This window comes from Pholis gunnellus (genome assembly GCF_910591455.1).
Source record: "Pholis gunnellus genome assembly, chromosome: 5".
Taxonomy (NCBI): Eukaryota; Metazoa; Chordata; class Actinopteri; order Perciformes; family Pholidae; genus Pholis; species Pholis gunnellus.
Genome location: NC_136531.1, coordinates 23,863,414 through 23,933,515, shown reverse-complemented (window position 1 = coordinate 23,933,515; position 70,102 = coordinate 23,863,414). Strand labels below are relative to the sequence as shown.

At 43.3% G+C, this 70,102-nt stretch overlaps 6 protein-coding genes across 8 annotated transcripts; 2 read left to right on the top strand and 4 right to left on the bottom strand.

Moving 5' to 3' along the window:
* Positions 1-10,252: 10,252 nt before the first annotated feature.
* LOC306695775 (uncharacterized protein) lies at positions 10,253-21,260 on the bottom strand. 2 transcript variants are annotated; one of them, XM_079159122.1, is made up of 12 exons: positions 20,541-21,260; positions 17,774-17,904; positions 16,398-16,509; positions 16,154-16,265; positions 15,932-16,047; positions 15,585-15,762; positions 15,318-15,495; positions 14,991-15,152; positions 14,724-14,824; positions 14,391-14,644; positions 13,401-13,581; positions 10,253-13,235 (listed from the first exon to the last, which is right to left on the bottom strand). In XM_079159122.1, exons 1-12 carry the CDS (start codon positions 20,662-20,664, stop codon positions 11,717-11,719), a joined length of 3,168 nt encoding a protein of 1,055 aa, XP_079015248.1. In that variant the 5' UTR covers positions 20,665-21,260; the 3' UTR covers positions 10,253-11,716. The 2 variants fall into 2 exon arrangements, with proteins under 2 accessions (XP_079015248.1, XP_079015249.1); XM_079159123.1 differs by having other exon boundaries at positions 15,324-15,495.
* Positions 21,261-22,159: 899 nt separating this feature from the next.
* Positions 22,160-28,835, bottom strand: LOC306696353 (recombining binding protein suppressor of hairless-like). The gene is made up of 11 exons (XM_079159940.1): positions 28,813-28,835; positions 27,989-28,021; positions 27,721-27,816; positions 27,470-27,635; positions 27,134-27,308; positions 26,906-27,043; positions 26,622-26,734; positions 26,344-26,484; positions 24,772-24,927; positions 24,512-24,615; positions 22,160-24,430 (listed from the first exon to the last, which is right to left on the bottom strand). Exons 1-11 carry the CDS (start codon positions 28,830-28,832, stop codon positions 24,085-24,087), a joined length of 1,488 nt encoding a protein of 495 aa, XP_079016066.1. The 5' UTR covers positions 28,833-28,835; the 3' UTR covers positions 22,160-24,084.
* A 593-nt stretch (positions 28,836-29,428) lies between these two features.
* On the bottom strand, positions 29,429-37,035 carry hgsnat (heparan-alpha-glucosaminide N-acetyltransferase). Its single transcript, XM_079159199.1, has 18 exons — positions 36,893-37,035; positions 35,888-36,003; positions 35,631-35,767; positions 35,034-35,149; positions 34,765-34,834; positions 34,564-34,633; positions 34,130-34,233; positions 33,759-33,835; positions 33,607-33,637; positions 33,351-33,511; positions 33,131-33,246; positions 32,914-33,035; positions 32,112-32,238; positions 31,910-31,996; positions 31,746-31,823; positions 31,540-31,610; positions 30,990-31,102; positions 29,429-30,841 (listed from the first exon to the last, which is right to left on the bottom strand). The coding sequence occupies exons 1-18, from the start codon at positions 36,984-36,986 to the stop codon at positions 30,660-30,662; spliced, it is 1,872 nt and encodes a 623-aa protein (XP_079015325.1). The 5' UTR covers positions 36,987-37,035; the 3' UTR covers positions 29,429-30,659.
* Positions 37,036-37,945: 910 nt separating this feature from the next.
* LOC306695450 (dynactin subunit 6-like) lies at positions 37,946-40,230 on the top strand. Its single transcript, XM_079158693.1, has 7 exons — positions 37,946-38,019; positions 38,239-38,303; positions 38,468-38,573; positions 38,721-38,806; positions 38,910-38,957; positions 39,103-39,245; positions 39,922-40,230. Exons 1-7 carry the CDS (start codon positions 37,991-37,993, stop codon positions 40,012-40,014), a joined length of 570 nt encoding a protein of 189 aa, XP_079014819.1. The 5' UTR covers positions 37,946-37,990; the 3' UTR covers positions 40,015-40,230.
* A 230-nt stretch (positions 40,231-40,460) lies between these two features.
* On the bottom strand, positions 40,461-50,950 carry gtf2e2 (general transcription factor IIE, polypeptide 2, beta). 2 transcript variants are annotated; one of them, XM_079158690.1, is made up of 8 exons: positions 50,755-50,950; positions 49,724-49,888; positions 43,555-43,637; positions 42,825-42,932; positions 42,284-42,466; positions 41,937-42,030; positions 41,330-41,445; positions 40,461-41,190 (listed from the first exon to the last, which is right to left on the bottom strand). In XM_079158690.1, the coding sequence occupies exons 2-8, from the start codon at positions 49,881-49,883 to the stop codon at positions 41,074-41,076; spliced, it is 861 nt and encodes a 286-aa protein (XP_079014816.1). In that variant the 5' UTR covers positions 49,884-49,888; positions 50,755-50,950; the 3' UTR covers positions 40,461-41,073. The 2 variants fall into 2 exon arrangements, with proteins under 2 accessions (XP_079014816.1, XP_079014817.1); XM_079158691.1 differs by having other exon boundaries at positions 49,724-49,884.
* Positions 44,549-47,108, top strand: smim18 (small integral membrane protein 18; the record flags this gene model as incomplete). Its single annotated transcript, XM_079158694.1, has 2 exons — positions 44,549-44,729; positions 46,780-47,108. Exon 2 carries the CDS (start codon positions 46,785-46,787, stop codon positions 47,106-47,108), a length of 324 nt encoding a protein of 107 aa, XP_079014820.1. The 5' UTR covers positions 44,549-44,729; positions 46,780-46,784.
* Positions 50,951-70,102: the final 19,152 nt, after the last annotated feature.

Sequence of the window (70,102 nt, the reverse complement as noted above, 5' to 3'; positions counted from 1 at the left end):
AGAAAAACCAACAGAAACATCTTATTATTAACATTTATTCCTGGAAATATCTGGGTTTGTATGGTTACTGGAGTAGAGGAAAAACTAATACCCATGTGACTTTGAACACGTAAAATAAACACTTTTCATTTCCCTTACATTTTTACGAGATAAATATTTCGCCAATACACTTTGCAGTTTATTGACACAACTTTGTGTTTTATCTAGACGATAGCAAGCCTCGCTGCCTGAATACTCGAGACTGTGGCATGTGCTGGATGCTGCTGTACTCACTGTGTCCAGCTTTTGCCGTTCTCTCCTCTGTGCTCTCCTCCCTTCTGGTTTATCAACTTTGCCAGACAACAGGTAACCGCTGCATATGTCACTCACTTCTTTCTTCAGTTTGTTGTATTATTTGGTAGTTGTTGTTTTTTTACTTAACTTGTTATAGAGTGCTTCTTTTATTAAGGTAGTGTTGGATGTTGGACGTTATAGTGTAATTATGCTTTATTCATGTAGCTAAGGAACCTAAAACTGATGTGAAAAGACCCGACGCCAGAGGCCAAACGAGTGAGAATAAGGTAACTTACAGCAGGAGGTTCTATCATGTAAATCATATCATATGCATAGACCTTCATCATGGCAGACATTTTGCATTGCCAGACAAAAGTATAGCTAAAGGTTACTGGCACACCTAAATGTACATTTGAGTCGTCAACTGTGCTTTTCCCTAAAAAAATGCTGACTGTGGGAAATGTACTGCATTAGTTATGTGGTACCTGAGTGTTTAATAGTGCATTATAGTCAATCATAGTACTGCAAGAATACGTGTTCATGATTTAGAATAATATAACAATATTTATAATCCATTTTAAGATGAAGATGTGTGTTATGCTGCACTGGAAATCCGTCAGGCATCACAGAGCCCACAGACGAAGAAGAAGATGATACAGAGTTCTCCCACCTACTCTGCCATCAATACCTGTGACTTGTAATTTACACAAACATTAGACAGAGGAGCAATCAATACCGCTGATAACATATACAGTATGAAAACATGGATGGAATACAGTTAGGTTTTTTTATTATACTTCAATTCAAAAGCAACGATATGTTTGAAAAGTTGATAAACTCTTTTCTCTGTCAGTTTTTCTGTGAAAATAAATATATATATATGTATCTAGCCGTTCTTTAAGTCATCACTGCAACTGCAGTGTTGGGGGGAGGGGGGAGGAGGAGAGGAGGGGTACTTCTTCCAAGAAGTAACAACACAATAGCAAGAACTTTCCTTCCACCACATTCTGTCGCCCCTGTGATCAGGCCACAGGAAACCCACATAGACAAAATAGCAAGTTATGCAGGCGGACTGAAGTTGCAGACCACACTATGTGACATGAATTCAGATGAAAGCACTCATGTAGGATGCCACCAAGACCTTTAAGCAGACGGTACTGTCTTAAGACAAGGCCATCTTCTGGCTCATCGTCAACAGCATCAGCTCAGTGACATACAACATTACAAAACATGATTTACCTCAGGTTGGCAACACTGCACACCAAAACCAAAAGTCCAAGGGCTTTTTTATTAGGTTCAGAAAGTAAAACTAGACACAGCATGAAACCATGGTATCTCACAATGTGACCTCTCTTTCCTTATGTGTACCAAACACTGGGAAACAGAATGACAACCTAGACTACAGAACCAACCTCAGCCCAGATCAGGTATGTGCCCTGCTCGACCCACTGCCCGGTCCTGCCGACCCACAGAGGTTTAACGTCTCACCTTGGTGCAATTATGTAGAAGTGTATTCAAGGGGATATCAGCACATCAGTGTTGGGCAAGATCACTAACGCAACAAAGCACACTTCTGACCACATCCAGCAGTGACGCTGGGTGTGTTCAGAGGTCCAACGGAAACGTTTCAACCAGAGATGGCTCAGTTTCAGAGGTGGAAAGGGAACTAGAATATTATAGTCAAGTAAAAGTACTGTTACTTTAAAGGCATTTAACTCAGGTAAAAGTATTTAAGTAAAAGGGAAAAATTATGATATATGATAGCACAGTTAAATATAGAATATCTTTAGGCTACAAAATAGACTGCGTTTAATGTCAATTTATACACAAGGAACAACATCAGCAACAACCTTTAGTTTAAAACCAATGGGCAGTCCATGCTTACAACCGATTATGCTTTCAATCAATATCAATATACAACTGCCTTCATCAGTGTGGCCTCGCAAGAATTAACCCGAAAAGAGACAAAACTCAAACAATCAGACACAAATGTTTGCCTGAAGCTTCTTTTAGAATCAACAGCATAATAAAACAGGAATGAACTAATCTCTAGAAACAGATTCTGCATTCACATGCAACGGGACAAGATTTTGTTATCGGAAGCTTTCTGGTTTCCATTGGTAGTCAATGTTAAATACTCACGCTTTGGTCAGGCCTTGGTTGAAGGCAGATAAACAGTATAGTATACTTATGTGATCATATTTTAGATCAATTATGAGCTATATGTTATGTTGTTTTTAGCTCCAGCATTTCCATATCCTATATAAAAAGAATAAATATGTAAATCATTTTTATATATATTTCTCAGTGGTATATAAAGTACCCAAAAGCTATACTTGAGTAAAAGTAAAGATACCTTACTGGAAAATGACTCCAGTAAAAGTGAAAGTCACCTATTAGAATACTACTTGAGTAAAAGTCTTAAAGTATCTGATATTTGCTGTACTTAAGTATCAAAAGTAATTTTCTGATATTAAATGTACTTAAGTATTGAAAGTAAAAGTACAAGTAAATGCTGTTAATAAAAAAGCAAAGGGTCAGAATTTTGAGAATTATGAAGTTTATTCTTTTAAGTGCTGTGGCCACCATGACCAAGGGCAAGGAGTTGTGTTGAAAATAATTGGGTTGGCTGTGATCCATCCAGGAGCAACAATGTTCAACATCATATATTGTACATAAGTATACTTTTGCATCTACTATGAACTTATCATCATAATTCTCCGAAAAGCAATATGACACTATGAAGGAGTTGTAACAGTACGTTTATAAGTATTCTCATTCCGACTAGAGGATGTAGAGGGCAAATGCATTATATTGTGTTCAGCAAAAAATATCAACTTGATGCATCAGGTCAGTGTTTTGAGAAAGGACACCTGCCTTCTAAACTCCTATGGACCTGATTTGTGCACTTTCCTGTCATAATTTTTGCATTAGGCTGCAGTTCCTTCACAAAATCTCTAAATGGTTCTTGTTCAACAACACAGAATGGCTGGAGCCCTTTGACCACATACTTCATGACAGCTTTGTCAATGGACCTCTGAGACACAGTCAAGGTGTTCATTAATGTGGTCTGGTTGCTGGTGGAGGGAGTCTCAGGAGCCCTTTTTCTCTTTGTTGATGTCAGCTCTCCATATTTTTTAAGGTGGTGTACATGCTTTCTCTGAAACAGTGAGAGAAAGACATTTTGTAAGCATAACAACTTTAGCTAGCCCCACTTGCTACACACACTTGTATGCATCTCCAACTACGATGCGGTTCAAATCATAATGCTGTGCTCTCGCGGCTCCTGTCAATCCTATGGTGTGGTGGCTAGCTAACGTTAAGTTAGCTAACGTTAGCCAACTAGTGCTGCAATGATTATAGCTAAGATGACTCAAATCAACAACATCTCACAACTGTCAACACTTCCTCAGCTCACTAACTTGCTAGCGATCTGTCTACTACACTAATTGTCTCATTTGATTTACGATAGCTAGCGAACATAAGCCTAACATACACCATGTATAGCTACATTAGAAGATCAGACACCTGTCTCCCCCCCTCCCCCGACAAAGATATATTCCAATCCTGTGGGAAACACTGCTAGATATCTTAACAGGTTTATGCTAATTATCATAACTAAACATTAACATTGCGACACATGGGATTAATCTTAATTTACCTCACTGTGTTTCCTGAGGTTGGATGGGGAGTTTTTGAATGCCAACATTTCAGTAGCTTTGGGTAAGCATAAGAGGCACTTCATCCGGTACGAAGAATCTTTCACTCCAACATAAGAAAACATTTCTCACAAATATGGCCACGGTGTTGGTCTTCGTCACCACCGTCGTTTGTTGTGGGAGCAGCAGGTGCTTCCATTTCTGCTTCCATCATGAAATCAGTCATCGTAGAGTGGATTCTACTCATGTAGTTGCTCGCTAGCTAGCATCCTGGTTATAACTGGGAATCAAAAAAACGCGGTTTTGAGAGCACTTGTTTGCAATTGCGCATTAACGTGATTAACCAAAGATTTAACTTGCAAGCTAGGTCCACTGATTCGCCGAACCTGCTTGCTTGCAGTCTGTGTTCCACCACAGTTCCCGACGTTGTTCTCATGATTCATTTTTTTTCTAAAGATAGATTTGATTTTGTAGCGAGTAACGAAGGTTTCAGGGGAAATGTATCGGAGTCAAAGTATCAGTTTTCTTTGCAAAATGTAGTGAAGTAAAAGTAAAAGTCAACAGAAATATAAGCAGTAAAGTAAAGTACAGATATCCAAAAAAACGACTTAAGTACAGTAACGAAGTATTTCTACTTCGAAGTAACGAAGTATTTCTACTTCGTTACTATACACATCATTGATATTTCTTCGATGTTATTGAATAATATAATATAGGATAATATCAAAGAAAATAAACAGTCCAACGACGTAACAGTTTTACGGGTGTCACTCTACACTGTACAAATATGGATCTTACCCCATAAATGACAAATTTGAGCATATTAAACTTCTGTCACATATGCATCAGAATCTCTATGGATATAAAAAGAAACGCGGACCACATTTACTGTAAGTGCTACAAAGGCAACAATGAAAGTATTGCTCGGCTGTGATCTACTTATTATTAAGAGGAAACATCAGAATACCACATATCTTTACACCAATAGAAAACAACCTGAAAAGAGAGTGTTTCACTTGGCTGGCCAATCACATTCTTCACTTCCTTTGACAGAAGAAAGTGCACAGATCTGTCTCGCTGTCTTCTAACGCTCACTCTCATCTCTCATCGTCACACATGGAAGGTCTGCACATTTTTGTGGTCACTCTCTTAGGTAATTCTTTTGAGACAAATTTTGGATGTTTTGATTTCTATTGTTAGGTCAAATTTTTCGTACACATTCTCATTGTTGTTGTGTTGAGCAGGAACCTGCACCTGCTGTAATGTGAAATTGTGTAACACTGCGCACATTTCAATCTGCTTTTACGATTGTCTTTGTATTCCAGGAGTTGCATCCTGCAGTCGTGATTGGATCTCTGGATCAGTGTTGGAGGCGACAGTCAGACCAGGAGACAACGTTACTCTGTACTGTGACTGTGAATTATCAAGTGGAGTAGGGCTGCAACTAACGATTATTTTAATAATCGATTAATCTGTCGATTATTTGTTCGATTAATCGATGAATCGGATAAAAAAACAAAAAAGCATTAATTTCTAACCCCTTTTTCAAAAACAGAGCTGACAGTGTAAATTCACAGTGCAAAACATCTTCAGAAAGTGCACAAACAGGTTGCTTGAACATCCCTGAGCTGTTAAAGTAATAATTTAAAAAAAGAAATGGACTAATATCAGGAGTGGGGTTCAGTGGGTTACCCAAAATACTCTGTCTCTTATCACCTACAAGTATAACAGTACTTTAATGAGTTAACTGAATAAACTTTACCGTGTTCGCCTGGTAGACCAGCAGTAGAATAACAGAATGGGAAGAAAAAATTCGCAGTTTTCACCCGCCATTTCTCATCTTTCTGAGCTCCGCTTAACTTCCGGTTTAATGGTCATGTTACAAAAACAAAAGCCCAAAATGGCAATACATGTAATGTATTATAATTGCAGAAATAAACAAAAAATAATACAAATCGCGTAAATCAACTTCCGGTGTTGTCATGGCAACGTTTATACGCCGGTCAGCGTCAGCTACAGAACCGGAGTCCTATTCCATTATTCCGAGCTGCGGTGTTCAGGCGACCGGGCCTGCTGTGAACACTCAAACATCTCCACGACTTATTGAGTGGCGTAATAATCGCGCGACACAACGAATCGATAATGAAATTCGTTGCCAACTCTTTTGATAATCGATTTTTATCGATTTTATCGATTCGTTGTTGCAGCCCTAAAGTGGAGTATACACAGTGTGGTACAGGAACTGCTCTCATGAGAACCAGCCTTCTCTTGTCCTTAGGCAAAGACTATTAAAATACTGGATCAACACTGACATTACAGATTATCTGAAGATTCCCCCTCATTTCAATTTTGTGAGAAACCATTCTTCTGAATCCTATGACCTGCTGATCATGAACATCACTGATTCTGATGAGGGAATCTACTACTGTGGAACTGAACAGAAAAAAGTGGAGGATGCGGAATACATTAATTCCAAAACTGTTTACAGATATGGCAACATCACAACAAGGATCCTATTCAGTAAGTGTGCTGGTCTGACTTCTCTTTTTATGTTAATCTTTAGTACGCAGTGAATGTTACAATTTCACCGATAGAATGGAAATGTGCTTTTCCCCTTTCTGTTAAAGTTTGTGAGTGGTCATGATGTCAAGTCCAAAAGTCAAAGTTGATCATAACGCATGAAGGCCATATCATGATTAACATGTTAAGTTGAACCCAGAGGTATACAGTACAGCCATTCATCTCAAACTGAATACATGATTATTTCCAATTCCAAAGAGATGGGTTTGAATGAGCTGTTTTTAAAGTGAGCAATATTTCCCAATATGATCTTTTAATGCATCCTCAGTTGGGGGGGGGCATTTGAGAGAACAGAAAACAGCTTCACATATGACTTTAAAATGTTCAAGATCTCGTCTGTTGCTGGCATAAAATCAATCACCAATGAAACATTTTTAATTAAACAAGCACTGACTATTTTGGTTTATTAAATTGGAGGATGGGTCTGAGCTGGAATAGTTCAATCAGCGGGGAACAGTTGAATGTTAAACATTTTAAAGCTCAAACATCATCAGTGCCGTTTTGATTTGTAAAAAAACAAATGGTGGGGCACTAACAATTTCAATAATAAGCTACATACCTGGAAAACTATACTCTCTTTTGCTACTGATGTGGGTTTTTTAACATTTCATGAGTCCATAGAAGACTAACAACAGAGTGGCCAGGTCTTGTACACATACACAGAGGAAGACACGCACAGAGAGAGAGAGAGAGAGAGAGGCAGATTACACAAGGTACATTACCGCTGCAACAAGCCTAAATGAAGAATGAAATATTCCATCATAATAAACCGACACAACCAAGCTCCGAACAAATGAGCCTTCAGAGCCACGAGCGATCAGCATTGAGCTCGAGCCCTACGACATTGACAGCTTTTTTTTCAAATATCCATCATATGACAACAAATTTCAAACGGCAACCTTAACTTCCCCTGGGCAAACTTGAGAGGTGATGGCTTGTCTCAGTTGTCGTTGAAAAAAACTGCGAGTGAAAGTTTTCCTCCTCTTCAAAAGTTCCTCTCTGACTGTTTATTATTTTCAGCAGTGACGGTCTCCTTTGTATGGTAGCCCATTCCCGCCAGCAAAAACAGTAAAAAAGATTTTTTTTAAATCCGAAAAAAAAAAAAGAACACCCCCCCCCCCCCCCCCCCAAAAAAATAAGATTTAAATTTATTTTGCGGAATGAAAAAAAGAAATTACTGATTTATTTATTTTTTTACCTTTTTTCGCTTTTGGTGCATCCAACCATAACACTGACCAGATGTTTGCTATAGAAAGTCGAAATTATGCGATGTGTTTTCGTGGATACAGTGACAGGGTCGTTTTTAACCATGAAGCTCAAATGTGGTCAGCGCAGACTTCAACTTTGCAAAGTTTACCCGTCCAAGTAAGCAGAGTTTCACAGCATCAACAAATGACTCCCTCTGCTCTGTTATTACTATCCTCTCATTAAGATGTTTAAAAGCGTTGTGACCCGTCCTCGACACTTAGCAGACATTGAAAACAGAAAAAAAAGCGCCTTCTTTTGTATGCTAACGTTAACCGTTAGCAACTCTTTCTTTGAAAACAGCTCCACCTCAAACCCTCGGTTCATTTCACAAGCAGTTTGAACATGACAATATTCACTGACTGGTGGGCACTGAGGTGCTTTAATTCCATTCTTTCCTGCAGTTTAATGGTTTCAAGCCTGTCCTCGAGGAAGTATGTATCTAGCTAATCCACTTCTTTCATATTCTCCATGATGCGCTGGCGTTCGCTACGGGAAGTGTCCGCAAACGAGTGTTTGTGCCAGACAGATCAGCCAATCAAATCTGACTTTACTGTGTAGTGGGGCAACGGGGTCTCCCTTCATACACCCATGGGCCACGGCAACGGGTATGGTCAACAAGCTCGTATGATTGCACACTCTCTGAGCTTGCGTATTCGTATTTGTCTACGTACAATCTATCGTGCAATCTGTGCGCACAATTAACTATTATTGTGTTATGAGAGAGAGACTTGCCCCACAGGCCACCGTAGTCCTAGTGCGGACACAAATCGCAGTCTGAAGCACTACTAAATGAATTATATAACATTTAGGAGGATGCTATACTCATAGATAATGAATTATAGCAGATAGTAGGCTATTCTTTCATAATTAATCATGTCATAATTTGTTTGCACACACTTTCGGTGGTGAATCTCTGGCGTGGCCCCACCTGCCCCTATTGACCAGTCACCACTGATGCAGATATTGTTCAATGTTGTAATGAATGCAGGAAAAGAAGGTCAGAAGTAATCCACATATGTATTTGTTCCAGATTCCAGCCTTGGCCCCAGTGGGTGGAATGAAAACCCTGTGCTTGGTTCCTCCTGGATGCTGGTGTTCGGTCCAGCCGTCACTATTCTCTCCTCCGTCATCTCCTTTATTTTGGTTCACTTCTGTCTAAAAACAGGTGTTTTCCCTGCTTTGGTTTCAAATCAAATTGTGTTAAATCAATTATTTAAATATGTAGGGAAGCTGTCATTACATCACTTTATTTGCAAAGCGGCAGTAGCCATTTTGTAATGTGACTGTATTCATTTTTGTTGCAGACAAAGAATCTCAAACTGACACCAAGGGACAAAGGAGACGGGACCAGGTAATGTACAGCGAGAATTTATTGAGTCTATGTTAAGTACATTAAGTGTTACTCATCATCTCACACTTTTAGCAGCCGTCTCTTCGTCTTTGCAGTTGTTGTAATGTGTCTCAGTCACAGATTCAACAAATGTCAAATTGTCTCTCAGGATGAAGATGCGTGTTTCTCTCGAGTTGTGTTCCGGGCTCAGGATGGACAAACACACCAATAGGCAGAGGATGGACGGCACGAGCACGTTTGCTTTACTCAAGCAGAAACCAAATAGAATGAAATGATTTCCATTTCCTCTTGTTGGTTGTCTTGTGGTTTAAGAAACGCCTCAAGCAAGCGGGCGCAGGTCTCTTTTTTCTAACATACATACATTTTTACAATCTATTTAATATGTACTTTTCTTATACTATAACTTTGTTGCACGTTAAGCTATAGCATTATACCTCGCTCTTATTTTTAATTCGTCAACATGAAGTTTAAGAATTAGTTGTACTTTTTTACACGTAGAACATGTCATGAATTAAATACTTTTACATTTGAATTCTCGTTTACAAGTTGTGCGCTAATAAAAAAAAATCAACAAAGGCAGTAAATGGCTCCCTCCTTAATATATATATATATATATATGTATATATATATATTATATTGACATTCACTTATGCATGTGACACATCATTACATACTTTGGTTGCTGAATAAAATAGTATGTAGTCCTTGTGATCAGTAAAGCTCGACAGGAAACCCAGAGTGACAAACAGCCCCTCCTGCGACCGCAGAACTCAACATGCAGACACACTGACCTCTCCTGACCTCTAGTGGTCATCATGAGTAATCCCCAAACCAAAAAGACCTTCAATAGAGGTTTGGCCCCGAGATGTCACCCAACAGTTCAAACTGCATTATTTTGTGTTACTGTTAGAATTTAAATTCTCAATATTGATGGGAGTCATTTAGCTAAGTGTTTTTTTTCTTGCATTTTGGAGTATATATATATATGAATTTTTCTTTCTTTAAAAATAAATAGGGTATATATATATATACCCTATTTATTTTTAAAGAAAGAAAAATTCATAATCCATTGAGACTTTCTTCCTTTTTAAGCTGAATTTGAACTTGTTCCTTTCACAAAGGTTTGAAAGAATTGACATGCTGACAATGTTTAGATTCTTTATTGTAGAATCATGCAAAATATTTTCCTAATTTCATTTCTTTATCATCATTTGTTAAATCATCAGATAACAACAGCCTTTGAAATCTTACATTCATATTACAGTTTAGTGCTTGTCCTTTTCTAAGACAAGGGTCAATATTTAACTTATTTATTCCTTACACTTGAAACAGACAAAAAATAATAACGTGAAAAAACGGATACGAATTAGCAATTTTCAAATCAATCAAAATGAATTTCTGAAATATTTGAATTCCAATAAACTGCTCAAGGTACTGACTGTATGCCTGTAAACAATAAAAGAATCATAAAACCAATCAACAATTAGAAAAGAAAAAAAAAATAGCAAGCCAGCTGTTCATGAGCATTTGGCAAATCAATGCAAACCATTTAAATAAAACGTTGGGTATCCCAGGCCGATCCACAGGATCAGGACCCATGCTTTTTTAAATGGGTCAATATTGGCTATGTTAAGGTTGACCCATTTCCAAGCTCAGAAAATTAAGAAAAAGCAGTCTGCAGTTTAAATTAGGAGTATGTGCATCAGGAAACAACGTGATTAAAATGTTTTATTTTGTGTCTATTTCAGCAACATTTTAGCAGGTTAACCTAAAAAGTGCTGGCTTTTCAACTTTAGATTTTTCTGGTGAGAAGAAAAGGCCTCAACAGATCCACACAGACACACGCTTTCCCATAAATATGCAAACGTTGTTGGGCAATCTGATACAAAATCTGATATGAAAGCATTAACAAGATTTTTTGTATTTTATTTTGTTATAAAGTGATCTATTTGCTGGAAGCTATATTTTCTTAGTGCAGACCCATTCAGGTGTCAAACATATTTCAGGCCATTCAAAACTTGGTTACAAATCCTAAATAAATCCTGAACAATAAATTGTCAAGACTAAATTAGCAACAATAAATTATGAAGTTAAGAAAAAGTTCAAAGTTAAGAGTCTAAACCTAAAAAACTCAACTAATCTGCTGTGTGGGTGTGGTTTCGATAACTTGATGATCAAACATCCCACAACTGTCATCAGATCCTGCTTGAAAGGTTTATAAATCCTGATTGGTGCATGAGATATGTTACATCTCGTTTGTACTTCAAACCAGTGAGATGAACACAGAGAAAAACACAAGCAACACAGAAATCTCTCATATGAAATAATCAAAACTGTTGTCTTCAAATGTCTTCATCGGAGGTTTATGTTGAATTCAAGCATTGCCTCTGTTATACAGAAAAGCAGCACAATTTCATACTTCAACCATAGGCAAAGCCTCAAAAAACTGCAGCTAATATAATATACGGTATCAACTATATGTCTACATAAGACTTAATAATCAAAAATAAATCAACTTCAGCTTTCCATGCCAGATATCATATGAGGTTCTGAAACTCTCATTTTCAAGTTCAATAAAAAAAGAGGAAACATTCTAAGCTGGTCGTCAGAGTTTTTGTAGACCACTTTGAGGCTTCTCTGGAGTTGACTCAGTTTTCTTTTTGAAAAGATTTTTGAGCTTCAAAGATTTCTTGCTCTTTTCCTTATGTTTGATCTTCTCATCTCCAGTCTCGGGGGGCGATGCAGGAGATAGGAAAGCAATCCTTGAGGGTGGCAATGGTGGCTCCACCTCTGCTAGCAGCCTGCTCTGGGGCAGGTTGGGTGTTGAGGCAGAGAGGCTGGTTAGGGTCTTAGCCCCGGAGTAGCAGGACTTCTCGAGGATTCCATCATACACAAGCTGACTCAGCGGGCCAGACAAAAGGTCTGATGACGAATTCCATGGTACCTGGGAGGTTACCATAAGGTCTGGCTGTCCTATTCCACCTTGATATGAACTTGATACAGACGCTCCCAACTCCTCCCTGAGTATTGATTGTTTAGGTATTTCCATTGGAACATCAACTATATCCCAGGAGATTTTTCCTGTGGGAGTGTCTATGGAGGTGTCAATGTCAACTCTTGGCATTCTTGGTATTCTCCTTTTGAGAGAACCAGCAGACATCTCAAGTTCATCTCTCAGTATCCTTCTACTTGTTGACGGTCCTAAACCGAACTCTTGCTTCTCTGTGGATGACGAGGTATCCATAAGTGTGTCAAATCTCTCTCTGGGCAGCAAATTTGTGGAAGAAGTATCTGTAAAATACTCCTGCTCATCTCTGGACATCTTTCTTGGTGGTGTTCTAGCGGCCTCAACCATTTCGTCCATTGCTAACGTCCTCACAGAAGAATCAAGCTGGCAGTCTTCATTATTCCATGGAAACTTTCTAGAACCAGTGTCGAAGGACGTTCCCATTGAATCTCTTGTAATCCTTCTGGGCACTGAGTAAATTGGATCCTCAACATCATCTCGTATCATCTTTCTTGAGATACTGTCCATTGAAGCCCCCATCATATCTCTTGAACTCTTCCTAGGTGCCGCATCTGTTGTTGCTTCTAATTCATTCCAAATGATTTTTCTCATGTCGAGAGGTAAATCACTTCTTTCTCTGTATACATTCCTTGAAGCAGTGTTACTCAAATCTCCCATAGTATCTCTCTCTACTTTCCTGCCTGAGAATTCCGCATCCAACTCATTGGAAAGCACCTTTCGAACCGCAGTATCCATGGGAGCTTCCCTCCTGTCTCTGGATATCTTCCTTGGTGTAGCCTCTATCAAAGATTCTTCTTTTGAGATCTTAAAAAAAGGGGTTTCCAAAGAAGTGTCCAACACTCTGTCTTTTGCCATCTTTCTGCAGCTTGAGTCTAGACAAGCTTCAAGTTCTTCTGCCGAAGTTTTGCGAACTGGAGATTCAACAACAGCTTCTACTTCTTTATTCAAATGCTTTGTATTGGAGCTGTCCGAAAGCAGGTCAGTTTCATCATGATAGAGCTTTTGAGAGGACGTGTCAACAGTAGGACTAGGGAACATTTTGCTGAGAGGAGGTGAAGTCATATATTCTGTGTCTGAAAACCTCTCTTGGGAGTCTCTATTAGTGAGAGAAATGACAGGACGAATAGGGGAAGGAAATGACATGGAAGAAAAGAAAAAATGAATCAAGGAATGAACAGACTGTCACTGATAGACCATGTTTTAGCATAAGCAAAGTGTAAAAACAAATTGGTCTCTAAAACTGATGGGCAGGAAGACATACTGTTTCTTTAGAGTTTTCGGGAAGAACCCCTCCTCCTCACAAGGGTATGGGGTTCGGATGGGGATAAGAAGGTCTGGGTCTGGGGCAATAACGGCGGCCGCTGGCTGAGTGATCGTGCCGGGACGACGTGACCGACATATGGTGGATCCACGTGTTTGAGGAGAACGCTTCAGTGGTTGAACTCGAGGATGATCAAAGATGAACCAATCAGCAGAGCAGATAAGACAATTCATAACATAAGACAGTGGTAAAGAGATGAATATATACCCCTAGTTTACAACATTAGAATCTGGCACGGCACAATTTGTCCACACATCTTTGCAAAATATATGATTCTATAGGCGTAGAAACTCAATTAGCCACCTAGCTAACGCTGCCTTCAAATGGGGTCCTGTTTACTCTGTTCATGAGTCAAGTCCATAGAAACGGCCCCCAATCTTGTGGTATTCACAACCGCGTAAGTGAAAATTTCAGAAAGGTCAGAGTTCATGAGTCGTGACCTGTTTGCTGATGTTTTCAGAAATTGAAGTTCTTTTTTCTTTGGATAATAAGTAAATATATTGTAATTTTAGTCAGTTTTTCTCTGTGATTTTATACTTCTGTGGAAGATGTTGATATTCCCAACAGCTTAAGACTTAACCACTTGAACGCCAGGCCTATCGTGTACACAACTTCGTACCAACGAGGTCACGAGTTCCATTTAAAGGCAGCATCAGTTTCAGTTCGCAACATTGTTAGCTCGATGGCTAACAGGACAGTAAGTTCACAATGTTTCATAGTTTTTTAAAAAGATGTATTTGTACCATTCACAAACATAAGTAATTACAGACGTTTCCATACAGAGCACGAGGGGTTACTGAATGGTTTGATGTGTATGAAAGTTACGTGAATCGCATGCCATGGCCTCTGTAGTCACCGGATCCGAACACTATGTGGACACTGATGAGGATCTAAATAAAGAATCAAAAAGCCACCATTGCTGTTACTTACCTGGCATCTGAGGTATGATTGGAGAAGCAGACTCTTCTAACAGATCCTCCATAGATCCATGGACGGAGCTGTGACAAGACCAAGATGGCTGGGCCACTCTGGGAAACCCCAGGGCGATCGAGTCCGAGTAGAGCTGAGCAGTGAGGTTCGACAGGCCGGGATTCCTAATGATGGGGAAACCACAGAGGCGCTCGATCTGCTGCCAGCGATGGAGGCGCTCCCGCAGGCAGGCTGTTACTTCAAACAAGGCATTCCTTTGGGATGTACAAAGACCATATGTTGTATTACTGTGACGGACGCAGACGAAACCTGCACAGGTCATTTCTAGCTCACTTTGCCTCCAGGATCTTGTGGTCAACTTGGTCTAGTGAGGAGCTGTGTGCGACATGGAGAGTCCCGAACAGAGAACTCCTCTTCTTCTTAATCCTCTCTGCCTGCAAGGAAAAACAGGTGCAGGTCAGTTGGTGTAGTAATGGGAGAAATTATAAAAATGTAGGTGCCCTTTACATGTTTTATAATTACTTGCTTACAATGTGCAGTCCCTCTAAATATCACCAGTGTGTTTTTCAAGTGTGCCCCCCCCCCTTTTCCATGCATTACCTCTTCCTTGGCGACGGCAAGCTGTAGTTCTGCTCTGTGCCTCTTGACATTGTAGTACTGGACCTCCACCTCATGCGTCAGCTGCAACCACAGCTGGAGGGCCTCGGAGGCATTTGAGCTAGCCTGCATGTCCTTCTCCGCCTGCTTCAGTGCCCCGCGGACCTGAAGGGGGTCACATCGGTCAAATGTTAGGGATCAATATGTAGGCAAATTGTTGAAAACTGCTGGAAAAGCTTCTATTCTGTCCTTTATATCCTTTGAACTTTCCAAACTAAAGCAAGGATGACAAGCGTCTATAGCGCAGCATTCCTCTCGTTGCGTGTCTACCTGTACCAGCATCTCCTCTGCGTATCGGAGGCGGCTGAGCTCGCTGACGGCTCCCTGCCTCAGCTCGTGCAGGCGGTAAGCCTCCTCCTGCGCCCCCATGATCTCATCCCTCATCTTCTCCTCCAGATTCTGTTTCTCCTCTGCGACGTTGCGTTTTTCCTTCTGCGCCTCTGCAAGTCTGAGCAAGTGAACGTTTTTTTAGGCAATCAAACAAAGTCAATTCATCAACGTACAGTAAGTGAGAGACACTGATAGCCGAATACTTACTGTTCCTGCAGATCTATGAGGCTCTGCTCAGCCCTCTGCAGACTTTCCAAATCTTTCATCATCCTGGCTATGTGGAATTTACTGGATTTGCTCTGGGCCGTGGCAAACCAGCAGCCTCCAACTCCCATCACCACCGATACAATGAGCAGCAGGTCCTTCATGTAGTTATGAGGGGGGCCTGTGGTGCAATGGAAGGTCATGATTATTAATGGTGGATGGATCATAAATACATCCTAGATGATGAGATGGGACAATCGGTCTATGACAGTAGTTCTCTGTGGAAACTGGGAGGGTTTTTAGGTCTGCGAGGCATCGGGCGAGGGAAAAGGGTTAGGACTTGTCCTTACGTGTAGGCGGTCCAAACAGGACAACGTCCAGAGCTTTGATGTTGAGCTTCTGTTTGTCTCTCTGGTCCTGAACCCTCAGATGGCCACTCAGGAAGGACGGCTCATTGGCTGCAATCCTGCACACAGGTGTCAAAGTTTGGCGCGTTGATACGCCTCCTTGCGACAACTGACTGGTTTTTACAACGACTCGCTCAGACAACAGCAAACAAGAGATATCCTCACCTGGGGAGTGTGTTTCCATTGACCTTAAAGTCCTTAAAGTTCCTTTCGTACTGGGGCAACTCGACAAAATCCTTCAGCCAGCGAAGCACGTCTTCCTGAGTCCAATTATGGACTGAGGAGTGAGACGAGGATAGGAGACAAAGTGAGACAAAGTAGAGCTTGTAACTTTGGAACACACACACAGACATTTTCTCTCTTTGTCACACACACACACACACACACACATACACACACATACACACACCTTCGGACAACTTCCAGCCCCTCCAGAGCTCCTCAATTGTGATGTGTTGGTCTTCTCTGTGCAGGTGGCTGTGTTTGTTGGTCTGCTGCTGCTTCATGTCCTCCATGATGAACTGCAGAATGACAAGAGAGGGACAGAAGGAACAAGTGAAAACTTTAAAGAGTAAGGTTAGGGGTCACGACGCACGTAACATTAGCTGAGCATAAAACCTCTCCGTCAAAAATAAATTGGATGAATGTGGCGGTGTGTTGTGTACTTGGAATTCAATCCAGCAATAAGGAGCGGGTGTTTTGAGTCTGTATTTATTTAGAATGCAGGCAGAAGCATGAGTGTGTATTACAAACGTGTGTGTGTGTGTTGGTGCTGTCTTGGAATGTGTTCTTGGCTGTAAACGGAGGCTAAATGTGAGGGCTAGAGGGAATCTTTGGGGTGTTCTGATGAGCCCGGACCCCCCCCCATCCCAACCCTCCCTCCTTAAGTCTCTATGGCAACCGCAACCCGAGCCCCTGGATACTGTATCCCTGAACTGCATTCTAGAAGGCATAGAATTCTGGATTTACTACTAATGTCACATACAACCAGAGACTCACACAGTCACAAAATACTTATTCACTCTGGATATCATGAACTCGGAAATATTGAATTCAACACAAATCAAAAAATCACAACGGCGACAGTGTGCTTGAGTTTTTACATGCAGCAAATATGCCTTTACACACACGTACCGAGCCGTATGCCGAGATGAACGACTGATCACTTGTTTACATGACTAAATGAAAAATGGGCTTTGTTTTTGGCTCATTAACAAAATGTCCTTTGTAAAGAAAATAAAATGTCTAGGAGGGTGCAATGTATTATAGGTTTGCAAAAAAGAAAAGAGATATATGTATCAAACCTTGCTTTGCGACATCATTTTGTCATATTTAGGCATTCATTGTACTACTAACTTGTATTTTTTCAATTAATTTCATGCAAGCAAATAACTGAAGTTTGACATTATTTTGCAGACACTGAGGCTACTACTACATAGATGCACTGAGGCTAGCAGTGTATCTTTACAAGTTTGTTTGTGGCAACTTTAGGAAACTGGCTGAAGACTTACGTTCGCTGGAGTCAGACAATATTAAGAGGTGTTATGCTGTCAAGTATGGCTATGAAGGTCACCAGTGTTGCAGTATTCTATTAGAGCAAACCCATTTTGTCACCGAGCCAAAAGCAAAAGTTATACCGTTGCTATCCTTGACTCTTCCACCAGCCTCAACACCTGTTGTTGAACTTTATTACCACGTCTGTCTCATGCAAGAGCATGTACGCACAAGGATTTACACACAGCTAAGAAAACGGGGTAAACATCTCATGAAGAGCGAGTTCTGTACCTCCAAACTCTCCTCCACCTCAATCCCTCCGTCTTGGTCATTGTCCATCATCTGGTGGATGCTCCGCAGGGCCTCCAGGCTGTAGCGATCGGCCTCGCTGATGCATGGTGGATACACCACCATGCAGGGGTCTACGTGGGTTAGGGGAGGCAATGACATCAATTATTATTTCACTCAACTTATCCATCCTGCATCCTTTGATGAAGCTCAGCTGTTTAATGCATCTAATCTATAGACACTTACACACACTTTTCTATCCTCACTGCTCCTTTTAGAGCAGATGCAAATAATTCTCTCAGTACTGAGTGACAGTGATTATTTTAGTGATACATGGAATACACATTCACATTTGTAGGAGCAACAGTGAGATAGTGTGCACATTAACTTATTCATGCATCTCTGCTACTGTACATCAGAAAAGTCTCCTTTTTTGACGATACGAAATGTCAACATTTCACTGAAAAAGAAAAATCGGCGCAAGTCAATGGCCATGGTTGCTCCTATAATATAAAGTTTGGGCCAGCATTTATAAATTGCGTGTTTATCAAAATGAGTCATGCTCATCAGTTTTTATGTTATGTGACTGTAGCATGAAATCATGGTGGAAATAGCAAGATAGCTAGCTAACTAGTCAGCCCTGACATGAGGAAAATGTATCAACTTAGTGTTAATGCTTCATCCACACACTCTTGTCAAAGCACATTGCTATCGCCAGATAATCAGTCAATAACACTGAAAAATCCACATAACAGAGAGAAAATTATGATGGACACAAATGGGCGTTTCTTAGCAAACAGTCCTGCTCATCTTTATACTGTTTTTTCATGTTCTAGAGGCATTTTTTATTTTTCGTAGAGGCACTTCAGCCAAAAATGTGGGTTTTAGTTACTCATTAAAATAAAAAATACATTTGAAATTAATTATCTAATAATAATTAAAAAAATTCAATTATTTTCATATACTGTATTAGGAAGTACCTGCATAATCAGTATAGTCCATTTAACAAACCAATCTCATCTTAAAATGTATTTAGTAGCTACATGGACCTCGTACTGCTGTTTCCAAGGTCAATAATGAAACAGAAATAATGTCACCCAGTCATTAGAGCATTTTCACCACCATTATCAAGGAAAGTGATAATTGATACCTTTTACAGATTAGCATCATACCAAAACCCAAATGTCAGTCTGCAGAGCACCAGGGCTTCCATGTACTGCTCACGTTGTTTGATTTAAGATTGAATTGACCACTGAACCTAGACTGACATGTTTCGGCCATACTGTTTGTATAAGTGCCATGGATACTAAAGCAAACTGTTACAGTTACAGTTTTGACTAACTAGTAACTGGCAACACATATCGACTATTACAACACAAAAATAAAACATGTTTGTTACAACTGGAACAGCCTGTTGCAATTAGACTTTAAACGGTACGGTGTGTTCCAGGCTTTGGTATAATACGGGAACACTAATACAGGAGAAGATGACACACAGCTTTCCGTCATCAGTTCATTTTTGTCTCTGTGACTCTGTGTTTTGGAGCTACAGGGAGATGAAGGGCCCAAGGGGTCACAAGTTAAATCCCACTATCAAAGCCAGCTCCCCCGCCCATAATGTAAGGACAATTAAAGCTATGGAGAAAAAGTGACTTCTGAGAAACAAAGTGAATTCATATCTCTCAAGAGTTCTGACGCTGATCCCAGGACATTTTTTCAACAGTATTAATCTCAGAAGTGTAGTAGCATCTTTTTCACGTGGTACAAGTCCTCATGCAACCAGCCCACATCAGCACAGGACTGATGAGTATGCTATGGCTAGATGATACCGTGTTACAGACCACTATAGACTGCTAGTTAAGCATCAGGCATGCTTAGAGAGAGCACACAAACTGAACATAAGGGGGTCAAAATGATGGTTTCCTGGCAGATGTGAGTGACTCTTTTCAAGCTACAGTTATTTGGCATGGTAATACATTGTTCAAATTCCTTACAATCTGCTGAAATTTAGATCTTTGAGAGTAAAATCTATGACCCACAGCCAGACCAGTACTAGCGTACAAGGCAAAGACATTGATCCCCTGGTTGTTGATGAATCGTGCATTTCTCAACAGTGAGGAAACCTCTAAACTGGGTAGGCTATTGAATATCATTGGTGTATACAAAGGCCATCTGAAAAGTGTGTGTGTGTCCCTGTGGAACCTCCACATATGACCTGGGTTTAATTATTTCCACAGTTGAGCTGCAACTGTTGCACAAAGCAGCCATTTCAACTCGAGGTTACACTTTTATTATAAAACCCACTACGAGATTTAGAGTGGGATAAGTTTATTTTCAATGTAATTAGAAAGAAAAGATTCTTGTTCCCTAAATGTCTTTTTGGTAAAGACTCAAAAAACACATTTCTACCAATTAGGTGTTCTGATATGCAGATGATGACTCACTCTAGCTTTCAGTGTCATATACAAATGGCCTAAATGGCCTTAAAAACAAGGTAATCCTTTCAAGTCAAATGGATAAATAACACTTTCAGAAACTATGAATGGTTCATATGTTTTGAATGGTTTGGAAATGGAAAAGAAATTGGGGGGGGGGTCACAAATCACGAAAAACTAGCACAGTGCCAGTGTGTCATTTTCGGCAGTGCCAGTGTGCGAACGGCATGCCTGTGATAATTGGCGCATTATTGGCGTTAACAGGGCAGATTTTAAATACGTTGCCACCAGGTGGAGAACTGAGTTTTCATATTTGATTTGTGTGCTTATTATACCTGTTGGGTCGAAGCTTGCGCTCCCGCCGGGGAAGGTGAAACCTTGGAGGTCCCCGGCGCCGTGCGCGGCCACGAAGAGCGCAGCGGGGAAAACGAGGAGCAAGAGCGGGGACAGGGGCAGCATTTCAGATGGCGGATGGTACTGTCGTCCAGAGTCGAGAAACAATTCAAAACAGACGGAGAAAGAACATGCACGGTACCGACCCCCCGTTTAGGAGGCACCCGTGGCGGTCTGCGGGAAGCTTTGCGCAACCCCGCGCTGCTGTTTACAGCCACGAGCTAGACGTGAGACCGATGATCCGCTTGAGATATCTGGCAGGCTGGATGACTCCAAATGTGTAACAGCGCCCGAAAAAAATTCCAACACTCTTCGGAAAGTTTGCAGCGACGATGTGCTGGCTCATCCAAACACGAGAGGGCTGTGCGTAAAAACACTCCAAAACGTGGGCGATGGTATTCCAGAAAAAACGACAGATACTGCTTTTATAAATCCACACTTGGTCTAATAAAAAGTTTGAATAAAAGATTCCAAAGGCTTATCCATCATTCATAAAATCAGATTTGAAAGGCACATTAAAACCGTATTAGCTCAGTTGTTGTTTAAAAAGAAGGCAAACAATAATCCTCTAATCCCGCTCAGGGTGCAGACCGCTTCTCTGCGCCTCTCGTCTTTTTGGAGAGTGTTTTGGCGAGCCGCATAATCGCGCTTGAGCTGTTCACTCTTCCTCTCACCCCTTTCCCAAGAAGAGACATCGAGATGTGACGTTGTTACATGGATCTGACCCCCCCCCCCCCCCCCTCTAGCAACAGCGCCCCTAACACTTAATTACGTCTCTCTCCCCCCACCCCCACACACAGCCAAACGCACGGAGTTGCAGCGTTGATCCAGCGACCTCCATGTGAAGTTTTATATAGTCATGTCATTTGTAACAGAACTGAGCAACTGCGTTCAAATCCACAACGTGGACGCGTAAAACCAACAGAACAGTCACTCCTGCCAGCTGACTACACCACCTGTCTGGTTTTTATGGTTTTACTGGAGGGTCAATTAAAGCCCTCCTTAGCCGTCACTATGGGAGGTGAGGATCAAGACTCTCATGCCGGGAGGAGCGTGTGTGGCCCGGCCGTCTGGGTCCTTGTTCGCAGATCTCCAAGCTTCCTGGACGAATTAAGTAAACGATGGCGCACCTGTTGCCAACGATTTCTCCAGCGTACCCAGACGCAGTCAGTACCGTGTCCTCAAACTAGAAGTATCAAGAGTGTGAGGGGCGCAGAGAGATCACAGGACTACACACACAAACACTCACACACACGGTAACAACTCGACTTAAACAGTAACAAAGTGTCAGGTTTCTTTCCAGCTATTCGGCTCCCGGTTTAAAAATAGTGGGCCAGCTTTGACCTGTAGCCTGTGGAGCATGCCCAAGTGGCACATGTCCAATAAGGCCTCCACAGGGGTCTGAGTGAGTAGAGAGTACATTTATATATACAATATATATATATATATATATATATATATATATTTTACATGATTGCACATACTCCACTTATTGATGATGAGAGAAAAGAAGAAAAAAAAACTAAATCTCTCTTAGAAAACACAACCAAGCGCTTCTGAGTGACGTTCAGCTTCAGCTTGTTTTTATTCAACACAATTTCCACGAGGAACCTTGGCGGCTTGATTTACTTATAAAAGACTATTACAGCAGAATGAAAAGATGGAGCGATGTCATCAGGGGGGGGGGGGGGGGGGGGCAAAGACACTGATTTCCATTAACCAAGAGCCACAAAAAAAAACTCCAAAACGCTGCCAGTATGAGGAGGCGTTAGTTTAGCACATGGCGACTGAATCAAACCAAGAGCCGACGCGTCAGTCGGAATGTTCTATGAAGGAGAGCGCACCGTTCGGCCGGGACTTTGTGGTACGAAGAGGTGTCCAATGATTCACATCGGTCGCCATGAAAAGTGGCAGCAAGCAGGCCAACCCACCACGTTTCCTTGAAACATGACACAGACACAGACACACACACACACACACACACACACACCTGACAAATACAGTGCAGTGATTCTGAAGGAGACGTCCTTTAAATCATTCCTGACTCGTTTATTCAGCCAGAACAAATGGACATCTTCACGCTCAAGCTGCTGAACAAAGTAGGAGTCTGAATCAGTAAAAGTCATCGCCTCATCGCGGCAAGACCCGAAGCACAACCGCAGCTTTAAAAGGAGTTCTGTTGCATTTGCAGTCAGACGCCATATGTGACAAAAAGGCCTCCCCCTCCAATATAACGGGACTATAAGGCACATAAAGCAGTTTCATGTGGGGACTATTTTCTTGTTCCCACCTGAAACTGCTCACGAGTTCTGTGAATTATCTTGAGCAACCGACATGATTTTAGATTTTTTCAAATGTGTTTTTTATTTATTTTTTTAAGGCACTTTGTCCCTGGATTGATAAATAGCACTACAGGTAAGAGGAACAACATGTATCAATGATTTTGGGGTGAACTGTCCCTTTAAGTGCCGTGCCATGTGCACAGAATGAAATCTTCACTGTGACCAGACAGATGTTAGTTTTGACTTTCCTTCTTTGTTCCTTGACTTAGCAGTTACTCTACATACACTGAGTACTGTCATTGTTTTCTAAAAGGCTTCACCACTGTGGAATAAGAAGCACCGCTGTGGTGAAAGAGGCACGATTAGATTGGAGTTGAAGCACTCTGGTACAAAAAACGGCACAGTGGTTAGAAAACACCGACCGTGGTCTCCCAGAATACACTGAGAGTGCATCACAAGTTATCACACACACACACACACACACATACGCTACACTCATGAATAATGTCATCTTTGATATAAAAAGTTGGGGAAAGTCTTTTGGGACTGATCGGTTAAACCCGCTGACCTAGAAGATTGAGACAAAACACAAATTCTATTTGGTAACAAAAGTGAACTTACTATGCAGTATCATACCGAAAAGAAAAAGAAAAGTCAATATGTACCTCGGCACAAGCTTATAAAATATAATATGAACAAAATAAAAATAATGATATTCCTTGGTCCGTAAAAACTATGTTACTCTTACAACATTTCCCTTGCACACGTCAGTCAGAACATGATCTCAGTAGAAAGAGAGCAAAGTGGAAACAGCCTACAAACTTATCATTACAAAAACAAGATGCCTCTTGTACTAATCAGTTCGTTGTGAGAGTTAGACGGCAGATTAGTCTTCTTCAGGTGAAAATCTTGACTATCAAAGTCCTTTTGAGTGCGGCTGTTGACAATTCCGAAACAAACCAGGAGAGGGAGCCAAAGAGTCTTCAGTTATGCCAAGTATTCTCTTTAAGCTTGTCTTTTTTCCTCCCCAGCCCTCTTTAGCATCACAGCTGCCCTTCGATGAAGAGCCTCCGATGAAGAGCCTCCGACTCTGCGTGCGATCCCTCGAAGGTCCACGAGCCTCTTTGGCTCCACAAGTCCGTGCTCGCATTCTCCCGCTCAGTCATTCGAGGCGCGCACGAGAACGCCGCGCGCTCGTCCCGAGTCACTGGGACAGCAGCGACATGGTCGACGCCCCCGACGACACGCCCGAGTCGCTGCAGCTGTACGCCCCGTGGCCGTCCCCGAGCCCGCCCAGGGAGGACGACGGCGAGGAGGAAGACGCCGGAGACGACGAGGAGGCGCTGCGCGTCCGCAGGATGGCCCCCGTGGCGCTGCAGTGGGGCCGCGGGCCGGGCTCGGGGGTGTAGGTGAAGGTGAGGGCGGTGGAGTAGATGACTCCGTCGTTGCGGACCAGCGTGACGGGGACCTGGACCGGCTGTCTCACCCAGCGCCAGCCCTCCCTGAAGGCGGAGATGTCCGGCACCACGCAGAGGACGCTCTCCCCGCATCTAAGGGGGCAGACGGATGAGAAAGGGTTTGACGGTTGGTTACGCACGCACACACACACACACACAGATGTAAACGCTCACCTGTACATGGTGTCGGCCTCCACGTCTCCGAACCACACCCTCAGCTTAGGGGTGAAGTTCTGTCCGGTCAGCTCCAACATCGCCACGTCTCCTCCGCCGTTTAACTTCGGACACAAAAAAAATATGTTTTAACCCTTTAAAAAAAAAAAAAAAAAAAGGTCCCGACCAGCGGAGTCAAAACTAATACAGGAAGTAGTCGGTAACCAGAATGGCCCTCGTGTAACGAGCATATTTTCAGTGGAAAAGGTTTGCGGGCATACCTGCAGACTCTCCACCACGGGGACAGGTGTGACCGGCGTGGGGACGGGGCCCATGCCCTCATAGAAGGTGTACTCTGCCTTGTCGGTGCTAATGATAGTCCAGGACGCCCCGTCGTTGACCATCTCCTTGTTAGTCTCTTTGGAGCACTGTGTGGCCTGGAGGAAAAACAACAGCAAAGAATTGATTTTTAATTTCTTTTATATTTAGAAAAACACGTGTGCAAGCTACCGTAGAGTCAGGCAGGAGCTTACCAATGACGAGGACAAAGACTAGACTCTTCTTCCGCTGCTCTGGAGTGCTCGTTAAAACAAATGGGTAGAGCTCTGTGCAGGGACTAATTTCACAACACATACCTGCTGTAGGCGGACAAGTTCATATTCTGCTGTGTACAGGCAGAAACAGCAGCACGACCCGAGCTAACGCTAGCACCGAAAGAAACATTACAGAGGTAACACACTACCAGCTTATGCATTTGTAATAGGTGCATGTGGAAGGGCCTTAACCGTGCATTCTCTCTAATGGCCAGCAGGGGGCTGGTTGCAAAAAAAGAAGTCAGATTGTATAGAAGTCTATGAGAAAATGACTCTACTTCTCTCTTGATTTATTACCTCAGTAAACATTGTAAACATGAGTTTATGGTCTCAATCTCTAGTTTCAAGTCTTCTTCAATACAGCATGATGTTCATTTAGTAAATCATGGTCCATTTAGAGTCAAATAGACCATAAAGCAGGGGATGCTTTAGGGCGGGGCTACCTTGTGATTGACAGGTCGCTACCACCGCGTTGTCCAGTCTGGGACTGTGTTTTTAGTTCATTGAATATTTTCTATTGCCTAAAAATGTCTTATTAAGCATTCGGTTGTATTTTTGGTCCACGCTCGCGTCACTTCTGGTTGCAAAAAATCCAAGATGGCAACGGCCAAATTGCCGTACAAAACGGTAGTCCACAAACCAGTGGGTGACGTCACGGCTAGGTTAGTCCGATTTAAGACTTTACACAGAATTTGTTTAATATAGTTTCAAAGTGGGAGGAGCTCTTACGTCCGCTGGTTAAGATGGTTCTTGATTTACAAGGTTCGGTGGCTCGGATCAGTTTCGACCCTCCCAGTTGAGAATCATCGGTAAAAAAGATAACACTACTTAAAAAAAATACCTGCATAAAAAGCTGGAGGTACGAGCCTGTGTACGTACAAAGTTAACTACAACTCCTGAGGTGCATTCTGACAAAAATCCACCAATCCCCATGTTAGAAATGATTTGCGTTGCTGGAAGGCTTCTTCTCCACAGCAACCGCATTGGAGTTTAATGGGTGTCACAGAAAGACTAACCTGATTCCTCAGGAGCGAAGCTGAAATAACTGAAACTGCCACAACATTAACCGGAGGAGTGAACGATGGTTTCTATGGTAAGTCACATTGAGAGTCATTGAAAAACAAAGGAAGGAGAAATAATACATTCAGAGCAAGCCAGATTCAAGAAGCAGAATTCAAATCACTCCCAAAAAAAACGACTTAAACCTGTGTGTGTGTGTGTGTGTGTGTGTGTGTGTGTGTGTGTGATTGCACTACACACCTGAAACTGGATGATCCTCTCCTGCGACAGACAGAGGTACATCCTGTCCGTATCTTTCAGGTAGAAGGCACACTTGTGGAGCTGGGACACTGGGTCGTCTGCATCCATCGACGCCGTCTGCTTGTCCACTTTGCGAATGACCTGAGGTTGATGGAGGCGAACACACCCGTCGGGAAACAAGATAACGTACGCGTGTGCAGAACAAACACAAACAATACAAATCTGTAGTTACAAACACGCCTACGTGTGTGCGTGAACTGACACAGACACATGCGTACCAGTCTGGGCAGGGCCATGCCAGTGACAGAGCAGACCAATTTGACCGTCTGGCCGTAGTGAATGTAGCCGTCTCTCACAGCAAACTCCTCTCCTTCAGACTCCTCGTCGTCCACTGAACAAAAAACGACACAGAACTTACTTACGCGTCTATAACTTCCTCTCTACCTTTAGATAGGTGTTTCAGATCAGCGAAGGGACACGTGAAGAAAAAAACTATGGAAATGACCACAGAGGATTTAAAAAGTACTAAATAAATAAAAAATAAACGCAGGTGAAGACTTACAGAGGTGAATGTAGAAGGCTCCCCACTGTTGGGAGCTAGCAAGAAAGTTCCCCCCCTCCACATGAAGATACCTGGTGCTGACCGTCTGGGAACGCAGACGGTTGAACAACGCCACCTTAGTCCCCGAGGCTATACACACTGGGGAGAACAGAGGAAAGAGTCACGTGCGTGGTGAAACCATACATCTGTCTTTTTTTTTGTCTTCTTTCTTTTTTGGGTTCAACTCACAATCGGCGTTCTTCAGGGACTGCTTCTTCTTGGAGGGCTTGGAGATGACCTTGATCCTCTTGCTGAGGAAGAAGCCGATGTTGGCGCTGTTGCCGTACAACATCTTCACCGACAGCATGAAGTGCTTCCTTTTGTCCGAGTCGCTGATGTACAACGTCTTAGCCGTGCAGAAGTGCTAAAAAGAAAAACACACAAGTTAGGGTTGTTCTCTTTTGTTTGGTCCCCTCCCTTTCACTTCCCTCTCGTATAGAGAAGTATGAGACACCGTCACATGGAAATAACGATCAAACCCCCACCCCCCGATGCGGCACTGCGTCGTCAAAACAGCCGACCCACCTTCCCCTCCAGATGGAGTTGCTGCATCTCCTGCTCGCTGTTGCCGATCCCGATGAAGGCACACGGCTGGGCCTCCTGCTCCGTACAGCCCTCCTTCTCCATGCTCTCCAACTTCTTCTTCCAGCCACTGCCCATCAGGTACACGCACGGCGGGGGGCAGAAAAACCTGATGGAGACGCAAGCGGGCGTTTTAAAACAAACACACATATGGCGCACGTGAGCTTTCGCCATCAGAATCCTCCCGCACCAACCTCTTTTCATTGCCGTATGACTTTTGTGCCACTTTGGCGTGCAGTATGAGCACCGTTTGGTCGTCTTTGTCCTTCAAGTAATTCCTCATAGCCTCCCTGAAACAAACAGAAGACAGAACAAATGATATATGTACATACATATATATATATATATATATATATACTGTATATATATATAAAACATCGATATGGTTCAAGCTGTTTGCACGTAATGTTCCCGCACTGTTTTGAATGTTTTTGGGCTGTTTGCCTGTGTTTCTCTCTCTACCTTGTCAAACGCTGAGGTCGCTCACCGAACTTCCTGCAGAAACACAAAAACATCAGGGTTGTTTACATGCGGTTTCACAACAACAACAACAAGCTTGACAGAACGTGGGGGAATAAACTGAGTTGGCAAAGAGCATGTTAGTGACATCTTATACTATCATACTGTGTATAAAGGTGTAATACCACGCATTCACACATAATACAGGATTTACCTCTGTTGGTTTATAAGCAGTTAGTAATAATGTGACCGCACAATGGCTCAGCAACATTATCAACTTCTCTTTTATGAGCTACTTTTTGAGGAGGAAAAATGAAATTGAACCAGCAGATGTGTGCTAAAGGATGATGATGAACTAGTCTAGCATTACTCTGCTACGGCTAATCCACGCGATTGCCATGATTTTAATGCACGTTAACAATGTAGCACTGTGCGGAGCGACACGTTAGTATGTGAAGACATTGTCACAGTGGCGCTGTGCTCAGCCAGTTACAAACACGCATTAAAACAGACGCAGCAGGCTATTGGAGTTAAAAAGGACATTCTGTTGATGGCCCGCAAAGTTTCTAAAGTAGTTTGAAACGGCCCGTGTCGTGCGACAAGTCAACAAGTGGCAGAGAAGCCAGGCGATACTACGAAGAATAGTTTAGCATAACTGACCCCACGTCAAGCCGCACAGCAGCACTGTGTGCGGTTAGCTTACGGGGGTCGCGGCAACGCTCCTAACACCCCGAAACATCACTCTAACACACCGCCAACTGGCAGCGTTTCACCACGAGGAGAAAAAAAACTTTTAATATCATTATGCTTTGAATTTCAGCACTTACCCCGTAACAACGGGCGCCATCTTCCAAATAACTCCCCCCCCCCCAGAAAAAAAAAAAGAGTCCAACAATCGCGAGATCCCTCCCCCAAAGCCCCCTCGCCAAAAGCCAGCGGCACAACAGAAGAAGCAGACTGGAAGGAAGAGCAGGGGGGAGAGAAAAGAGGGGGAGGTGTGACGGGGCAAAGGGGTGAGAACAGGGGGAGGGAGGGGCGACGGGTAGACGCCAAAACAACAGGCGTGGGAAAGTTGCAAAGTCGCGCGAGAGCGCAAAAACTCTCACAATAGACACGAATGAAGAGAGACCGATCGTATCGCGAGACCGAGAGGCACACGCACAACTTGCTTTTTTTCCTTCTTTTTTTCTCCTCCACAAGGCACCCACACTGTAACTCGATTCCCACGGCTTATTGAGCAATAAAGCAAACTACACCTGCCTCCACGTCGAAGAGCTGGAAACACAGCTTGAAGATAAATAATGTGACGTGAACTGTAACTCTGGAAAATATGTATTCTTAGAGAAAGTCTTCATATGGTAGTAATCATTATACCCTGCTTTAAGGGCCTAAAGCCCGATAAGAGAACACATTACGAGTCAAACAGCAATAATGTTTTGGATATTTACATTTTATTACATAAACTTATTTTCAAACAGTGAATAAAAAAAATGTATAAAAGTTTGGCACAATGATTTTCATCAATTTAGACAGTACAGGATGAATTATTCCAAAAAAAATCACCCACAGCATTTGGATATTTCATATGATATTTGCAGACTGCGTTAATAAAAGTAATACCTGCCAATCGTACATGTAAGCAGTATTGTGAGAGTAATGCCAACAGTTTTATGGTGAGATAAGACGTCACCACACCTCGGAATCCCATAATTAAACTACTGTTCAGTACAATAGCTTTCTATAAACTTGTGAAACATTTGGAAAAAATGGCAACTCCAAAATAGCTAACTTTTAGCGAGAGAAAGGCAAATCACTTCTGCCAATGCCAACATTGTGCTACAAAAAAAAGAAAAGGGGTCAGTTCTGTGAAAACCTGATCAAAAAGAAACTCATACACATGAATCCTTCTGCATGAACCAAACAATGCAAAGCAAGCACCCTCCAGTGGGCTACAGTCATCTCACATGCCCTCAGCAGTAACACACAGCTTCATGTGTCACACCACTGGGGGAGCAGATTGCAAAAAGAAAGAAAAGACAACTGAGGAATGATACATTGCAGCAGATAGTTTCACATTCATATTTTAAAAACACACGCTGGTTTCCTCTTGTTTGAATATCACTTCCATCATCCACTCTGCAGTGGAAACAAGAGATCACGATGCATTATTGGTAGCCTTTTCTCTTTTAATGTCTCCTCCTCCTGCTCTGGAAGAGTCAGTCTCACAAAAACCCACTTCAGCTTTTCAGAGCAATGCGACAGTACTTAAGATGGCAGCAGGGATTCTCCCAAAGGGAAGTCAACAAACTGCCACTGCAACAGCCTGCGGCTGCTGCTGTCTGCGGTGCAAGATTGAGGAATGAAAACAGAGCGTCTGTAACACAGTTAAATGGCAGATCAACAATGTCAGTGTTCACAGTTCTCAAATTCCCACACCATACGTGTTCTTCCTGAGTGGGTTAAGATGTTTGGCAGCCGCTGCGTATCTCAAGATCTTTGGAAAAAGAAGTAAAAAAAACTAAAAGATGTGCTGGTTGAAAGAAAGAAAGAAAAAGAATGTAGTAACAGATAACCACCATAGTTTGGACAAAATAAAACGGTCTCCAGTTTCCCGCTTCCCTAATGTTTTCAGATTTGACCTCCTTCAATTCTGATGTCAACAGTGTCCCATCTTTTAAATCTTCCAGAAGATCTTCTTCCTGTAGAGCATGTAGGAGATGATGACCCAGCAGGACGTGGCCACGAGGTTCTGGGTGAGGTGCTCACCGTGGGATTGGCTGTTGGCCATTCGCCAACGGAAGGGGAAGTACTCCTCGAACACTTCGTGGCCCACGTACACCAGGATGGAGTTCATACCTGGGAATCAGAGGGAAGAGCGGAGTTAGTACGACCGGTTGATCTGATTTCTCTGAACTACATCTCCACAAATGCTTCACCGAATTGGTTTAAAGTACAAAAGGAGAACAGGTGGGGGGGCAGGCCTGCCAATCTACTATCTCCTCACCAGGGTAGTAGAAAGGTGCTCCGGACCACCACCTCTTCACGTCCACCGTGTAGTAGACCAGCACCAGCAGCACGTACGCAAAACAGGCCAGCGTCGTCACGTAGGACAGAGACCTGGAGATGAAACGAAGACTTGATGCAGCGCTGTCAAAAGACATCCTTCTGCAGCTATTCATCAAGAATATCTCTGGAGGTGTGGGGAGCTTTTAAAAAATGATTTCTCTCATGTCTAACTTTGACACACAAAAACAGTGGCTGAAGGTTGAAAACGGCTGACCGTGCCGGTGATCCCGTACAATGACGATGCCTCACGCTAACACTTAAGCTGATGACACTCAGGTTTCTGGTGGAATATTTATGGTTTCCAAATTTAGGACGAGGAGTTGTAGTTGTAAAAACTGTCCGACAGCCCTTCGGTACCAATTATATATTTTATATAACTGCCTATTCCTTGACAGCTACTTCCTCAAACATTCAGAGTCAACTGACACCAAAAAGCTACTGATGCGCAAAACCCGTCCCGTCTGGAAGTGCGTGACAGCAGACCTTACCAGAGGTTCTTGTTGACGGGAATGAAGCCCTGGTCGGTGGAGCACTTGGTCAGAATTGCTGATATGACTCCCTGTGTGTCACAAGAGACTTTATTAGTCCCTCAGCAAAGCAAAATTAAAACTCAAACATTGAGACTCAGGTCATATCCAGCACAATAATTAACAGTAAATTGAAACACGTGTGTGCATACTGTAGATGTGCTTACCAGTAGGAGACCCCACGTAAGAAATCTAGACATTATACTTGTGTGGAGATCTCTGTAGTGTAAGATTATTTTTCCTGCCTGGGGGACAATAAAAAAACAAAACAACTAACAGTTATATCATTTTGACATCAGAAATATGGATAAAAGAAGAAGAGAGAACATACCTGCAGTCCAAGAAAAGCCATGAGGACGGAGTTGATGCTGCCCAGAACACCTTCTGGATCGTATGGCACACGAGTTGCATAAATCACCTTTTTTTGAAACGGAAAACAGAATTTGAAATGTACTAAAGCTAACTCGAGTGTATAATAGAGTACCGTGTCACCGCTCCCGGTATGTTTGGGTGTTGTTTTGGCGGTCACTAACCCGGGACGAAGGAGTCTGGTAGATGTGACTCTCTCCGAGCAGCCATCGGTCAATGAAAGCGGACGCTCCGCCGGTACAGTTGGCGTACAAGCCCATGTCCCCGATCCCACCTGGACCCAGATAGCCTCTGCTCAGAACCAGAGGGAGTCAGTGTTATCAATGTGGGATGAAGCATCGGCCTCTCCAGATCCATTTTGAGTCACCGTAGCCGAAGGAGCGTGAGCTAGCTTGCGGTGGTTAAACATGCTTCCCCTCTCTGATGATGTGTCCTGATTGGAGAACTGATATTTAAATGTAACTGGTCATTGAAATCATGCCGTGTTCGAATAACTGTTTTTTATTTCTTTGAATTGTTGAGCACATTCAGATATACAAATATTAGCTTTGTAATTGTAAAATGTATTTTTTTATTTAATCTAACCATTTGGCAGTACCTCTGTGGTCCACTAGATGGTCCACTGAGGCTCGCCAGTTAGAGACCAAAAATGGGATCAAGAGATTGGTTTTTAAACTCTTCATTATTTTACCAATTCTTTTATGATGTTGGCTGTGCAATTCCCTTATTATATTTCAATGATGGAACATCTTAAAACCTGGGTCTGACTCAAAAACATATTGATAGACACTAATAAAGCATCTCCTGATAATCACACTGAACTGCCATTGCATTTCACACCAACAAGTACAACGCACCAAAGGAAGACACGTAGCCAAAATACTTTTCAGAAGTGGTCAAATCCTTGTGGCTTGCTGAGTGCTTCTCTTTTTTACGTGGACACAAACACGCCCGGGTTTTACTCACGTTGGGCAATCTGGCACAGGAAGTAGGAAAGTGAGGCACAGCCAGATGACTTCTAAGAGAAGCACACACAGCCAGGCGGGCCAGTACAGCAGGATGTCCAGGCCGGGGGACCACCAAACATCCTGGGGAACAGAGACGGCCCCTCAATCAAACACATATTAATATACATCACAGGTCAACAAGAGACCATCACGACAGAGCTCCATCATTGGCTAACCGTTGTAAGGATGTCAAGATGACGTCTCGCCACCAACAGATCCAGACAGGCCACAGCCAGGTAAGACCAGGCCAGGCGCTGCAACACACCGGGGATCCTCAGGTTGTCCCAAGACACTGTGGCGTGTCAGCGCGAGGCAGAAACACAACAAGGCGTCGTCAATCGTCTGAATGGTTACGCGATACCACAGCCGACAGCGAGGCGGGGTGCTCGTACTCACGCGGTCCGTGGCAGTAGTTTGGGTTGACGATGAAGACGCCGATGATGAAGAGCTGCACGCTCCTCCACACGACTTTCCACAGCAGCGAGCGGCGGGTGGAGCCCGCGCGGAGCATGGAGTTGATCGACAGCGCGATGGACGTCCCCATTATGAACACAAACCTGCCGAAGAGGGGGACGGGGGGGGGGGGGGGGACACTAAGAGTGAGATCAGGAGACGCAGAGAAAAAGAAGATGAACATCGCATAAAGGCTTACCAAGGGAAGACTAGATCTGCAACAGTCAGGCCTAGAAGAAGACAAAATGGGAAAAACACAGGCTTTAAAAATCAACCGCAACGCCAGAAAAGATCTGTGATTCATTTCTGACCTGATTAAACATATAAAAAGTAGAACCAGGTGGGGCTCACCATTCCAGCTTTCGTGTCGAAAGAACCAGTATCGCCCTCCTCCATAGTTCACAAACACCATAATGACTAAGGACAAACTGACAGCAAATAGAGAAAAAGCATCGAGGTTACACCAAACGGAACTAAAGTGACACAGACATGTTTGTTTCAATTGATGCATCACTGCTAAAATACCACCGAAATACGGCCGTGTGGTTCACTTTAGGAGGAGGAGACATGTCAATATCATCAGTGGGGGCTCATTAATGAGTCACTTTTCCAGTGTCAGTCATCTAACCAGATCAGGCCATGTGGTAATTCAGTTAATATCCGAGGATTATATCAGTTATATTGAGGAGGCTGAGCTGCAGGGGGGAGGGGGAGGGGCTTACCCTCTGAATGTGTCCAGAGATCGCAGCCTCTTGCTGGGGCTGGGAGCTGGAGGGAGGATGTTGTCGGCCACTAGTGACACCGTCCAGCCAGGGGAGCCCAGCTCCTGAATATGAAAGTTAGATTCCCATGAAGATTTGACCACTATGAGGTTTGAACTCATGTAATATTCAATATTTTGTTTTATTTTGAAAGAGTATAAAAATACTCTCCACTAAAACCTTTAATTATTTGAGTGTCAACAGCCCCTAAGAGCCAAGTGATGCATCATAAAAAATACATTATATTCATGTCACATTTGTCAAACTCTTAAAGAGCTTTTTAATGCAGAGTTCAAATGCAAACCGCAATAAATAAATAAAAAGACATTTGGCTGTCAAAATCAGGTCCTAGAGTTTGTGGTTGGAATAAATATCCTCTCTACACAAACACTCACAGAGTTGATGAGCCTCTCCGTCTCCATGGAGCCGCTGATTCGGAACAGGATACCCTTCACTACGTCAAGCCTGGACAAGAAGCAAATCAACCAGTTTAGGAGTAAGTCCATAATACAGTTCAGGCTCAAGACACACGAATACAGCAGGAGGGTTTCTCTGTACTCTGCAGTAATCTCAGCAAGAGATGTTTATCACTTTACCCTAATATTTTTGTTCTGATGGCAGAAGCCAAGGCCAGCCCAGTGAAGATAAGGAAAGCTACCAAGATCGCTGTGTAGAGAGAGAGAGAGAGAGAGAGAGAGAGAGAGAGAGAGCGAGAGAGAGAGAGAGAGAGAGAGCGAGAGAGAGAGAGAGAGAGAGGATCCTTATCTGAACGTTCCACGTTGTTTGTACAGCGTGACAGGGATGAATGTGGCATCACAACACTCCAGACATGTGCACGTCATACAAGCGTATGTGAGAGACTCACGCATGTAGCTGTTGACGGGGTCCGCATCAGTCACGACGGAGCAGTTGACTACTGAGTCGTTCAGATTCTTCACCCACAGAGAGTAGTTCCCGTGCTCCCCAAAGTGGAATGGAACCCTGAAATGGAAAATGATGCATAATACCAACCAGACCGACTGATATGTACATATATATGCTCATAGTCATTCCATGGATCCGTCGTTCTATATATGTAGATTGTCATCAAACAATGTTTCGATTACACGATGGCGAGTTGATGCACTCCATGAAATGTGGAAGAAATTATACCGTTTGTGAAATACATCATGAATCAATCAGTCAAGTTTGACTTGTATAGCGCTTTTCAAAACAAATCAAATAGAATTCAAAGTGACACAAACAAACAGGAAGTCAAATAAAACGGTTTATTAACATATAAAACTAAGAAATGTGTTATAATGTAGTTTATAAAACACATTTAGGCTCCTTTATAGATGTACTGTAAATCACTTTAAGACTGGATTTCAAGGTAAACATTTCTGAAACGTTTACACTGTATATGTTTTACCATATTGCCAGTTCTGGTGTTTGTGAAACACGTCTGTGTTCTTTTACTCACGTGCAGAGCTCCAGGTTGCTAGAGGTGCTGTTGAGCTGTAGTGTGATTTCATGCTGTGTGCTCACAACGAAGTTTGCCGAACTGGGCTGGCCAGGACCGGGCCCTGCGGGTAGCACCCCCAGCTGCTGGTACAAACACTAGCACAGAGGCACACGATGGGTCCAGATCAGAACACCATCCTCATCTAAAACAAGTCTTACAGCTACACAGTCGACTGCAGGAGAATATCTGGTATGTGCGTGCGTGTGTGTGTGTACCTGATAGCATCGCTCTGACACCCAGGACACCACCACATCAGTGTTCAGCTCATTGTTGACTGTCAGAATCGCCTCATCCATCTTCAGGGCTATGTGCTTTTGACGAGAGAGGCCAGCTGGAGTAAGAAATAGCAGCATGAGTTAAAATCCACATGCAGAACAGATGCAACAGCATCAAGTGTAGCTGACCACACACAACTGTGTGAAGCCACTGTTCACTGTTCACACCGTGTGATCATTATTCATATGAACCAGAAACTGATTGCAGTACGTTTAGCATTGCAAAAGTTAGAACCAGAGGGCACGTGCGCACAATAATCCACAGTGTCCCTGACTCCATATTGACCTACATATCGTGCAAGTCAGAGAAATCGTGCAGTGAATGTGTTCATTTTTAAAAACCTTAGCAGATGCTACAGCTGCGCAGCTAGCTTTCTGTACTTACCCCAAACCTATGGTTCACCCTTATGGACGAGAAGTCTATTCCATACCAGAGAGGGTTAGCTAGCTGGGAATTGGGCAGAGGGACGAAAAAAAAAAAACTGTCCAGTCTGCCCAAGCTACAGCCAGCCAGTCAGCTAACGTTGCTGCCTTGAATAGCAAAGCATGTGAGAGGGCTGAAGTTATTGCTGCACAGCCCCCGTGGTCACATGCTGTATTAATCCGTAAACTATCCCCAAGTGTGAAGTTTAAACGACTGGAGCTCATTCTGGGACTGACAACTGTTCCTTTGGGTTGTAACTGTTAGAGTTGCGCCACAGTTAGCGTCGAGCTAACCGGTTTTATGAATTAATAGTCAAATACATAAGCGACGTATCTATCGTGGCGAAGCTGCACTTGGTTGATGAAAGGCGATTTAAACGCGTAATGAGGTGAAAGTAATGTCATATTGTGATGGACATTAACGAACTAGGTAGCGTGAATTAACTAGCTATCTATAGCTAACCTAGCTACGAAGCACTGTGCTGCTTTATTTTCCACTTGTCACCAGTCGTGTATACTTACAGGTAGATATTTCAGCTGTCAGCGGTACCACGCATACAGCTACGACCAAAGCGAGGGCAGCGAGGGAAAACGTATGTTTCTCTGGTTGTGTCATTTCTTCCTGGCTTGCCTGGTTCTTCCCTATGACTGGAGAGGTGCCTTGTGATTTCTTCTTCAGCTTCCCTTTTGCCATAACAGACGCCACTTCCGAGCCTTCCTTGTTTTGACATTGTAGTGGGAGCGATGAGGGTCAAAGTACATTATTAACGCAAACGTACCTGTCTGTCGCCCTCAACGGTTCACAGGTCACCACCTATGGCTCAAAATGCTCAATACCACCACTCACGTTACATCTCCGTACTGCTACCTACCATGACATATTACCTAGTATGGTTCATAATTTTAATTTATGATGAACCAAATGTATCACAGAATCACTTTTAAGCAGGTGTCTCTAACGATACACACTCTTTTGCTATGGTACATTTTAGTTAATACCCCAGTTAATACTATTAGAAAACATTTGAGCCAGCTGTAAGTGTATCTTTAATTAAATGAATGTGATCCACATGTATGTCTGGAAAGATACAATGTTTGTTAAAACTGTTTTAACTATTTAGATCCCATATTTTTAGACTGCGCGGCCTCCCACTGTGCGTTAATTCTGCGCACTGGATGATGCAGTGAGTGGAAATGTTGGATTCACACGTTGATATTTGTTTTTGCCCTGGAGTAACACGTTATCTTTCTAGACAGAGGAACAAATCTGTGGATCACAGAAAATACACCCCGCTGTTGAATTAAAGCTAGAATGATGTTGTGTGATCCTGACTGGAGTGCTAAGGTCATTAATGAGTCTGTTACTATGGTAACGTATATTATTTCCTCCCATAATTAACTAGTTTGCATCTGTGTTTTTAAGTGTGTCGTCCTGATCATTTTGTGACAGTTTCTCAAGTGAGTTGAACTCTTCTCAATCCCCATCTTTAACCAGATAATCACCGTGCTAGAATTAAAGCCATCTTATTATCGAGTCGACTGACGCATGCGCATAGCGGTGTGATGCAAGGACACCAAATCGATAATCGAGTGAATCAACCGTGCCTCCCCTCGGTCACAATGGCTGATAAACCAAATGCTCAGAAAAGGTAAAAGTCATGTTAGCCCATTAATGATGCATAACCGCTAAGTTTAAAGTGATTAATAAACAAAAAAGTGACTAAATGGTCACAATAAAGTAACTACGTACCTTGTTTAGACCGCTAGTGAATTGGCTAGCTAGCAACGTTAGCTAACATGTTCACCCTTATTTGTCTCTCATGTCCTCGGTCACTGTTTTACTTCTTTTTAATTATTTTTTTTTACAGTGTCAAGATAGCTGCTGGAGCCGTAATTTGTGTTGAAAGTGAAATTCGAGGAGATGTCACCATAGGTAAGATGATTCGCTTTGGGTCACTTCCAAGTAGTCACTGCTGACTTGACAAAACTTGCATATCTTAACCTCCAATCGGATTAAACTCTGAACTAATTCTGCAGGTTTAACGTTACGTTACCTTAACCTAACTAATTATGTTTTAATGATCTGTGTTTCCTCAGGCCCACGGACAGTAGTCCACCCAAAAGCACGCATCATCGCAGAGGCAGGACCCATCGTGATAGGAGAAGGCAACTTGATCGAGGAGCAAGCTCTGATCATTAATGGGTACCTCACGGTTCCTTGTTCCTCGATGTGTCACACGTCGGCTATAACACTGTTATAAGATGGCTAGTCTTGGCACAGGGGCTGTCTCTGTTTTGAAATCACCTGTGACTGCATCACGACAATAACAAACTTGTTTGTTCTCCACAGTTACCCAGAAAACATCACACCGGAGTCCGAGGTGGAACCAAAGACGATGACCATTGGCATGAACAACGTGTTTGAAGTTGGCTGTGGTATCCTTTTTGACTTGCTGACCACTCTTATTCTAGAAGTCAAATGATTTCATATTGTGACCATTAACTATATAAAAAAAATGCCTTAGCTGACAACTCACAGTGTCACAAGCCCTGAAAATTGGGGACAACAACGTGATTGAATCCAAAGGTAGGATGTTTGTGTCTACGGAAATAAGCCTTCAGACTTTGTTTTTAACATGTGTAACAACTGCAGTGCATAGTTGTGTTTTTATTTAATCAAATAAGATCAATCAGATCACCCTATTTCAATTCTCCTCTCTTTTGTTGTCTAGCTGACGTTGGGAGGAATGTGATCCTCACCAGCGGCTGTATCATCGGAGCCTTCTGTCAGGTCAACACCTGTGAAGTGATACCAGAGAACACGGTCATCTACGGCTCTGGATGTATGAGGCGGGTTCAGACGGAGAGACCGCAGGTACCGTGGTGGTCCATTACGTTCTGTGCTCCCAGGTGGACCAATTAAAATGTGTTTTCTTTTGCTGAGGCCGATAGACAGGTGTTGATTTAACTCATTGGTAACTGGAGGCAGGAGCCTGAGGTGGTGTTTTGTAGTAGATTTCACTGGCACAACTGAAACAACTTGACCGAGAGGTCATTACTGTGTGTGTATCATGGTAAATCCCTGCTCTGATTGGTTACATGTTTTGGTCATCTAAATGATGGAAGGACCGCCGCCCGCTCATCCGATGGACTTCACGCTTGGCGTCTGTATCTCTCCGGACCAAAGGAAGCGCAGCGTCGAGCGTGAAGTAGTTTGGACGAGCGGTTGCCAGTTTGGAATGGGCCCCGCACTAGTGTTTATATGATCACAGATCTTGCTCGTCTTCAAAGCACATCTTTCACGTCTGAGCGCTCCTACATATATAAATATTGCAATAGCACCGTGTGAAATCCATAGTAAATGTGCTGTTTTTACAGCTCTCTGCTGACTAAAGGAAGTGTGCAACAACATATTTACACTGCAGGTTGATATTAGCTTTTGGACATTCCTGCGTACATCTGCAAGTAAAGGAAAAGAATAAAATCTCCAATGTGAAAAACACCACTCATAAGTCCTCAGCTTATTGATATGCTTGTTGTCACCTTCACAGCCTCAGACTCTTCAGCTGGACTTCCTGATGAAGATTTTGCCGAACTACCACCATCTGAAGAAAACCGTTAAAGCCGGCCACACTGCCAGCTAGAAGAATTTAACTTAATGCTTCGCAAGTTGACTTGTAAACGGCTAGCAGACCCGTATTTAAATAGGTCATTCTGGAAAGAAGCGCGAATGTATATAATTATATAATATGTACCTAGCTTGTCACTTTCTGAGAAATATTTTCTATTCTAACCGCAAAGCTTTTCATCTTCCTCTGCTCATGCACCCTTTTCTATGATTGATGAATTAAATAAGCTCAAATGTTGGTGTGCTTTGTCGTTTATGACCACTGTGGTTACTGGTAATTTCATCACTAGGTTGTAAAGAATGCAGTAAGAATACATAATTTACAACATTATGTATTTTCATTCATTCTCAATATGACTTTTATATATAAAGCACTTAAATGTTTGCATTTAAAACGTAAACTAACTGATCTGAAAGTCACTGCAGTGCATGTGAATCAAGCAAAGACGCAGTATCTTGTAACAGTGTCATTTATTAAAATAAGTTCCAAAAAGTTGTGGTATTTTAAACCACTACGCTGCAATGGTGCTGCAAAGTCAAGACAATTGAAATACTTTGAAAGTCCACGAGCTGTAAGATGTTTCATGCTGGATGAGAGAGCTCGATGTGATGCACTGCACAACACAAGCCTGTCTGCTGCTCGTCCTATTGAAGGGATGGAAGGCTGCCATCAGGATGAGGACTGCCGCCCTTTAAAATAAAAGCTTGCAAACGCACAGACCTCTTTGCAATAAACTAAATAAAATGAAGAAACCTCATCTGAATTCTAACAGTGGGGTTGTGGAGGTTGTTGTGGCGGCACCCCCCCCCCCCCCCCCATGTAAGGATGGTGGTTTTGGTTAAATGGTCTCGGGTACTCTTTTCCTGCAGTTGTCACTGATCAATAAACAAACTAAAAAGGATTCCACAACACAGCTGCTGTTCACTCCACGTAATACACGGCCGCCGATCACAGAGAGGAGTGCGAAGAAAGGAAAATGAGCTCAACAGGCTGCCATGAAGTAGTCTCTGAATTGTCGTGTGGTCAGGGGCTCCATCACTTCTCTGAGGCCATAAGGCAGCGAGGGGAAGCCTCTCACTTCTTCACGGGAACGCCCTCCGAATAGTCCTCCAGAACGCCTGCCAAGTGGTTGTTGTGGGTCTTGAAGTTTCTCTTCCTCTGCCCTTGCTTCTTCCTCTTTTGAACTGGTAACTGCACAGGGAGCACACAAACACAGTCAGCACTGATTAAGACGCTTGATCGACAAAGTACAAATGTCCAGGGAAAGTAAATATAGAGTTGGGAAGTTAGAATGAAAATCAAGCAGGTGGGAGACCCCGGGGACACCGACCACTTTCTTTGGTCCGGTTTCCTGCATGGAGGAGATGCCTTGTTTCTTCAGGTACTCGTCAATCTTCTCCTCATCGATGGCATCAACTGGAACACTCCGCCACAATTTCTGGAATTCTACAAATGAGAGACGAGTTTTTTCATCCAGAAACATACAATAGATGGTCCCACAAGGATACTAGACAACGAACCAGACAAAATAAATATGAAAGTAAGCTTAGAAAATGATTGTGTATAGTTTTCCATCGTTATATCTGCAAAGAAGTCAACATGTGTGTGTTAAAGTAAGGCTTTGCATACATACTGTGTCCGTCTATATATATATCATTTGAATTGACCAAATCAAACAAGTAGAAACATGCTTCTTTTATCTGACCAGCAGTTCAAACTGGCAAACATATTTATGTCCCAATGATATCAAATGGACTGAGGGAAAGCTCAACCCAAATCTTTTGTCTGTTAGAGGCTGGTTTGAAACAAGCAATTATCAAAACCTCCAGCAGCCAAATCTTATAAATACAGAGTCAGAAACAGACAGAAATACAGTGAAGATGGACGGACACAGAGACAGAGAGCCGTGTTACAGTTGACAGAGAAATGATGCTCACCTTCGTCTACCGTAAACTGGCAGTGCTTGTCGTTGTAGAAGAGGATCTTCTTCTTATCTGGTCTCGTCACAAAGATGAGCTGATCCCCCAAAACCTGCGAACACACCACAGCTCACATTACTGCTAAAATGTCTTTATTGTTCAGTCTCCACCGTGTTCAAAGGTGGGACGGACACACACACACACACACACACACACACACACACACACACACACACACACACACACACACACACACACACACACACACACACACACACACACACACACACACACACACACACACACACACACACACAATACATTAGCTGGCAGACATGAACGTGGTACATGTAATGCGTGGTAACCTTGATGGCCTTGGCTGAATTGGGCAGCCCCTCCTCCACGTCGTCCAGCAGCACTCCTCCCAGGCCCAGCTGGTCGTGTTTGTCCAGCAGCCTCAGCAAGGCTTTCTTGTCCTTCAGGTTGTATTTGGGCTTGAAGCCATACGTCCCATCGCGGACAATGATTTTCGGGTTGTTGACCAAGGCCTGACATTGTCGGAGAGTGAAGCGGTAGATGTCAGGTTTTTAAAGACTCTAGTTCAAGTTACTGTGAGGAACTTTTAACTGGTTATGAAACGGTCTCAATTTAGTTTAATTGTCCACAGAGACCGCCCTACTCGACAAGTTCCTAAAGTAGCTTTAAGTAGTGGACCAGCTGGGAGGTGTGCATATGTGTCGGGGAATTAACTGTAACCCCTGCGTCTGTTTCCGCATCGAACTGAACAAGTCGGCCGGTTGTGGGAGAGTAAACACTTAACCGAAGGCTCTCACCTATCGGAGCATGCACACGAGCTATTGGATGTTTGGGTGATGTGTGTGAATACTCAGGAAACGTGAAGCACACCTCGGTCATGAGCCACTGTTTCTGTTTCATGCCGATGTCAAGAAGTTTGGTCTCATCCAGGATCTCCTCCAGGGTCAGGCAGTGTGTATCGCCATTCTGATGCCTAGTCTGGGAGTCAGGAGAGACGCACACAGATTTACATAAAGAAAACACACACACACCAAGCACAAAATCTTCCTTTGCGCTCATTTTAAGATGTAAGCCATTCTCAGCTCCCACCTTTCAGCCAAACGTCTGCCGCGATTTGTGCGCCTGACATCCAAATGTCGGGGTACTTTACACGGTTTACGAAACTGTGCGCTCAACAGATGGCACAACAAATGCACACATTAAAATAAAATCTGTCAACTCGAGGGCGCGAGTTTCTGTAGCTGGGGGGATGACTCAGACAGCTAGTGTGACGGGGCCCGGCTGCCTCTTTGCAGTGTCACAGCGTGATGAACAAGCTGTTGGCGTACCAAAAGAAAGACTGTAGACCAAATGTTACGCAGCGGACTCGACTGACTCACAGCAGACTACGAGTCAAGCTTTTCAAGAGCTTTGATGAGATGACGACAAGCTTGAAATCGAGCTAATAACTGCCTAATAGTGCCAAAACGATCTAGATCTATTAATAGCATTGCAGTACACGTAAGAGGAAAAATATGTATCTTCTATTACGGGGTGAACTGTCCCTTTAATACAATCCCCAGTCCATTGCTAGAGTTCCTTTTCTAGGAGGGAGGCTTACCTTCATGTAATTGACTATCTTGGCGAGGCAGCCAAACTTGTACCCAGCGCTCGTCTTGATGTTAATGTTGCCATTACTAGACTCTGTGGAGGAAGAGAGAAAGAAAAAGGTTCAGGCAAAATATTTAAATGTCACACATTATCGACAGTAGAGGCCGACACCGGTGGAGAGAAAACCACGGCGAGACAAAGCCCAACTGGCAGTACTGTCGATGGAGGTCACTAATCTTTATTTTGAACGGGTATAACGTTTTAATTGCATCTTTGTTATTGTCAACAAATACTGGGAAAAGACTAAAACCAACAAAGCAGTGCATTCTGTGGCACTCAAGCCAAGTTGTTCCTGCTGAAGATGTAATTTGTTAAAGAAGGATAACAATATTTATATTTCTCGAAAATTGGAGACTATTTCCAGGGGCGAATTAACACACGTTAGGCGGGTTAACCAGTATTTATAGCAGCAGGCATGTGGAATTGACTCAAATAAGCTGCAGTGGCCATATTCACGTGTGTTTTTAATAACAACCAATCAATCCACAGAGGAAAATCAAGTCACAACTTGTTATTTGGATAGACTCATTGCTAAGTTTGGGGGTTTTTATGGGATTTGGTGACCACATGTATCATCAGCCTTATACTTTAATGTAGCAAAAATACTATATAAATACTGCAGGAGTAGTACATGAGAGCAGTCCAGCCAGCCGGTCCTCATCTCTGCTGGAGTCCAACAATGACCCCCCCCCCCCAGACCGTCTGAGACCTGGCCAAACAGACACCGGGCTCGTGAATGATTCATGGTATGTGGGCGGGAGCTGCTGCCGCCGCCGTGAGCTGCGCTGTGGGCGGGACGCTGGAAATTGTGACAGACCGGCGAACGAATGGTGCAGAGGCAGGGCTACACGGAGAGAGCCAATGACGAGGGAGACGGAGGCCGCGCCAGGACGTGGGGAGCCGCAAGGAGTGGCGGGGAGGGGAGCGGGGCGGGTGCACGAGCGGCGGCGGCGGCAGCTGGAAGTGCGCGCGCGAGAGAGAGAGTGCCGAGGAGGAAAAACAGGTCGAGGAGCGAACGCGGAGGAGAGAGAGAGCGGAAGACGGGAGCGAGAGGTGGAGCACTAAGAAGACGGGAGAGCCGCATCTGTTGACTTGCATCTTCTGCAGACTGAGCCAGATACACCGGTGAGTGTGCATTTTTTTTCTTCCTTCTTCCAATCATGGCATCATCAGAACAACGTGCGCATGTTTGACATCAAAACATCACAACAATCCACAGCGTGAATTTAAGATACAGGCTCATGGTCTCTCACTGTGTAGCTATGGTGAACATGGGGTGGGGGGGGGTAATCCAGCATCCACAGGGTCAATTATGAATTGTTTTAAATGCAGCAGAAGTCAATTCCTGCCTGCTTTAGAGAAACCTAAATTTGCAAATCATTATATCTAACTAGATATGGTAACAGTAAATGTCATTCATGCTGTACCAATAACTGCGCTGAGAGCGTTAGGTGGCACCTGTAATATTTAGGCCGAGGGCTGAGCAGGCACGCACTGGATTAAATAAACATGGATGTGTGTCCCCGCTGGAATGCCAAACTCTGGGTGTTTCTGTGCATGTGTGGGCAGCCACTCATCTGTTGTTTTGTGGAGATGCAAACTGCAGCTCTGGAGGCAAAAAATCAATGAGGGGCCGACAGCTGTGAGGAGCCAGCCAGGGGCATTAGGAGTGCATCAGTGTGTGTGTGTGTGTGTGTGTTTTAGTGAGAGGCGGCCGCTGTGTGTATCCAGAGAGCAATATAAAATCCCGTAACACCTTAAGAGCCTGGCTGGGGTGGGGCTCATTTTGGAGGGGGGGAGATAACAGATGCTGTAGGGAGCCAATCTGTCATTGTGTATGTGACAGAAGAAAGGAGCAGAGAGACCACGAGGGGAAGGGGGGGGGGGGGGGGCAATACCAGCAGAGACAAATTAGTAAAAGAAAGGTTGTTGTCATGGCAATGAGTTGATGCTACAGAGGGAGTAAAAGTTGTTGTCGGATGTGCTTCAGCCTGCTCCCATAACCCGAGCACCCCTGGATAGTCATCATTTCGCTGCCTCCCCTAGCCTACTACTAAAATCACCGCGTAAGTATTTTGGCACATAAGCTTATTCTCCCCCCCCCCCCCCCCCCCGAGTTGAAAATCTCTTGAGACAACTGAAGCCACGACAACAGACGGGGTTCTGTGACATTAGTATCAAGTAACGCGGAAAAACCATCACAGGAAGCACTCGTCCGAATGCACTCTCACACACGCAGGTCCCACGAGGCGCCGCATATCTATTACTTTCGTACACAACAAATGGCTGTTTTTACACACGGTAAGCCAAGTTGCAATAATCGCAGAAGAAGAAGAAAATACGCCAAATAAATAAGTAACCTTACAGCCTAAAGAGGAGCACTTATGCTTCCTCAACTCATCCCTGTGGCTCACTCAAGTGTAATCTGGGTCAGCTTCCTTGGTGCCATTATGCGATGTAAAAATGTCCGTGCTTGTGTGCATGTGTGTGTGTGCATATGTGTGTTTAGAGCACACATGTGCACACGAGTGAATGAGTGTGTGTGTGTGTGTGTGTGTGTGTGTGTGTGTGTGTGTGTGTGTGTGTGTGAGGGCAGAGACACTGGCACGCTGTTCCCTGAGGATTTTTAAATGGTCGGCTTTGGCTGAAAATGTGAAAGGATCGCTGAGGGAAGACCAACGAGCTGACAGTGCGAATATTGCAGAACACTTTTTAACTTTGTTACTAGATTGCAGTTCCTCAAATCGCAACATTTACATTGTGGCTGAAGAGTTGCTTGTGCAGCCTTCCTTTTCTTCCAGGCTTTCAAGTCTATTTTGGTTGCGAGCAGATGGCCTCAGCGGGGTTCGTGCTCTTTTGCAATATAAACTTTTGCTCTAATAACACACCGTCCTCTCATTTAACTCACAATTATGTCTCTGGTTGGACTACGTACTTGTGAAACGGTACATCATCTGTGTAAAAGTGAAAATATAATTCAGGTACACGATCTGTAGGGAGGCGTTCTTCTACTACTTTAATTTCCTAAATCATCCTCTCACCATGGAAACAAGTCTTTTTACAACCTCTCTAATTTGTGCTTCCTGCTGCTCTCCCCAGAAGAACCTAGAACCAAACACCGTCGCAGGCGTTTAACAATCTGTCTCTCTCCCTGTTTTTCGTTGCTTCTAACCAGAAATCATGGCCAACAGCACTACCGCCATACACCCAAGTAGTCTCCCGTGGCACCCGGAGGCCGTCCTGATCCCCCGTGTCTCCCTGCAGGTCCAGGAGGTCTACCCTTTCCACGACGGCTGGAACGTGGCCTGCTTCATCATCCTGCTGCTCTTCATCCTCACCGTCGTGTCCCTGGCGGCCCTGGCCGTGCTCTATGAGCTGCTGGACTGCGGGTGCTGCGCCAAAGGGAAGACACACCACCAGCTACAGGAGGAGGGGCCGGGAGGCTGCGGCAAGCTCATGACCAGCATCTGCAAGGAGCCGGAATCCCACACTGAGGTGGTGTAGGGGGGGGGCCCGCGAGGACCCAAGATGAGGAAGAGTAGGAATTCAGGTTTCTGAACTGGGCAACACCACAGCGTTGACCCAGATGCCCTGAGGAAAGGACTTCTAATAAAAGTGCCCACTAGAGGTTCGGTTGCTCACAGTTGAGAGGATGCGGAGAATGAGGTAACAGAACAATGTAAAACAAAAAAAAAAGGAAGGGGGCGTCAGTTTGTCACCGATTTGGGGCGAGTCTAATTAGCTTTTTTATTTCAGTTAGGAGGGAATCTTCACACATCTCCATTCACTGCCACATACACATGGGGGGGGGGGGGGACCCTGAAAGTCACATTTTTACACCAGAAACAGACCGAGCAGTCGATTAACATAGTTCTCATAGGGTGGCCATGTTGACATAAAAACACTACTATGACCTAATATCAGTTAAAAAAAACGAGTATTCTTGTTGTACGACATCTGCCCTGTGAGAACTGCACCGAGCCGGCTGCACATGCGCTTATAAGAAGTATGGTAAATTGTTGTGTACGGTTAGAAAACGCTGTCCCAACTTAAAGACACAGCCCTAGTTTCACAACAGGACTTGAGGAACAACAAAAAAAGTGATCAAGCTCGTTGAATAAATCCTGCGTTTCTCTGCTCTTTAGTAAATTGTATGCCAGTGTTGTCAACATGTTTAGCATTGCAGTGTTGTCTCAACACACTTGGTTGCTGCACAGTGATGTAAATTGATCATGCCGTCTTGAGCACAATGTATGATTTCATAGGCCTAAAACGCCGAATAAAGTGTCACTGAATTATGTACCAGACTTCTTTTTTGCTAGAAAGACAGATGTGTGTTAACCGAGACAGTTAACATTGACCGGCGGGACCAGATAAGCCGACGCCTACGCCGGGGAGGAGAGCAGACGAGAGCTCCGCAGAGGACGGCTGGCTAGTTAGCTCGCTAGCTAGTCCGTCTCCGGAGTGGCGAGGAGTCAGTCTGAGGGACCCAGCCCTGCTGCTGGCCACCAGCCGGCTGTGGGGCTCCTTTTCTGTTACCGGTGTAGCATGAAAGCACAGGAAGCCGGCCCATTCCATCTCGCTTTCATGCTGCCACGGTTGCAGAGTCCAATAGCGGGTTGGTAGCTAGCGGCAGCCTTGTTAGGACATAGTTTAAGACAAATTGAAGGCAAACAAATCTTTCGATGCTTATAACTATCCAGCAGAAAAGTATTTGCGAAGTGTTTCAGAGTTGGACATTTTCTCTCCAAATCTGAAACGCTTCAGTTTGACATCTCAAATGTGTGCAATACCGACTCTGTCAACCGATATCACGGCAAGATGACATTTTCGGTGTTTAACTTTAGCCCACTACTACAAATATGACATTGTTCATGTCAGAGTTACACACTCCTACTTGGGCCGACATTTATCAGACAAGCGCAGTTTCTATTTCTGTGTGTTGAATACAACAGTGATCGCACTGCAGCTTTCGCTCTTATGAAATTTGTAATGCAGACCTCGGGTCTTTCGCAACCTGGTAATTACACCCTGTCTAATTTATTCATTTAATACCATTAGACCTCCCTGCTATTCCTCAAACTAGTTTTTTTTAACAATGTTCTGGCATCAAAATGTTTAAAATGCTTTTGTATGCATTGTTTTGGCTATCTAGAGACCTGAGGTCTGTAGAGTCTACTATGCGTTACATTTGTTTATTGACGGTATAGCAGCCGGTAATGTGTTTACCCTGTTTGGCCTCTGGATGGCTCTGCTGCCTCACTGTTCACTATGAATAGATACGGACACAATGGTGAAGAGGTTTGCTTACTGTCTCTGTAACGCCAGGTGCAGACCTGAGTGTCGGGTATAGTGCAGAGCAGCATTTCCTTTGACATCGGAGGGCTCTGATGACAGTAGCTCTGAGGATGAAGCTGTACCATAGGCTACCGATGATGAGGAATTTGTTTTTGTGCCATTTATGAATCAGATGATTTAAAAGAAGGACTGGAGCGCGAGAAGGACAAAGCCAGCTCAGACGATATGAGCGCTCAATGGGACAGCGGTCAAGATACCGACAAAGTAGTGGTCCATAGGGAAGTTAGGAGGGATGAGGGACCCTCATAGAGCTGACTCATCTGCAAGTTCCTGGAAAGCAGGCCGTCAGCTGATAGATGCTTAAAGCAGAAGCAACAGAAACACTCCAGCTGAGGAACTCCCACAAAAAATGTGCACGCAACAAAGCCCCCATTACTTGAAATTCATCCCAATTCTGACATGTTTTCCTACTCTGTTTACATACATACAGAACTGCAATGCATCCACCAAAAGAGTGGCTGTTTAGTAAAAGATTATATAAGCTATGCTCTGCTTATTAAGAAGTTCAGAAGGATGAAACTGATAACAGAGATATACGTTATTTCGGAGGAGCGACTCCGATTTTGTAACGTAACGCAAGTCAAAAGCTGTAATTACGGCCATTAATATGGTGATCGGTCCATCTCTACTGACACTTAAAGCACAGCGGTGGGCACCACAGTTACATGTCAGCTTCCATCGCGACACAACCCACTTACAACACTGGGACGAAATCAGCCACTGTAACAAACATGTTAGGAAAGCAAGCCTCCTTCACTTACCAGCGCTGTGTTTGGACCCAGAGGAGCTCTCCTTGTCAACTTTGGACTTCTTCTTCTTGTGCGATCCCGACTCGGAGGCCGCCTGTCTCTTCTCTACAGCCGGAGTGGACAGAGCTCTTTTCTTGAACAGCTCCCTCTCCCTCAGTAGAGCTGGATCCATCCTGGCTGACAAGGGCACACGAAACATGTCAAAATACAGCAACGGCTTCAAGACAAAACGAGCCAGTAAATAAAGCAAGGGCTCCATCTCTCTCTCTCTCCAAACAGAGTCTCTTCATAAAAGGCAGACATTCATTGCCTCATGGCATGATATTTCATCATGATACTTCATCATGGTACTTCATCATGCCATGAGGCAAATGTCTGATAACCAAAGTGGTTTTATATAGGCTGGTGTCACATTACCTGGTCATTTGATTTGAAACGCACTTATCTATGAATATGCACCATTTCAGCATAACATAATCTAAAATAATAAAAAGGTCTGGGTTTTCGAAAAAAAGGACTTCTCGACAAGACAGAAACCCCTGACAATCAATGAACCCAGGCCTTCCAGGGGCTCCAGGGATTTGCCTGTTTTGCCCACATATTGGCGTAAAGCTGGCCGTAGCTGAGCTCTACCTTTGAACCACAGTCTTAGCAGCTAAAACCTGGACGACGTGTAAATATTGCATCAACACCAACGAGCAGTGCACCGAGGTAAGCCCCCTTAAATGTTACGCTAGCTTAACAGCTAGCTAGGTTAGCTAACGTAGACATTAGCTAGTTCTTCTGTTTGCAGCCGGGGTAACAACTAAGTTAGGTTAACCAGTTAACGCTAGCCTGGCGTTGTTGCTGTTATCGTGGCAATGTGAACTCGCAACATAGCCATGGCTGACGTTGTCCACTTCACCGAACGTTGCTGACCACTTTGGTTATTTGAATAACAACACAGGTGAGCAAACGTAACCACACACACTCTTCACACTTGGCTTGTCAACGTCGGCTAGCGTTAGCTTGACGAGTTGTTGTCCTGGTGAGCGTTACGTTACCTGAGTTGTTGCTGCTCTCAGACAGTGACGGGTTAGTCCAGGAGGACTATCTGATGTCGGGTTATCGCTAAGAAGGAAACGCTTCCTTCAGCAATTCGCCTCTTAACTTCTTCGTTTAATGATAATATAAATTATTAGCTCACTAACTTCATACACAAACCATCTCTTTTCTCTCTCATGCTGCACTTCCGTTCCTTGTTCGATTTCTCGGACATCGACAGCAAATCCTTGGAGGACGTCATCACGTATGATAATAAGAGTAGAGCGTATAACATTATCAAAAAGCCCTTTGATAATAGTGTGCGAGTTATATTACACTATTAAGCTATTATTACAACAAAAGAAAAGCAATAGGTGAGAACAAATTATTATTCTTAAATAGGTATGAGAAAATAGATTATGAGATACACTTTACCCATTGAATTTGAATGAACGGCAATGGTACCACTGGAGAAAGAGAATGTTATAAAACGTGGCGTGGGGTGGGGGGGGGCAGATGTTGAGGAAGCAGTTTAATGTGTTAAATGTAATTAATTGCGTTGTTGGGCTTGTGGTCGTTTAGCACGCTGTCTTTTTCCATGGATCCAGGGAGTGGATGGCACAGGAGAAGGGCGCAACTCAGTGGTGTGTTTGTGCTACTACATCACACACGAACAGCTGTACAGTAGGTCTTATTCATCTCTGGCTTCCAAGGATAATGGAAGTGGAGAATTTTCAGTCTGGAGAAATTGTCTGCTGTGACGTGCCACCCAAACAGCACATGCAGGCCTTTCAGGGTAAGTATGAAGAGACTCTCTATTCTGACTCTCGAGTTGACAATAAACAGAAAGGGAGACGAGATAGAAAAACATGTGACCGACTGACAAAGCCTGCTATTGGGCTGACTATTTGCCAACAAAGAAATAATTGAGTATAGATGTGCCTACATTTCTCGAGCTCAGATGACCTTTCACGCTGCCTGGTCAGTAATATCGCCTAAATACCACGGGAGAGCGGAGAAACAACTTCAGGATGATGTTTATCTGTTGTTTCATCTCTTAAAATGAATAATGTTTCATCAAGAACAGAGAACAAGTCATTAGAGAAAACATAAAAGCATCATGGCAAAAATAAAAGTACATCAGATGAAGTGCAAAAAGAGCTCTGTGTTTGTTCAAATTAAAGTACAAACATGTTTGATTGTGTGGGAAGTTTGCTGAAAACCCCCTGGCATCCACTGTGAGAGGAGTGCTGTGTCCCTGCAGTGTCCTAGGGATTAATGTATGGAGGCAAACCCTCATAAGCCCTCTGGCATCCCTTCAAAGAAAAAAAATCCACTCCCCAGAGGAACTGATATCATTATGTGCCGATAGTGCAACTTTGGCCATGGCTGAGTCCATAATCTATTCTGCGCGCTGATCAATAAATATGATTCAGCGTTACTGGTCCCTACTCACTGCATTCAAAGATGTGGGCCAAGTGGGAAGCTGGAGCTGGTGGAATTTTTTTTTTAAAAGGCCTTAATGTCCGCACAACAGAGACGGTTGCTCTTGAAACCGAGTGCATCAGTTCATCCGGCTGAAGCTGGGGCTTTGCTGACTGAAAGGCAACCTCACCACTGGGCAAGTCAAGTGAGAGAGGGGTTGAGATAAGGCCGCTGTATATAAACCAGGTCACCAAAGCAGAATGGAGAGCTAAGCAGCCAGGAGCAGCGCAGCGTGGAAAATGAGACCCGGTGTGGCCGGAGACTGTGAGAAGGGAGCGGAGGGCCATTTCACCCCAAATGAGTCCTCGAGGCCTGCGCGCATAGATTAATTGGCAAGGGATTTAACGTGAAAGATGCTGCCTCATGCTATTCAAGCATTAACTTGTTGCAATGTGAAAAGCTCCTTAGATATATTAACATAAAGAAGCGTTTCACAGCTTGGACGTGCCGTTGAAAGTGTTCTTCTGTGAATTTGCGTTTGGTGGGCTGTCACAGTATGTCTCTTCAACATTTTATCAAGTTTAACACTAAAAGAAAACCTCTGCTCATCCGCTTGACCTGTATGGGTGTGGTGCGTGTGTTTGACAGCGACCGAACAACCCACCAGATTACACCAGATTGAAACGATTAAAATAATTCAAGTTACATCCTGATTGGTACAGGGAATGTATGCGACAATCGACTCGTTCCGAACCGGAGAACAGCACAGAAAGATAAAGTGAAAACAGTGCTGTAGCCTTAATAGTGTGTTCATGAACCTCCTCATTGCTAAAATAGTCCAAAAAAATAAAAAATTCCACTGAGGAGATGATTTTCAAGGCCCTGTAAAGAAATGTGAAGGGCGCTTTTACAAATATATTCAAGACAATCATCTTAGCATTCTGCAGGTCTCCATGGACACACAACCCTGCTAATGAAGTACACTGTGTGATTCGGAAATGGGTAAAAAAACAAACAAATCAAATTGTAATGAAACGGTGAAAAGCTAACAATTTCCCAATATAGCCTACATACACACCACTCACGGATGCTTTACATGCACTTTGAACTGGTTTTTACAATCCACAGTGAGAGGAAATGACCAAATGATGTGTATTGTATTCTCAGTTTTAAAAGCCTTGCCAGAGTTAGTTTTTTTTATACACACCGTAGCACACAAAGTGTATTATTAGCTACTCCGTAGGGATATGAAAATTTGAATAGGAGCGTGTGTGCTTATTTGTGCACATTAGCTGGATATTCTGGTCTGGACTCGTCTTATCTCGTATCCTCCATCTGTTCCCGTGCCTTCATATCAAAGGCCTGAGACGTCGATAGTGGAAAAATCGGTGTGACTTCTTGTTTGTTTAATCGCGTGTGGCGGAGCAGACACGAGTCCTTGGCCGGCCAAAGATTTATGCAAGGTCCTCAGAGGACAAATATTGCGGAAAACTATTTAAGCAGTGGCGCAGCCAAGGGGTGACCAGGCACCCTTATGCAATCAGTCTGCATTCACTGTTACAATCATTACAATCTGAAACGATTAGAGTCTATGCAGCACAGCCCAGTCAGGCCCCGGTCAGAGCTAACCGACGCTACGCCATGATTGGCCAGTCTGCGTTCAAGAGCGGGACTGAGCGGAGGGTCAATTAGCGCTCTCGCATCGCCTTTCTGGCTACCCCATAATCACAAGGGTCTCGAGAGGGCTAAGCACAGGGTGCAGCAGCGGTGCCTTTGCAAAATGCATCACGCAGATTGCGGCGGGGGGGGGGGGTTGACACCAGGTTTATACCCATAGTCTACATCTGGATCTGGTGAGTCATTAACTGTGAAATAAGAAAGCGAAGTATGCGATTCCCTAACTCTCAAAATGACTATATTCTACAACAGCGTTATAGAATTTCTGAAATCAACTTTTGGCTTTTGGTTTAGGTGAGCCCCCCCTTCTAGATTTGCAGTGGTCCAGTCTGGCCACCCCGACGAACACCTTCCGGGGGGCGCCCCTGTCTTTCTGTGCACCGAGCGGGACATAAAAACTGACATCTGTTCCCTCGACTTTCAGATGCTCCTGCGGATCATAGAGCAAATTAGCATCTCCAAAACTGCTAATTAATGATTCAGCAGGCCAGTCAAAGAAGTGAGCCCACATGAATGATTAATATGTGCTAACCTAATTTAGGGCCTAATCCATAATGAATGAATTACACTGTTTAGTCATAGCAGAGAGAGAGAGAGAGAGAGAGAGAGAGAGAGAGAGAGAGAGAGAGAGAGAGAGAGAGAGGGGAGAATATTTAGACATCAGAGAATAGCGAGACTTGTGAAGTGACAAACATAAATTATTCTGCCTCGGAAGGCCTCAACCTCACCATTGAGTCACCCGCAGTCACTTTCAAGCCACAGCAACCTGGTCGGCTGGTCGAGGTGTAACCACGGCCAATTAGACCGATGCTGTCACTGCGGAGCCAACTGAACTGCATTCATTTTAGCAGTCACCGCGTTCCCTTTATCAATCTGTGGAGGTTTATTTGGTGTGTGGTTGTTTCTCACTGCTAAAATTGCGAGGGACGGTCATTCATTAGCAGGTCTCCGTGCCGAGAGGAATGAGAGGGAGAGTTGGTGTACTACAGTAACACAGAGAGAGAGAGAGAGAGAGAGAGAGAGAGAGAGAGAGAGCACTGTAATCTAGAGGTGAGGAGTAATATCAAAGAGAAGAGACAAGTGAAATCCTGGAGCTGCAGCCAACCAGTGCAAATCCCCGTGGAGGAGAAAATCTCAAAGTGACAGCTTTCAATTACAACAGTATGAGGAAACCTGTGTGTGTGTGTGTGTGTGTGTGTGTGTGTGTGTGTGTGTGTGTGTGTGTGTGTGTGTGTGTGTGTGTGTGTGTGTGTGTGTGTGTGCTACCTGTCAGCACTTCTGGGCTTCACTGACAGTTCGATGTCACAGCTTCCGAATTGAAAGTACCTCGTGTACACACAAGAATGGACACACACACACACACTTGCTGTTTCTCTCTCCTTTTTCGTTTGCTTTCTCTCGTCTTGTTCTCACATGTGTTGTGCTGTATTCTCAGGTGTCTGCATGGGCCCCAAACTGCTGTCGGACCTAAAACCTAAAAGAAACGAAGAGGCAGGTACTGCACACTGGAACTCAATGTACTACCGTGCGTTGTGTGTGTAGGTGTATGTAATCTGTGCCCGTGAGTGTTTGAGAGCGTTCGATGGATATAGATTGTGTTTTGCAGCCTTTACTGAGAGGGAAGCAGAAGCCACTAGTGAACAAAGTATGAGCGAGGAGAACAACACGTTCATTTATTTATTTCATTATTTAACATAAACACTAGCCTACATTCACTCTTCTGGGAGAAACGTTCGCCAACATTTCGGAAGCTGGCTGCAGGGATTTGCATTTAGCCCACAAGAGCATTAGTGGAGCCAGGTAGAGATGTCGGGCAGATAAGGCCCGGCTCGCAGTCGGTGTTCCACTTCATCTCAAAGGTGTCGGATGGGTTTGCAGTCAGGGCTCTGTGCAGACCAGTCAGGATCCTTCCCCTCCAAACTCTGAAAATCATTTCTTTATGGACCTAGCTTGTGTGCATGTCGTGTTGAAACAGGACTGAGCCTTCCCCAAACCTTTGCCTCCAGTTTGGAAGCTCACTATTGTTAAACATATGTCTGTATCCATCTATCGTATCATTTTACCTGAATATAATTAAAGGCTCAAAATACGAGATTAGGAGCATTTTGATTTGCCTCTTAACGGCTCTCAGCATTGCGATGGCTGAGCCGGCGGCTCGCAGCTAACGGTGCTAGCAGCGCAAACTTCGGCGAAAGTGCTGACAGAGCTAATATGTGTTAAGGCCAGGGTTGGTAATCTTTTGGAACTAGCAATTGTACGCTATATTTTAAAACTTATCCAAATGAAAAAACCCAACTCTTTTCCAATGAAAGTAGCTAGCAGCGCTAGCTCCAAAAGTAGCTAAATCTAGCAAGAAAGTTACCAAGTCGGGAACACCGACAGCCCGTCCCTTCAGGCCTCCCTCGGCCATGGAGACTTTCTTGCTAGATTTATCGACTTTTGGAGCTAGTGCTGCTAGATAATTACATTCGAAAAGAGTTGGGTTTTTCGTTCATAATTATCATTATGAGCGTAAACAACAAATGCGGCTTTTGTTAGTACTCACAGCTGTTAAGCTAGCAGGTTGTGGAAGACAAGGCAGGTCCAATCGTTACATTCGCGCCGAATTAAATGATTGGACGGGCTTTAAACAGTCCTGCGACAGCCACAGATACAGGAGTTTAAGCTAACAGAATGTAGCACCTTTAAAGCTCAAACCATGACACGTAACCCTGGAACCAAAAGTACTCAAAGGTATTTGGCCACATAGTGTTCACTCCATTAATACACATATCAGCTTCATGTTATTTAAGCTTAAGTTATTTATATTTAAGTTTGGTACCGTGTATTCAATTTGTGAACACATTGCTCATATTCATGCAAAATATCAATTAGTATTTTACGTTTTGTCCCTTGAGAAGTGCCAATTGCTTTGACTGTGACGAGATCATTCTGTGAGGAGGGATCTTGGACTGGAACTCTTACGAGTACAGAGGCCACAAGGTGGCAGTAGAACGGCATAATGTTCTGCTGCAGCCCTGCGAGTGACTCATCGAACCAGAGGAGCCGCAGCCTTTCTCAGACAGACAGAGAAGATGAAAACAGCCAAAGCTGCTGTGTTGACCCCCGGTCTCAGGGCTGCAGCTCGTCTTATAGCCTCTCCGAGTGAAACCCACACCGTGGCTGCAGAAGCATCCAGATTTCCTTGTTAAATATATATAGAGAGAGAGAGAGAGAGAGAGAAGACCACGGAGCGAAGCGTCTCTAATGGAGGAGACGTAGAGGTCTCACATGCTGTCACACCTCGAAAACCGGGGCCAGCAGTCTCAGGCTTTGTTCAGACTCTTTTCCAGCGTGCCCTTTCTTCAAACCTCGCATCGGAGAAATCAATGATCTAGTTTGACGGACTGGTGAGAGGCAGGCAGTGCTTTGCTAAATCGGACAATTTAAAAGAGGGAAGAGGCGCCTCTTAAGGATTTTGAACCAGCTCACTTGCTGCGAGGTGGCTGGTGAGGCATCGTTATGTAAGACAGCACAGACTCGAGGATGGGGCAGAGTTTTTGTTGCAGAGGCAGTTTTTTTCAAACTGTTTCGTGCTTCCTAGCAGAAGTAATGTCCCAGAATGAGTCTTATAGGCTCGTGAATGTGAGATGATGAACGGAATCAATGCATTATTCTGCTGTTTATGTAACTGGAGAAGAGGGATTTTCATGAATATACAGCGAGGGTCAAAGGCCTTTTCCTCTGAAACACACACACACACACACAGACACACACACACGTCTATGTCGATACTTGTGAGGGCCTTTTGGTGACAGAATCCGTTCCCTTAGCTTCATGTCGGCCTTAATCAGCAAATGGCAAACAATAACTCTCAACCTATTCATGCGTGTGCGCATGCATCGGTGTGTGTCGCTGCCAGATGCACGCGCCGCGGTTGCGTGGTCGGCCCCCGGGCGCCACGGGGCAGCCAGGTGAGACGAGTGTGCGCTGTCCAAAAAACCCGCAGGCGGCGAAACTAATCCGGGTGCCTGATGTTAATCTGAGTATTGAGCTTCTGCATGGGAGGGGAGGGGGACGGGGGGGCATGCTGACACCTGATGGTGTGGAGGTCAAAGCCGTATGTGTGTGTGTGTGTGTATGAGTGATGCTCCCCTCGCCCTTTCCAAATGTCACAGAAGGGCCAACTCCTAAGGAGCGGGCCCATTATGTGTGTGTGTGTGTGTGTGTGTCAGGATAATCTCCACTATTAAGCCTTTCAAACGCATCATTTCCACTGATGTTTGTGTGTGTGTGTGTGTGTGTGTGTGTGTGTGTGTGTGTGTGTGTGTGTGTGTGTGTGTATGTGTTTGCGGACAAGAAAGTCTGTTTTGTGTGTCACTTTCTCTTCTGCATTCCCTTTCTCTATTCTCTTATTGCATCTTTAATAACTGCCGTCCACAGTAGGATACAGTGCAGTTCACAGACAAAGTCTTCAAAACAACATCATGCTCACCACAAAAATATCAAAATGGATTTTCCGATTTTTTTTTTCTTCCCCCAAGTGTTTTACAGTTAGGTCTTGATTTATATTCACCAACATCTCTCCTAAAAGTTAGACAATAAGAAAGTCAATGCGCTGTGCTGTCAGGCCTTCAAGTGTCACTTTACTGAGTGAATGGAGGCCCACTTTTTTCTGCACACTGCCATGTTGCACTAACTAGATTTTTCATGGATTTGCGGAGCAGAAATGCCCCTGCTATGAAAAATAATTGGTTCACACGTGTATAAAAAAAACATTGTCGATGAACAATCCACAAGCCTGGCTTCGCTTTCACAAATCCCCCGTTATGTATTCGCTCACATTTATTCTTTACCCATGTGACTAATGTGGGAGAAAACAAAAAAAATAAGAAGTGCTCCGCGGTTGCTCGATCCAGGCTAGCATTGTCCGCCTACAGTCTGTCACCAGTCGGTCCTAATCTATTCCTCACGGCATGAAAAAAACAATTAACAGAGCCACAGTGCTTGCTTCGCAATTGTTGACCATCATTGCCAAAGAGAAACGTATGTGTCAGCCTTTGCTTTATGATGCTAATGTTTGTTTGTTTTCTTTCAGGGAGACTTTTCAGCAGCACATCATCTTTTGCCAGCTGGGATTGTGCAAAAAAAAAAAAAAAACACAAGACAATGATCGACTTCAAACGGGCAAGGTTTGATGTATTTCTTCTCTGCTCTTTTCACTGCTTGTGCCTCATTTTCAATTTACTCCCCTTGCTGTCTTTGGTTGCGTTTCTACATCCGAGAGAGTGTGGTTTTGTGCCGCAAACACTGATTAAGCTGTCTAGAATTACAGGTATATTACAAGATGGGTTTTTCCATTTTGCCACCACTCTAAAGTCTGATTTTCACTGTATTTTAGCAAGAGTAATGGAACGATTTGAGTTGCAAAGCACAACAAACCGCATGTCTCATATTGAAAAACAGCCGAGGTGCGTTTCTAAGCTTATAATTTGCAAAGAAAAACATTCCGACAAAACAATTCAAATGCTTCTATATTTCATTAGTGCACCCTGATAAAAAGGTTCATATTTACAGCTTTTAGAGTCAAGCTCTGCGGGAGACTGGGAGTGGTGGTGGTAACGATTGGTAGGGGGCCGCACAAATAAAGCAAAGTGTAGTCTATAAAACAGTGTCTGTGACAATCATAACGCGACGGGATGTCTTACTCACGGGCAGAACCCATAATGATGCTGTTTGAATTCCGTAAAATACTGTCATTATTAGAGCAACAAAACTCCCGACACTGTGCATCTGCCACGTTACTTTTAGAGGCACGGCAACTTTTAAGTTTACCAAAGGATAAGGCGGCTTCAGAGTGATGTTGTAACATCATTAAAACGTTTTTTGTGTATGTTAAAAGCAAAACAACTTTGGAGAAATACTGTATTACATCTCTCGCTTGTGTTCCTTCGAGATACAGAATGGTTAAAGGCACTCCTCAAATTCATCTGAAAGAGCCGCATTCCCAGAAACCCCCCCCCCCAGAAAAACAAAAATAAAGAGTCCTTCCTTCATTCATCTCATTTGTTGCCATATGTACTGTATATGTGTGAATGTATAAGTGTACCATGAGTAATGGCTTGATAAAACAATGAAAAGGTTAATCTTTGTGTCAACAAATAAACAAATAAACCAGACAATGCGACTCCTCGGGTTGAAAAAAAGAAGTCAGATTGTAAGGAACTCTACGAGAAAATGACTCTACTTCTCTCTTGATTTATTACCTCAGTAAACATTGTAAACATGAGTTTATGGTCTCAATCTCTAGTTCCCTGTCTTCTTCAATACAGTTTGATGTTCATTTAATAAATGACGGTCCATTTAGAGTCAAATAGAACATAAAGACGAGTACGCTTTAGGGCGGGCTCACTATGATTGACAGGTCACTGCCGCTACCAGAGCCATAAACTCCTCTCCTCCGGTCATTGGTTGCAAAAAAAAACGAAGTTGGCGACGGCCGTAATCCAAGATGGCGAAATCACTGAACTAGTAGTCCCGAGTAGTACAACACTGCTGTATATTAATTCCTTTGCACAATGGACGTCCATAGGCCTTTTTCACAAAGAAACGCTCCGGTGTCACAGTAGAAAAAGCACAGGTGTAAATGATGAAATAAATGATAGCTGAATTCAGTGAAGCTGCTTCAGTTTCAGGGTTCTGGTGTTGTGCATGCTGGCTGACTTACTGGGACACTTGAATGGAAAAAAAACATTGTTAATGTTATTAATAACACTATTGAAAAGAAATAAGTAAGCCACATTTTTTACTGTGTGCCAAGGTCCACTTCATAATGAACCTGGGCACTGTAGTTTAGGAGGCAATCCTTTATACACCGACCTGCTGAAAGTAGTCCCAAACACAATCTTTAAAATGCAAAAGCGTGTGTATGTGTATATACATTCAGTATACCTCCAGTAGATAGCATAGCATAGAAGTGCTAACACTCGTTAATGATATGCTAATGTATTCTGCTAATGTTAGCTCTACAGGTTTTCACGTAGAAATGTAACGTTTTAAAAAACGTATATCTTCTTCCAAGTTCTTCGGGTAACGAGTATCACTATTACACAACATTTAACCATGACTAGCTCCAAATCCACTAAAACTAGCCTGAAGAGGAAGACCATCATCTGGCCGCTGCTACGCTATTACTGGCAAGTCCGCGGCCGAGGGGCGGAACTAAGCGAAGGGCCAGTTATACTTTCCAGTAACATAATGAGGAAATGTTGTTGATTATCATATCTGGCAAGGGGCAGAATGTTGATAGTGAGTGTATCAGTGAAATATCCAATTTTAGGGGTTGCCAAGTGGTTTCTCATATCATATACCTGCACATCTCAGGTTCGTCTCCGGCCCTTGGGACCTTTGTTGCATGTCATACCTCTGTTTCTTGCCATTTATACATTGTCCAAATTAAAGTGAAAAAATAATCCGATCTTGTGAAGCCATAGAGTAACAATATATCTCTTTAACCTTTTCCTAAACTAAACTTAAAGTTTGGCTCTTTGTACGTCCACCATCCACCCCGACAAGCACAATGTAATTGGGAAACCAATTGGATTCGTTGACAATAAAAATATATAGAAGATATAGCGAAAGGCCTCCCCTATGCTTGAAACAACTCACCATTGAGATATTTACGAAAGTGAGAGTGATTGGTTCGTCCGTGGCATATCACTACTTTATTCTTAGTATTAATCAGTACAAGGAGTACAGCTAATCATCTGTTAATAAGATGACAAAAATGGCACAGTTTCACTAAAGCCACTTATAACCACTCATCTATTTCTGTTCTGGGCCAACTCACTCATGTTTTTGTGAATTCCTCTTGTGTTCTAGGAGGGATCATTGTGGCTTTCCTACTCGACTAGATGTCGTGGGAACAGTAAGGGCCAGCCATTTGTGTGATTGTGTATGTGCTCGCATGTGCATCTGTGTTTGTGTGCTGGATTTATTCAGGAATTCCCGTGATATCAGCTGGCAAACATTACTTTCCCAGCCTCTCTCATAATCCCCTTCCCTTTTGATAAGTGTTTCCCCACCAAAATGGAAAAACAATTAAATAATGAAGTACAATCTGGTACTTCACAAATTTCCCCTCTTATCATATCCACTAATGAGGCAAACACGGTAGCTAAGTCGGCTGTTTAGGTTGGACATTATGGATCATTTAAACTCCGTCCCTGTAGAAAACAGTGAAAGAGATTCATATTCCTTCCAGTATCTCTCTGCTTGTTTAAATTATATTCACAAGGGTAGTAGGTAACATTTTTTATGTACCACTAGCACAGAATGAGTATAATATATATCCACAAAATTCATATTCCAGCCCATATTTTCATTTGCAATAAGCACTCATAGGCTAGAGGAATGTCGGCACTCTGCCAGTCGCTTTGCAGACCTAAACCCATGAATCATTAAGGTATTGTATCATTCTTTAGTTGTAGATCACCATAAGTTTTGTCAAACAACAGTTGATATAAGGCCTTGATTACATAATCTACTGGATTTGGTAAGTCTGCTCAATCATTTGCAACTAAGGCCTGGCATTCCATCTCAAAGGAACATTTTAAGCTTTATATATCAGAAGAACTGAAAAACAAATACTGTTGACAAGAACAGGGATCTACATTTTTTGTGTATTCGGTCTCATGCTTTCCATAGGCCTCTGTATATTTGTAAAGTTTGTTGTGTTATCTATCCCTAGCTGTAATGTTTTTTTTTATCACAAGGTAAGCAGTCATGCTTACTGTCCTTTTTAACGCTGCAATAAATGATTTACTTGGCCAGTTGGGGGCAGCAGAACAAACTGTAAACGCAACGTCAAACATCACCTAATGACGTTGATGTGGCCCATTAGCAAATGTAGCATTCATTTGTAGTCGTGTTTCTGTCCACTTGGCAAATGTAAGTCCAATATTCACCCCTTTTTAGCGGTTTCCATCAACGTAATATATATACTTTTTCATCTGGCTAGATGCTCCGCTATATTTACAAGCTAGTTGCTAAGCTAAACAAATAGACACAGGCAGCTAAAAAACAAAACTCTATACATTTTAAGTTGGCACACATTATACATGCTCTACTGTAATAAAAGTGACAAAACTAACTACAGCCATGCTATTTTCTCACAATAACAATGCTAACACGCAGATATTTAGCGTAATGTTTACCATCTTAGTTTAGTGTGTTGGCATGCTAACAGATGCTAAGTAGCACGACCCATGAAATACAGGAGTGGCAGATGGGAATTTGTTTTTCAGCCATTTGGACAAAGTACTGAACAAATTTAAATATTGGACTCCTCTTCTCCTTTTGTATTTTTTTGATATTCCCAAAACTAATGGATGCATTTGGATCCAAAATTGCCAGGCTGCTAGTATGGCCACAAATATTGACTGAGTGCAAGTTGAAGTAACGTTTCATGTTGGGGGGGGATATTAACTGCAACATGGGCAGAGTCATGACTGAAACCCTCAATATTTTGATCACCCAGTGAATGGTCATGGGAACATGGTGCATGCTGTTGCATAATGAAGACATGTAAAGTCGGTGTTCTGGCCTTGGTGTCTGAATTTGGAGGATCAAGCTCTCTTTCATTTCGAGTGAGATGTAACCGTCATTACGAGGAGATGATTGGCTCTATCCAGCGTTCTTCCCTCCCCTTCATTGGAGCTTCCGCAGCACTTTGAGCACATGCAGCCGCAGATCCTTCAGAAGACGCCGCAATAACTGCTCATTCAGTGCCGTGTGTATTTGTTCTGTGTGTGTGTGTGTGTCAGTGTGTAAGAGCCTGCATCCACACACAGACACATATATGCATATGTGGTTACACACAGGGTCTAACATATCAATCCAGCTAATTCCCAGCTATCACCAGGCACTTTGGTGGCACATAAGTGATGTGTGCTTGTGTCTGTGTGTGTGTGTGTGTGTGTGTGTGTGTGTGTGTTTGTGTTTGAGCTCGAGAGAGACAAAGACAATTACAGCCGAAGTAAAGTTGCATGAAAATATGTATTCGAGCATTTCCGTTCCTGTGAATCTCTGCAACCATTAAGTGTGAATGTGAGTATTTGCATACTTGCCATAGTGACATTATGTGACACCATATGATTTTCCTTTGGGATTATCAAATCGAAAAATAGGGTTTGTGTTTGTTAGCGTCTCTTCCCTTACAGCTGGCAGTCGCACACCAGATGTTTATTCAAGCAAACAATGTTACTGAAATTCACTTGTGCGTCTCACACTTTTCTACTTTTTCTCTCCTTTTGTTGAGTTAGAGAAGCTGTATTTGACATTTAACATTAATAACAGCAAACAACTGTTTGCTAAGATATATTGGACTTGTATCTACCTGAGTTGCTCACCCTCTGTGTGTGTTGTTATCAGAGCTTCTCCTTTCTTTATTGGCATCGTGCTTTTAGTGCATGCGAGTGCGCCCCACTGGTTAGCTCACAGCTGCTGCTCTGCATTGGTCTAACACAGCGACTACAGCTGATGACCCCAACAGCGTGTTCATGGAGGCGTAGCACCCAGCCTCCGGTTCCACCTCAGGTTAACACTGTTAGCTCCGTCAGCACAGGCTGTATATAAGAAGTGGACGTAGTCATCGTGACATCGTTTGTGGACTTTCGTTTTGAAGCCTTGAGTTCGGTGATCAGGGCCGTTGCCGTTATGTTTTGCAACCAATGAACGGAAGTTACCGTATTTGGAATAATTTACTAAATGAACATCACGCTGTATTGAAGAAGACTTAAAACTAGCTTGAGACCATAAAGCCATGTTTACAATGTTTACTGAGGTAATAAATCAGAAGAGAAGTAGAGAAGTAGTCTCATAGACTTCTATACAATCTGACTTCTTTTTTCAACCGGAGGAGTCTCCCCCTGCTGGTCAATAGAGAGAATGCAAGTTTTAAGACACTTCCACATCGGCTTCGCTCGGCAGAACCGAAGGTTGCCGCCTACCTTTACATAGTTTACACTGTTAGCATACCCTGGCTGAGGTGTGTGGCGTAGGCAGCATTGCTGTTCAGTTGTGGGTATCATTAGTCTGGAGAGCTCCAACTGTAAACAAGTCACACCAGGGAAGGAGGTGAAACCAACTGTGAGACGTGGGCAGCAGCGAGGAGCCGTGGGAGTAACACACTAGTGAGAAAATAATCATAGAGATGACACAGTGATTAATATTAGAGGAATACGTCACCCAAATCTAGCATATTTGTTTGTATTAAATACTCCTCCTATGATGACATGCGTGATGAAAAAGTTTGCAGCAAAAGTCTCCAAACGTGGAAGCCATTTCTGATACAAAGTTGATGTCGAGGCCACTTCGGCAAAAAATCTCTCTTACCAGGAATCCTGCTATACGTTTTAGCCCAGTCTGTGATACTCAATGGATTATCACTGCGATATGAGGATTTTGCTGGTTTATTTTGTAATATTTGAATGGAAAATAGGAGGGATTGAATGCTGAATGAGTAGATGTTCTACAGATGAGATGATATATTTTGGACCTGTTTTTCTCTGAGAAGTTTAAACTCTTACACCTGGCATTCTAAGTGATTCCTTAACATGTTTGACGGCTTGTGCTAGTCTTTACAATAGGGACGGAGTAAGTCTAATGGTTAACAATAGGCTCGTAAGGTGACCCTGGTTGGACGTCCTTTGTAAGTGTGTCATATCAACTTCACATCTTTAAGGGAACAGTGTATAGCGGGATTTGAGAGCATAATCACTTGGAAATATGAATTGTTACCTTTGCATGAGACATTTATATCTACATACGGAGCGGGTCCTCTTCACAGCGTCTGCCATGTCGCACCGCCATGTTCTACAGTAGCCCAGAACAGACATGTCAAACACTGGCTTTATTTGGGGGCCAATGGCGTTTTCACATCTTGTCGCGTCGGCCCTCGTACTTTTTCTACACACTTGGCACACAGAAGTTTCACATGGTTTGCAAACTGCAACCTCACCACTATAGATGCCACCAAATCTCACTCACTGCACCTTTGGTGACGGATGAAGTGGAAACTTTAAAGCATGCGGTATTATGTTAATACATTAGTAAAAGCAAAATTTCGAACCCTTTTTAAAATCCATCTAAAATTCATTCATTTATTTATAATTTGAAGACAGAATAAGGAAGTGGAATTATTAAATGGCACATATAAAGATAGTTTTACATTTATTTTATTTACCGATTGATTTTTAATTGCACAATTCAAATGCAAATTTGATTAATCACTCAATAGCTTGTTTCAATGTATCAATTAATTAATCAATGATAATTTAAGCACTGGAAATGTCTGTAATTATTTCAGTGGCACACTTAAGCTTCTATACAAATTGCCCCCGAAGGGACATAAAAGATATATTGAATTGCACTGAATGGAATTAACCTTGGCCATGTGAAGCATTGATGTCTTCGCAGTCAGCTTTGACAGGAGGCAACACGTTTCCTACCGAGTCACTGTCACAACACGTGGCAGCTGTTGTCGGAGACAAAGGTGGTTACAGGACAGGCATTTTTCTGGTGACTGAAACAAACTGTGTCTGTCAGTATGTGTTTGTCCATGCACCAATCTGTGGGGGGTCTCCTGATGCTGCACATCAGCCTCAGCACCTTTTAGTCCTTTGTGGGGCAGATTTAAAGGAGCAGTGTGTAGGATTTAGTGGCATCTAGTGGTGAGTTTGCAGATTGCTCAAGCGTGTTGGAGAGCTACGCTGGCCTTCAGGTAAAGGCATCCTTAGTTTATCATGATGTATAAATGTATGGCTTAAAGGCCTTCACACGGGGGGACGTTGTTTTTTCATTCATATTTTCACATGTCAATGTATTTTTTGAACTTTTTGTTTTTGTCATAATTTTTCTCTGTGTGAAAGTTCACACAGAGAAAAAACATTACGCAGCGAAAAAAGCGACGTCATTTTTACACTGTAGTGCTCAACAACAGGGAGGCTCCATGGTCTGAACCAAATAGGAAAACTTTATTACTAATTTCAACCTTGACAAAGACAGCGCAGACAACATCCACTCCTTCTGTTCTTTCCTTTCACTATAAAAGCTCTTGACATATACTGTGCAACTATTAACCAGAGGGACACTTTTTTCTAAAAGGAAACTCAATAAAATAGCTTAAAGTAGCTTAGACTATACACCAGTGTGCCTCAGACAGCCAAATGCTGCTCTGGGTCAAAGGGATGCTGGTAGTTGGTCCTCTGCCCTCCGCAAAGCTATTCAAACCTTTTGTGCAAAAAGTATTGCAACTGTCGCAAATCGCTTTAAGTATAGTTTTGATGCAAAATATTCGCAAACAAGTATTTTGCATTTCTGCGTCTTTAATTTGTTACACCGCCGGTGTGTAAAGGCCTTTCGGCTTAGAACTGCAGTCGGGCATAAAGCACTTACTCCTTTGTGTTTGTGAAATCAGAAATAACAAGCAAAAAAAGAAAATGTGTCAACGATGGCCAATAAAACTGAATGAGTTGCGGGTGAGCTGATACATCGTTATGTAGGCCTACTTATTTGTCTGTGCTACAGCATATTATAAAGTATGTTGTACTGTTAAGAAATTCGGTAAAATTCTGTAAAAACTAAACGATAATCAACAAGGTCAGCCAACAGAAGTAGGAGAAGCAATTTAGCTACTATCTCATTTTTCCGTGACTGCACACGTTTCCAAAGCGATCAGTGATCAGGCTGAGCTGAGCACGCCGTCGGTTCCTCGGACGTATCGCGTTCACAACTTCTGCCGCCCGGCCTCCACTCGCTCCCGCTTTTTTAACTCCTGCTTTTTAATATCACTTTCACTTTTGCTATCTTCACGAATCTTTTAACGCAGCCATCTCTCTCACTCGCACACACACACACACACACACACACACACACACACACACACACACACACTCTCACTGTCTCATTTCCTCACACACCCGGCAATCTTTTCAAAATCACTTCCTTGATTCACATCTTTGCCCTCCCCATTTATGAGCACTTTATTGAGAAGCAGAGGGGTGGCAGGAAAAACAGACATAATTGCCTCGGGTGGTAAGTTATTGGAAAATGGATGAATTGCTTTCTTCAGGGAGGAGCTGTGAGAGTGTCAGGAATAAAGAAGGCTCCTTAATAACACTGAAGGTCAGGTGCAGGGATGTTGGGGAGTGATTTCTTTATGCCGCAGCAGTATGGGGGAGGAATAAACACACATAGCATTTTTCTCTCTCTCTCCCTTCCTGCATATGCAATTCATCAGTGTGTGTCTTTTGAGGGCACATGTGTGTGTGTGTGCGTGTGTGTGTGTGTGTGCGTGCGTGCGTGCGTGCGTGCGTGTGTGTGCGTGCATCAGGGCAAGGGGATTGGGGCCGCTGATATTGTAATTCTCTGCCAGCTGAGCTCGGCTGACTAAGGTTAGGGCTCCTTTTGATAGGGTCGTTCAAGTTCATCTCCACGGTTACCATCAGATACCCACAAGGTGGCTCGGTTGCGTTTAGTGAGGATGGGCGCAGAAAACAGAAGTATATGTTGGCGCACGTAGTCAGCCTAATAATAGCATCACTCTGCTGAGTTTTTTTACATTTTTTTATCATGTCTCTGTGTGTATTTTTGTCACTTTGTGACATTTTCATTGTCATTTTTACACCTAGTTTTAGAGTTTGGGAAAGTGCAGCACACACTAAAGGTGTGAGAAACTCTTTGAGTGCTGTGTCTTTGTCGAGGAGTGTCGGGTTGTTTACAAGGTTTTCTGGTACAATAGGATAGTTTTAATGATGCAGTCATAGCCTCTCTTACATTTTGGGGGCAACTGCAGCTACATTCCTTTTTTTTTTGCCTCCACTTTCAGTGAATAGAGAAAAACAAAGTGATTTTTTTTTAAATGTCAGGAACAATTATGATACGGATACATTTGTATAATATGTAATCATGTACTGTATGTGAGATGAGATATATGATAACGTGGCCACATTATCAAAATCTGTAAAACCAGTGGAAAGAAAGGAAGAGAGTTCTGAAATGCAAACGTTTTTTTGAAATGTTGATTTATATATCAAGTAACTTCCGTACTTCCGTAGTTATTTTAACCTATAAACCACGAGTTTTGTTTCCTAAACCTAACTAAGTTGTTTCCTGTGGAGACAGGTTTATTTTGAAATGACTGTCTTCATGTTACAATCTGAAATAGAAACGCGTTGCTGGACTTTCGCAGGCAAAGTAAGAGTAACTCTCTGTAAGGTATCATGAACCGTTGTATGAGGATATGTTGACATATAACAACAATCAATAATCAATGTGTGAAAGATAAATGCACATCAAAGAAGATGTGAGCAAAATACACTGTTTGGGAACAAATGACATTTAGCCTAAAATATAGAATTACTAAAAAAAAATATATATATGAAGGTTGGTTAGTTCAGTCTTCTGAAGCTATAGACAAGGTGCTGATTGTTCTCTGACTGTTGCTATTTTGAACAAGTGCTTCAAAGCAGATCTGATCTGATGTCACTGCACAGACAAAACGGAGGGTTTTCTGCATTTGGTTTTACTTTCCTATTGTCAAAGGACTTGGGGAAAATGATCAACATCCCATCGCACTGGTCAGCTGTTTTGTTGTTGTCACTCAGTTACTCAAACCAAAAAACAAAGCCCACACGGGGTGATGGTCAGGGCGCTGGATGGGTCAAACAAACACAGGACCTTCACCCAGGAGACCGCTGTTTGTGTCCTGTGTGACGTAATGTTAAGTAATACACCTAGTTCACCAACTGCAAGTTAGGTAGGTTATATATCAATTGTACTTAGTTTAACCCATGCCCATTCTTTCCCTAAACTTAGCTGCTAAACCCAAAGCTGTTTCTTTCACTTTCACAATGTGGGCGGTGCAGTTTGGTCCGTCTTAAGGTGTGTTCACACCAAACGCGATGAACGCGATGAACGCGGCGCGATTACATACAAAGTCTATGTACAGACGCGATGGCGCGGCGCGTTTGGCGCATTTGGCGCATTTGGCGCGGCGCGTTTGACGCGTCAAAACGCCGAAACGCCCCAAACGCAGAAGTTGAAATATTTGAACTTCTGCGAAAAAATCGCGTGACGCTCCAGCGCGATAGCCAATCAGCGTTGAGTTGCTCTCCCCGTCATCAGTGAAGTCCTGCCGTTGCTAAATCAGAAAATAAATGCTGTAGCCGCCATGTTCACCCAGAGCTCTATGATACCTCATATCAGTAGAGACCGGACCAAACTATG

Bases quoted from the DNA above. Each gene is read 5' to 3' on its own strand.
- LOC306695775 (XM_079159122.1), bottom strand. From the start codon at position 20,664: ATGCTGCCCCTGTCCCCGCTCTTGCTCCTCGTTTTCCCCGCTGCGCTC. The intron at 16,048-16,153 runs GTGAGGATATCT...ACCTGTGTGCAG, and splicing joins AATGGAAACACACTCCCCAG to GATTGCAGCCAATGAGCCGT. The intron at 15,763-15,931 runs GTAAGGACAAGT...ATTGCACCACAG, and splicing joins CCTGTTTGGACCGCCTACAC to GCCCCCCTCATAACTACATG.
- LOC306696353 (XM_079159940.1), bottom strand. From the start codon at position 28,832: ATGGCGCCCGTTGTTACGGG. The intron at 28,022-28,812 runs GTAAGTGCTGAA...GTGTTTCTGCAG, and splicing joins ATGGCGCCCGTTGTTACGGG to GAAGTTCGGTGAGCGACCTC. The intron at 26,735-26,905 runs GTAAGTCTTCAC...TTTTTTGTTCAG, and splicing joins AGCCTTCTACATTCACCTCT to TGGACGACGAGGAGTCTGAA.
- hgsnat (XM_079159199.1), bottom strand. From the start codon at position 36,986: ATGACACAACCAGAGAAACATACGTTTTCCCTCGCTGCCCTCGCTTTG. The intron at 31,997-32,111 runs GTTAGTGACCGC...TTTCAAAAAAAG, and splicing joins ACCAGACTCCTTCGTCCCGG to GTGATTTATGCAACTCGTGT. The intron at 31,103-31,539 runs GTAAGGTCTGCT...TTTCATCTCCAG, and splicing joins CCCGTCAACAAGAACCTCTG to GTCTCTGTCCTACGTGACGA.
- LOC306695450 (XM_079158693.1), top strand. From the start codon at position 37,991: ATGGCTGATAAACCAAATGCTCAGAAAAG. The intron at 38,020-38,238 runs GTAAAAGTCATG...TTTTTTTTACAG, and splicing joins AAACCAAATGCTCAGAAAAG to TGTCAAGATAGCTGCTGGAG. The intron at 39,246-39,921 runs GTACCGTGGTGG...TCACCTTCACAG, and splicing joins TTCAGACGGAGAGACCGCAG to CCTCAGACTCTTCAGCTGGA.
- gtf2e2 (XM_079158690.1), bottom strand. From the start codon at position 49,883: ATGGATCCAGCTCTACTGAGGGAGAGGGAGCTGTTCAAGAAAAGAGCT. The intron at 42,031-42,283 runs GTTACCACGCAT...GTGTGTTCGCAG, and splicing joins ATTCAGCCAAGGCCATCAAG to GTTTTGGGGGATCAGCTCAT. The intron at 41,191-41,329 runs GTCGGTGTCCCC...CTCCCTGTGCAG, and splicing joins AAACCGGACCAAAGAAAGTG to TTACCAGTTCAAAAGAGGAA.